Here is a 67877-nt window from a genome sequence, read left to right as displayed (position 1 = left end):
AAATGTGTATACAATCTTAAACTTTCATTTATTGTAAAACATGTGCCAATTTCATCACAAAATAACTTGTTCCGTTACGTCTTATTCACTTAACAGCTGCAAAATAACTAAAAAACAAGCAATATCGTGAAGACACAAAAAATCTCTCCCTTTTCTTTAAATCAACTTTCGACGAATGTTCGGCAATTTTGTTCCCGAGAGAGAGAGAGAAACGAATCAAAATTTCCCATTAGAGTATGTGCAGATTACTCGCAACATTTTCGAAAACAAGCGCAGGAAAGTGTGCAGAAATTCTTAAACGAAATCTTGCTGAAGATCGCTTCAATTTCTGAGGGAAATTTTGAGAATTCCGTACATTTTCAGAACAAACTTTGGAAAACCTCTTAAAAGAATCTAATATCAGAGCGCTGGGCAACAATTGTTTACTGGGAACATTCGTGGATATCTTAAAAAAGATCCATAAATGCTTATTTCACTATTCACTGTTTTTTAAATTCACACTCTACTTACCCGAATTTTATTTTTGCAATTGCTTCTATCCTTTTTTCGCGTTTTTTCTAATATTTTTCCTTTTCTTTCTTTTTTGATGTTCTTAACTTTTGGGGGGGTTTGTCAGACTGAATTTCAATTTGAAAATTGTCATATTCTGAAGTTTAAATACATAAATAGGGATTTCAATGTGGGAAATTTGAATTACAATTTTTTAAATTTCTTTGCATTTTCGGCACTGGTTTGCGCTTAAACCAATGCTGTGCACGGCCATCCACTGGTGGTTTCTGTATAATACTCTTAATTTAATTAATTCAACAACACTTGGGCGTTTAAGTATTTTTTGTAATAATTCTTTAATAATTCATTTGTAGCGCGATTTTAGGTAACATTAGAGCCTAAAAATATTTAAATATGTAATTAAACAATAAGAAAAATTAAATATTAATTCTCTCTTAAATTTTCTCTTTTCCTATTTTGCTCACCATTGGCTTAAACCAATGATGCACAAAATAATATGTGTGACTGTAGTATTTGTGCCATGAATCGACGCTAGAGTACCGCTTTGTTCATTGCTGGCTTAAACCTTCATGGGACGAGAAAGCAGTGATTTACGTCGCGTAAAAGATATTAATTGTATTAAAGATAAGTGTTATTTTCAATTAAATTGCAAATTGTTTTTATAATTATTTTCATTGGCAATTAAATAACAAAAAGGCTTCGAAGATCGAACAATCGCTAGAAAGCAGGTGACTTTCAAACTACAAACGGCGGGGCAAATAATGCATTTTAAGCCTTCAATAGGGATAAAAGTTGGGCAATAATTGAATACTCTCCAAGCTGCCGGAAATTTTTACCACAGGCAGATCTTTTCGTCCTGATTACAAAATTATAAAGTCTATACTATCCGAGATATGGACTTCTGAAGTCCCGAAAATTACCTTGTGGCACAAAGATGACAATGTAAAGCAAGATGCAAAAAAAACAATCAAAACTATCGAATGAGAGTTTCAGCGTTGTGAATTACTCTGTTCCATGGTATAAGTAAAGAGGTATATTTAAATGGAAAAAAATCTATAGCATGGTACAATAACACAGGTAGCATTATCATGCCAGCTGATGGTAACATAATGTGTCAACTGCATTGAATTGATATCAAATTTTGACATCTTATGTTGCCAACAATTGCCGATGCGGCTACCTGTGTATTTGTACCATGATCTATAGAACCCTTGTTTTTCCTGAATTCCTAAAACATCCCAGCAAAAAATTTTTGTGCAATTGGAGTTATGATTTCACAACATCTTTCGGTGTAGTCCAACAGAGTTATGAAAAATGCACTCCGTTCGATACATTTTATAAGCAGTTGCTGTAGAGATCCCTACAGAAAAAACAGTTGGTTGATCCCTACACATTTCTTCAAAGAGTGTATACATTTCGAGGAATTTGTTTTAAATTAAAGAAATAACTACTTATGTTGCGAACATTTTTGCGGTAATTCACGAGACGGAGATTTTTAATGGAGTGGAGTTGGAGTCCATGTCGAAAGCTGAACTAGTGATGGGAAGGTAACATAAAAAATTTAGGATGATGAAAGAAAATCAGATGCGCTTGGATTAAATCGGGAACGGAGGAAGTGAGCTCAAATGTGATTGTATTTAATGGAAACTTTTTTTAATTTGTGTTTATAATAAAGTTCTTTGTGTTCTTGTTTTACACAAATAATAAATGCATTTTATTTATTCTGGGATATTTCGCAATAGCTTGCATTTTTACTGCATCTGTAGATGGCAGGGTTTAAAATGCTAACGCCATATTAGCAAAAACACCGAATATTTGCAGCTTTGTCTGCTAAAATTTCTTCGAAATATGTTTAGCAACAATGAACAACGGCAACATGTAGCAACAAATTTCACAAAAACATTAAGTCTGTCTGGTTACTTTCCCAGCAAGAACTTTCTCAGAGAGTAAGGGGTTTTTATTCTCTTTTGCTAGAAAATTTTAAAAAGTAAACAGACACCTTCCCAGCAAAATCCAGCAAGCAATCAGCTGACTTGCCAAAACAGAACAATTTGTCCGCCAACAAAGGAAGCAAACACGTTGTATTTTATTAAAAATAAAAAAGAAAATGAAACAAAAAAGTATTTTTCCACTTTACAAATTTGTTCTCCATAAAACAATACAATTAGACTATTTTATTTCCACAATAAAATTGTTTTAAAGGTTCACAAACATAAATCAACAAAAAACTAAAAACGGCTGATTGATTGTTTTCAGGAAGAAGAAAAGCTTGCAAGTGATTGCTAGAAGAAATTTGTCCAGCAAGAATTTGCAAGCTCTCAGTGAAAGAACTGTCAAAATGTCTCTCTCGAATCGCTCTCTTTTGCTGGTTTTTTGTGTTAACAGACGACTTCCAGCAACAATTGGTACAAGTTGTTACAAATTTTAGGGTAACCAGACACAGCTATTGCTAGCGATGCTGATGCTAATTGATATTGTTGCTGTAATAAATCAGCATCGGATACGCCTACTCATATTTTGCAGCACACATGATCAACACATATCAGAAAAGAGAATAAGCAACAAAGTTTCAACGGCTTAGCCATGTTTTCAGCAAACAATTGTTTTTGAGATCAGGGTTACCAGTGTAATGCATTAAAAATCACGATATAATTAATTCCACTTTTTCGCTGAAAGGACATGTGAATTTTTGGTGAAGCCGTTCAAAATATATTTTTTTTATTTTTAAACAATAATAATTAGTATTCTTTAGGTTCTACCATATGATGGGAGCATTTTGACATTAAATGACATCATTTTTATTACTGTGTTGGCAACTCTAATCACGAAAACACCCTCTATTGCTAATTCGCTGAGACGAATGGTCAGCCGACTGCTAAATATGTAGCGTGGTTGTCGATTATGCCTAACGAAAAAAAGATTAGGCGTAAAAAACGAAATAAGCAAAATTGTAGAAAAATAAATATGCGTTCGGTTGCTTATTTAGCCGTGTGTGTGAATATTGTGTAGCAGTTGAAGTGTACAGCTAATGCTAATGTTTTTAGATGCTGGATTTTAAACCCTGGTAGATTGATTAAAAACACAATCCGAAGAGTGCCTTTAAATTCAATCCAAACGACTACATCGAAAGCTGTGATTTGGATCGAAAACGGAGTGCATTCTAGCTGTGTGCTGTAGAAGCAAAATAGAGTGCATACTAGCTGCGCGCTCTCTTGTAAAATTCATAAGTGTATTCATAGGAAAAGATGTACTCCAACGGCAAATGTACTGTACACTTGTAGTGATTCAACTGTATCCGCGGATGCAAACTTTTTGCTGGGATCAAAACACGAAAAATGAATGAAGGGCCAAGGTTTCTCCACATAATCAAGTTCTGGGGCTGGATTCTTGTTCTATGAAAAATTTAAATGAAAAATATTTCCTTTATAATTTTATTCATTTGACAGTTTTCTCCTTTATAAAAGTTATCATTTCAGATTTTCATAGAAACAGAATTGAGCCCCTGGATAGTAGTACGTGCATTATTATTAACATGGGATTTTAATTCATTGCCTTTCACTCTTTTTGGCTGGGGAACCGTTTTTCTAGTTACTTTTAATTTTTGTCATTATTTTTGAAAACTATCGGGCATGTTCTGGCATTCAGCTCTGCACCTCAGTAGTGGGATTCAGTAACTAATTTTTGCTGTTATCGATAATTGTCGGTAAAATTAAAATGCTTTTAATTTCGATAATTAACGAAATTATTCGGTAAGTTAACGATAAATAAAATGTATTCGCTAGCCTCTACCGACACAAACAGTGATGCCAACTTTTCTTTATGTTTCTATTCATAATTTTGCGATTTAATTTTACCGATTTTTGTCGGTAACAGCAAAAATGAGTTACAGAATCCCACTACAGGTGTATCGAACACTCCTAAAGCTGTTCTGCAACACACTTTACACCTAGTTGGGGTGTATTCCTCACACTGTAATTTTGATGGCGAGAGCTGAGTGAATCTTTATTTTTTAAAGACACTAATTAAAATTTTCTACAATAAACTGCATAGGACTAAAATTTAATGTGTTTTCTATTAGCATTTAAGAAATATTTAATTTTCTTAACAAAATATGACTAAAAAATGTATTTTTTCTTAAAGTATCAAATTCAACATGTACGCGCTCTTGTAAAGTTCGTTTCTTTGTTTACGTCTGTTTCGTAAACAATCAAATGAACAAGGCGTACATACCCACACACGCATGTGTATTCGTTGATGCGCCAACACAGACTGATATTAGGTCTGTATGGTTACCCTAAAATTTGTAACAATTTGTACCAATTCGTCGGTGTCATGCTTAAGTGTTCCATACGCCAATTTTGAGATTTTGAAAAAAAGGTACCTTACAAGGTTTTGAACCATGCTCTTTCAGACGTTTTGGACGGTTTTTATCTATCTCTTATAGCTTCTGAGATATTCAGACGCTAGTATGTTCCATATCCGTTTTGTGACCCAAAAAATCTTGTTTTGTTCCATATCCATAAAGCCTGGCGTATGGAACAAAACAACTTTGAACTGTTTAGTTCCATATCCATATCGTTTGGCGTATGGAACAAAAAGAGACAAAAACGAATTGTTCCGAACCAAAAATGATGGCGTTTGGAACAAAAAAATATTGCCCATTTTTGCCAAGTTACGAATAATGTGGCGTATGGAACAAATTGTTTTAAAGGACTTGGTTTAAAAACTGAAGAATAATAGTTTCTAAATCCAAATATTTTTGAATATTGTGTTGTTATATGAAAACGGAAATTTATCAATCGTTTAAACAAAAAATTCCTAGTTTAAAGACAAAATTTTGATGTAAGCCCACAAGAATAACGCAAAAATGGTATTATATGAAAAACATGTTTAAATGTTTTATACTATGTTTACATTTACGAAATCCACTCGATTTCAACTGTCAATTCCATTGCTCAAACGTCAAATGAAATTGAATTGATTTCAGATGAGTTTTCATTTGACGTATACACAAAGGAATTGACAGTTGAAATCGAGTGGATTTCGTAAATGTAAACAGAGTATTATGTTACCATAGAAATGCAATACATCAATACGTTTTGTCCGATCAAAATTTTTACCACAAAAAAAAATAGTGATAAGTGGAGGCAATCCCTTAAATAAATGTTAAGGAAACCAATAATAATGGTCCATATTGTATTTATATAAGAAAAATAAATGTCTCATTAAAGGCCTGATTTTTCAACTCCACAGTAGCACTTCAGGAGGTGGAACACGATTGATAAAAAGTGTTTTGGTTGAAATGTGACAAAACGTGTTCCATGTGACACAAACTGCCAAAAACACGAAAAAAAGATTCCATGGAACAATTCAGCAACTTTTTGCAAATATAAAAATTGGCCATAACTTCTAGACTATCACAGATATCTGACTAAAATAAACAACTGATATATTCTATGATTTTAGTTAAGTAGAACTGAGCTCTTAAAGTATTGGATTATTGCACTATTTTTATCCTATATGACCTTAAACATTTACTTGAGTTTTTCTCGAAATAGGCAAATGGCGTATGGAACACTTAAGCATGACACCGACGAATTGTTGCTGGAAGTCGTCTGTTAACACAAAAAACCAGCAAAAGAGAGCAATTCGAGAGAGACATTTTGACAGTTCTTTCACTGAGAGTTTGCAAATTCTTGCTGGACTAATTTCTTCTAGAAAACAAGTCTGTCTGGTTACTTTCCCAGCAAGAATTGTCCAGCAAGAACTTTCTCAGAGAGTAAGGCGTTTTTATTCTCTTTTGCTAGAAAATTGTAAAAAGTAAACAGACACCTTCCGAGCAAAAACCAGCAAGCATTCAGCTGGCTTGCCAAAACAGAACAATTTGTCCGCCAACAATGGAAGCAAACACGTTGTATTTTATTAAAAATAAAAAAGTATTTTTCCACTTTACAAATTCGTTCTCCATAAAACAATACAATTAGACTATGTTATTTCCACAATAAAATTGTTTTTAATGTTCACAAACATAAATCAACAAAAAACTAAAAACGGCTGATTGATTGTTTTCAGGAAGAAGAAGAGCTTGCAAGTGCTTGCTAGAAGAAATTTGTCCAGCAAGAATTTGCAAGCTCTCAGTGAAAGAACTGTCAAAATGTCTCTCTCGAATCGCTCTCTTTTGCTGGTTTTTTGTGTTAACAGACGACTTCCAGCAACAATTGGTACAAATTGTTACAAATTTTAGAGTAACCAGACACAGCTAACATTTGCAACTCTTCTTCTTCATGAAAACAATCAATCATCTGTTTTTAGTTTTTCTTTGATTTATGTTTGTGAAAATAAAAAACAATTTTAGTGCGGAAATGGCAAGTCCATTGTATTATTTTTTTGTGGAACAAAGTTGCAAAGTGGAAAAATCCATTTTTGGGTCATTTTCTTTTTTTTTATTTTTAATAAAATACACATTTTTGCTTCCATTGGTTCCTTCATTGGCCGACAAATTGTTCTGTTTTGGAAAGTCAGCTGATTGCTTGCTGATTTTTGCTGGGAAGGTGTCTGTTTACTTTTTATAATTTTCTAACAAAAGAGAATAAAAACTCCTTACTCTCTGAGAAAGTTCTTGCTGGACAATTCTTGCTGGAAAAGTAACCAGACAGATTTATTTTTTCATTGTTAATGCTAAAGTTTGAAAGCTGTAATAAAGCTTTCCAAAGGTCTTTCGTGAAATATGAAAGCCATTTACACGTGAAATACAGAACATCAATTGCTTTCACAGGTGAAGTGCATGTGTGATGTGAAATGGATACACGGTGAATTCCAGAACATGCCCGTATATTCTTTTTGTGCCAACGTAGTGCAATGGTATGCACACCCGCCTTGCACGCTAAAGGTCGTGGGTTCGATTCCCCGACAACACAAAATAAAAATTTTCAACGGTGGCAAAATACCCCTCAGTAATGTTGGCGACATTTCCTGAGTATTTCAGCCATGTAAAAACTTCTCTACAAGTGGTGTCTTAAGACACGCCGTTCGGACTCGGCGATAAACGGTAGATCCCATATCATTGAGCTAATATGAATCGGGGTGCACTCATTGATATGAGAGAAGTCTCCCTTGTCTCGTATGGGATGTTTGTGGAACAATTATTATTATATTCTTTTTGTTTTTGTATAGTGTTATCTGAATCATGGATTAATCAGCAGAAATTAATACATCTATGTATTTGTAATGTGCACTTCGGCCTTAAAGACTTTTTGGGCATATCTTTCCTTTACCGACAATATGCTGAAAATTTGGAAAATTGACCACAGATTGTGCTTTTCGACCTGATTCCAACGACGTATAAAACTTTCTGGGGAAATGTACACTTCACGCGATATGGCCCTCTGAAGTTCCGAAAATTAAATATTAAAAGAAAATTAATTAAATAATTAAAAGAAAATTGTGGTCCCGTTCCCGGGATTTGCACCTGTCCATAGGAGAAAGTCTCAAAATCCCGGCCAAAGGCCGGCAAATAAAAGAAACTGGAACATTCCTAGTTTGACTATAATCGTCCGATCGATTTAAAATTTTTACCATACATAGATAGATGCCCTCATTACGGCGGTCATAACCGGGTTTTCCGTTATTTTAATCGGTAGTCCGGGTAAAAAATCGGATATATAACCGAGTTTCAAAAGAAGGCTTAGGAAAACACCTATCCAGAAATGTAATATTTCCAGCTGGTTACAATTCTATGCAAATTTCGGGGTAAAAGTTTCTTTAAAATTGTAAGTTTTCTTAAGTAGTCGGCCTTCGGCCGTGGATATAAAACGTTCTCCTATGGACAGGTGCAAATCTAGCCTACGCGAACAAAAATTTAATTAAAATCGTAAGTTTTCTTAAGTAGTCGGCCATCGGCCGTGGATTTTAGATTTTTTCCTATGGACAGGTGCAAATTTCGGCTACGCGGACAAAAGTTTCTTTAAAATTTTAAGTTTACTTAAGTAGTCGGCCTTCGGCCGTGGATTTAAGACCTTCTCCTATGGACAGGTGCATATTTCGGCTACGCGTAAGTTTTTTAAAGTAGCCGGCCTTCGACCAGGGATTAAAGACTTTCTCCTATAGACAGGTGCAAATTTCGGCAACGCGGACAAAAGTTTCTTTAAAATTGTAAGTTTACTTAAGTCCCGGTCCACACTAAAGTGAATTTCATTAAAAAATTTCATGAAATTAGGTGTTCTTAAATCGAATTCCCCGCTACAGCAATTTTATGATTTTACTCTACTATGGACGTCGATCTAGAGACGCATAATTTCATATCAAAATTTCAATGAAATTACAGTAGTGTGGCCCGGGACTAAGTAGTCGGCCTTCGGTCGTGGATTTAAGACTTTTTCCTATTGTCAGGTTCAGATTTCGCCTACGCGGGCGAAAGTTTCATTAAAATCATGTTTTCTTAGTCCCGGCCCACACTAGCGTGAATTTCATTAAAAAATTTCATGAAATTAGGTGTTCTTAAATCGAACTCCCCACTACAGCAATTTTATGATTTTACTCTACTATGGACGTCGATCTAGAGACGCATAATTTCATATCAAAATTTCAGTGAAATTACTTTAGTGTGGCCCGGGACTTAAGTAGCCGGCCTTCAGCCGGGGATTTACGACTTTTTCCTATGGACAGATGCAAACTTCGGCTAAATTTGTACGTTTTCTTAAGGAGCCGGCCTTCAGCCGGGGATTTAAAGGCCTGCGTACATAAGCTGCCTTGCCTGCTTACCTTGCTTACTTCTGATAAAAGAACAAAAAAGAAAAGGGCAACCCACTTCGAAATTTCCTCGGCCTTCTTTATTCTTTTATTTTTATTATGTCAAAAATGAAGCAGGAAAACAAGGCAATCAGGCAGAGCAGCTTATGTACGCAGGCCTTTGGACTTTCTCCTATGGACAGGTGCAAAAGTTTCTTTAAAACAATTGAAACCGTACAACTTTTGGGATTTTTGAAAGAAAATTAAAAAAATTATAACGGTACGTTGTCGAAGCCAAACTTTTTGTTAAAAGAACATCATACAATTACAAACCAAGATATATAAACATTCCCGAGGTTATTCCACGGATATCGACTAAACTGAAGTAACAAAAAGCAATTTGAAATGTGCTATTGACATGAAACAGAGTGTATGTCGATGCCACTACCTGGGGCTCAATTCTGTTTCTATGTCCATATTTACATTAGGCAATTTTCCTAGTGGCAATTGTCAGTTTAATGGAGGGAGGGGTGAGGCATTTGGTAACCCTTCGCCTCTCAACACCCTCTCTTACCTACAAACTGACAATTGCCGCAAGGAAAATCGCCTAATGTAAATATGGACTATGAAAATGTGAAATGAAAAATTTTATAAAGGAAATAAATGTCAAATGAAAAATATTATAAAGAAAATCTTTTTCATTTTAAATTTTCATAGAACGAGAATCCAGCCCCTGGTCGATATGCCTTGGTATGAATAAATAAATAAAAATCTAAAAATAATTAAAGAAAAAGTTTTTATGGAAATTTTCACTGTGTAGCATTGATGAATGTTATTGATATTTGAAGTATGGCCAAAGCACTTAAGTCTTGTTTCGGTATTAATCATCAGTGAATGTTTTGTTTATAAACGAAAATTGATTGCAAAAAATTATCTCTCTGGACCAAGTTTTAAAAACTTTGAGTTTTAAATTCAATTAAAAAATGCCCCGAAATCTGTGGGGCGAGTTCTGCGATGACGAAAAACCTGCACAGAATGATTTAAATAAAATTGTACCACTCAGTGCAAAGCGAGTAAAGTTGTCGGAAGTGCAGAACCAAGTACCGACGGAAGTAAACAAAAGGTAGTTAAGCCGTTTAAATATCTTTTAATAGAACCAAAATAAAAATTAATCTTTATTTTTAGTGTAGCGGTTAAAGTCAAGAATCCTTTGGTTACACAAACCATAGAAGTAATGAAACAGACGGAAATGTTACAGTCATTGATTGACACATACTCGAACAAGTCGGTAAGTCGGTAGTCGGTATGTAGAATATCTAATAGTACGTTTATATATAACCGGATTAGGCAAAACCACTGGGTTTCAAATGTCAATTTCATTGCTTATATTTCAAATAAATCCTCATAAAGAAGTTTAACCATGTAAAATATATGAACAGGCTATAAGATACAGTCGGACCTCGATTATCCGTGATGGTCGGGACCGGAGGCATTACGGATAATCGATTTTCAAGGATAATGGAGGCAATGTTTTTATGCAGTTTTTGAACATATTTTTAAGTAAAAATGGAATAGTATAGTACAATAATAATAGAGTCAGTCATTTTTGTTATAATTCTAAAGGTAATCTACAAAATTTTAGATGGATACATCAGATTCATCTGAATTGACTTTGTCCCATGGTGTTTGTGATACAATTAGTATGCAAATTGTGTAATATGGAAGAACTTCCAGTTTTCTTTCATTTACCTTTTGTTTGCTTAATCAAATTTATTGGAAAGTGTGCTTTAACTTCCGGATAATAAAGTTTATAAAGAAAAATATAGGAAATGGAAAAAAGACCAACATTTATTTTCTATCCCGGATAATGGGGGTTCCCGGATAATCGATTCACGGATAATCGAGGTTCAACTGTATAAATTTAACGAAAATGTTTTATTTTCCTCTTCAGTAATCTCCTTAACTTTAGGACCCAGTTTTGCAAACAAATTATTCTTGTCCCCAATTAAAGGTCCTCGATACTTTTGTCGAGGAACATATCCTTAATAATTATTGATTTTATAAAACATATTTTTGTTGGTAATATTCGTTATTTTTTAGGGCACATCTAATTATCTATTAAATCCTTGTCAAATGATACCTGAAGTAGATTTCCCACCGGAAAATGTAGCAGATTTTGTATCAGATGACAAATTTACAAAACCCATTTGGTTTGTACCACCACAAGATACAAATTTTGCCAAAGGAGTACCACAAAATTATCCCAAAATAACATCAGAAATATGTAGGGCATCTCTACGTAAAGCCGTGTGTGGTCAAATGCGTGTAGCTGGTTTTACAGATACAGCTGAATCGGCGTTGGTACTTTTTGCCGATGCTTGTGAAGAATTCATGAGGAATCTACTACAAAGTATACGTGAGGTACATGCCAACGATGAGAAATTGGAAACACAACGTGATATCGAGGTAAAAAATTTGGAAAAAGCCTACTATTCCATGACAAATAATTCGCTGACACAGGTTCATAACTATTTTAAACACCATCTTATTGCAAAGGTAAGTTACGGCAATTGTTGAAAATCTCTAATGAAGCACAATTACATTAAACTGCTTGCTTTTTTTTAGAATCGCATGGAAATTGCCGAATTCAATGGTGTCTTTCAGGAATACGATAAGCTCATGAAAGAAAGTCAAAGTATGCAAAAAGAAGAATTTCAAGAAGGCGATTTCATGAATATCTTTGAAATTCCATCCACGTCAGATGGTAATAACTTGGGAATGCAAGATTTTTCAAACACCACTGGAATGGGCAACAATGTTAATATTGTTAATCAAAATACTCTTATGAGCCTATTGGATGGACAAAATCAAATAACAATACAACAGCCAGATGGTGGACAACAGTCAACTGTTGAATTACAAACATATACAACAGATATTAATACACATTTTCAAAATCAAGAGCAATAAAATAAATTTTGAGTTATTTGGAACAGAATACTCTCAAATTCATCAAAACAATAAGCACGTTGTGTTCAGTATATAAACAATTTCCCAACAAAACTCGGACCGCGGTTTTTAAACAAAATTAAATGGTTGGTGAAAATGCCATGCTTATACTATGAAAATGAAGTGAGTCTTTTGGGGACCACGCTTCTATGAGATTCATAGGTGATTCGCTAAGAATATGTCGGGCCAGATTGCATTTAACCTGGTTTGAATACCGTCTTTGACGTCGAACATTTTGGTGGGTTAGTAGAATAATTGACAAATAATTCGCATAGGAAAGCATTACCATGCAATTATAAACACTATACAATGCCTAAACCATACCATTTTTAGCCAGACTAAGTCCATATTTACATTAAGCAATTTTCCTTGCGGCAATTGTCAGTTTGTCGATTTGAGGGGGTGTTGAGAGACAAAGGGTTACCATTTGCCTCACCTCTCTCTCCATCAAACTGACAATTGCCGCAAGAAAATTGCCTAATATAAATATGGACATACATACATCAACAAAAAAAAAAAACAACTACAGTAGAATCTCGATAATTCGTAATCCAAGGGACTGGTCATTTTATACGAATTATCTAGGTTTTCGATTTAGCGAGATTAAAATGCGAAGGAAATGGCTTCAAGGGACCGAAAGCTTATACGAATTATTGAGAATTTCGAGTTATCAAGGTACGAATTATCGCGATTCTACTGTACTACATTCTGGTCAGGGAGTTAAAGAATACTTTCTATTAAGATTCGGATTTATTGCCGCCGCAGGACATACCTGACCCCCATCGGTTACCGGCCATAGTAATAGGATAAATCTTTTTTAAATTCGCCAAAAAAGATCATTACAGTAACTACTTCATTTCTTTCTTACTCTCTTTACTTGCGTCAATTTTCGGTTGATGGAGGGAGGGGTTTGGCTAATAGAAAATCTCGACTTATCATAACCCTCTCTCACCGAATCGTCGGAGAGGCTTATGGCAAGGAAACAACTATTCTAAATCAGTACATCATGTCCGTAGTAGGAGAAGATAACAACTACCAAAGCAATCACATGTGGAGATGTGCAATGTTGTTTATTAGAAGTACTAGTTGTCACTTTTGGTTCACACGTACGTAATCCTTTCCAGACTTTTTGATGACCCTCTCTTGATTGGAGAACATCGCAATTTTTATAAATGGAATCTTGATCATAATAAATACAAACTAGAAAGTCTATTGTTATAATTTTTATCTATTTCTCAAGAAATCAATGAAACCAAAGATAAAATTTAATATTAATAAACCAAAACTTATGAACTATGGTACGATGATAACAAGGTAGAGCATAGCAAACAGCTGATTACAATTTTTTCTATTGGTTTGCTTATGTTGTTTTGAAGAATATGACTGAATTTTAATATGCATAAAATATTTAGTTGTTACAGTATTTATTGAACTGAAATTCATCAACATTGTGATGAAACAAACTTTTGAACATATACAGAAGCTGTAAAGAATACTTTGCCTTCAATTCATATTTCGCGTTTTTAGTTTATTATCCAGTAATTCTGACAGAATAAGCAAATACACCGAGGCCTTGTTTTCTAGATTATTGCACCATGTTATGAACTATATGCCACGAACCTGTTTGAATTTACATGAGACTTAGCGTATGTTGGTATATTTATGTTTGTAGATTCCAAACAAAAACTATGTAGTATATAGTCAATTCAATCTTAAACTTTCCTTGCCAAAGAAGAATTAGTAACATTAATTAATTTAGAAGTTTAATTATATGCCGGTTCCAGAAACTGCAAGAAGCAACTGTTTTTTACTACAATAACAATTTTTCCTTTATGATATCGAAAAAAAAAGTAAAAATTAGAAGATTTTTTCAGTATTGGAACAGACCATATATGTATACATACATATATACATATGTATGTCCTTTATTATTTGTTAAATAAATGTAATACAAACCATGAAGCTAAATTAATATCATCAAAAAAACTTTGGAAAATAAAATAAAAATTCAACAAAAAATCATAAAACATTGCAATAATCAGAAAATCATCTATGTTCTCAGAACTTCTTTTTTAATAGTCGTCTTGTCTTCTTCGGTGGTATGTTGGTGAACGAGATCTATATCTATAAGATTCGTTGCCATTATCACCTCTTACATCATACTTTGTCCTTTTGTAGTTAGAAGGTGAATACTGTCTTCTATACCTCTCTGAAGAACGATCACGAGAAGATCTTGCATATGAACTATTTGTATATGATCTTGAAGGTGAACGATCTCGAGAAGATCTTGAGTTTGAACTCTTTGCATATGATCTTGATGGTGAACGATCTCGGGAAGATCTTGAGTGTGAACTATTTGCATATGAACTTAAAGGTGAACGATCTCGAGAAGATCTTGAGTTTGAACTCTTTGCATAGGATCTTGAAGGTGAACGATCTCTAGATGAACGTTTTGGAGAACGAGATCGATTCCGGCGATGATATCGATCCTCCTTATCTCTATATGAACGTGAAGATGGTCCATCTTCATTTCTGCTATAAATAGGTGGTGGTGGAGGTGAAGGATTTGCATACCTATCACCATTATAGTAAGGATCTTCATCACAATTATACTGCTCCTCATTTGGTGGCGAGTTATTTCTATTATCAATTTCATCATCACTATCAGCATCACCCAAACGTTTACGTTCTTTCTTAATAAATTGTTTACGTGCTGATGGTGTCTGTCCTTCGGGTTGTCGTATTACTGTTGCATTTTCAACATATTTATTTGGGTCATAATCTTGTACATCGGTTTCATCCCAATTTTCTTCACTTTCTATCGGTTTATGTTTCGGTACTTCTTCATCAACAGTTTCAGGAGCATCGTATTTATATTGTGTTATCAATTTACGATCAGGGCAATTCGTGGCATGATGCTAAGATAAATGAATTTTTTAATGATAATAGGAATCTACTATATAACATTGCAACTTACCGTGAATTCCGGCTCTGGTATCAAGTGTGATAAATTGAACGGACACTTCCTGAGTTCAACATTTGGGTAATTTACGCGACATTTCAGAAGATGTGATTGCAAACGCTTCCTCAGCATTCGATGTGAGTTATTGTATGGACATTCAATCATATCATCATCGCTGACAAACATCATCTTGGGATTTTGGTAGTATTTTCTATTTTACTTTTAAGTTTTGATTGTTAAGCGTTAACTACTAACCTTTTCCTTTGCTAAGAAAGAAATAAATAAAACCCAAGCTAATCGGAGTTGTAAACAAAACCATGACGTGTTGCCAACCATAGCTTTAGCAAAGAAATCAGAGATGGGACTACTATCATCTTTAAATTAGTAATTTGTTTTATGTAGAACAGTCATCATACATCAGTTGTGTCAGTCTCTAGATCAGGGTCGCGCTGTCTTTGCAAAGAAGTATAGTGAGGGCGCCCACTGAGTTGTTTTTGCATTTGCTTCTCTCTCTCACGTACAGTGTACGTGTAAATAAACAAACGATGAATATCATGTGGTTGTTGTTTTTTTCACCCATGCATACACATATGCTGTAGTATTGATGGAAATATTATGGGCGACGCTGCTCTAGATCGACGTCCATAAGGGGAGTACACACTATCATTCAAAACTGACAGTCAACGTACTTTTAGGACGATTTTCCGGCAAATAACAACTTTTATTTAGCTAACCCAATGATTACACATGCAAGTAACTTACAGACAGTTGTGTATACATATTATAGTCGAAACTTCAATTTTTTCGAACTGACACTTGCATGTGTAGACGTTCGGAAAAAAAATTGAAGTTACTTTCAAAGCACTTACATTGATTACTGACAAGAAAATTTTGTCGGCAGTGAGGTTGTTAGTTGGTGTGGCAATGAATATGTGTGAGTGTATTTGTGTTTTTCGAACTGCCACTTGCATGTGTAAACGGGGGGTTAATACGTTTGAAATACAATATATACGGTATTATTTAGAGACTACAAAAGACATTTTTCAGTTAGGCTTTGATATTCACGAAATAGACCTCGATGACTGTCAGTTTTGCTTGTCAATGTGTACTATACTATAGTAGAGTAAAATCATAAAATTGCTGTAGTGGGGAATTCGATTTAAGAACACCTAATTTCATGAAATTTTTTAATGAAATTCACGCTAGTGTGGACCGGGACTTACTTACGTGAGGCAGGGATGGAAAATTAAAAAACAGGGACGCACAAAGAGAATCTGACACATTTTCTCTTAAGTGTGTTCTACACGGTATGTTTTTTACATATTTGTGCATACCAACTGTTACTTTTTACAAATCTGAATTTTGTACACATAGTGTGAACCATACAGAAATTTCAATGCATCAAAGTGTTATGTGCATACATATGTATATTTTTCGAATAGAACGCGCTCTATTCTCGTCTGTAAAACCAATGGTAAGCAGCTGTTTTGTTTGTACGCGATATAAATAAAGAAAACAACAGAAAACGAATGAAAAATAAAATTTTTTGAAGGAATTACATATGGACGAAAAAAAGTGACAGTTGCTATGCATGAGTATGTAAAAAACATACCGTGTAGAAACCCCATTAAATATTTCACACTGCATTTTGTTGGCTTTTCTTAACTTGTTTATGTTTTTTATTGTGTTGCGTGTGTTTTTATTTAGCGTTGCTAAACGAGCGAAGACCAGAAAAAAAACGGACGTGATGAGTGGCCGGTTGACATCATTGATAGAGGTGTTGCCATTGATAGATCGGTCAGCTGACAGTTACCGGTTATTGGGCGCGTATCGTAATTGGTAAAATACAACTCTACCCTGTCGTAAATTCAGCAAGGGAATGAGCCAAAAGGAAAATAAATAAAACAAGAAAATTGTGGGAAAATGCCTGAGAAATCTCATGCCGGCGCCTGTGTTGGCAGTATTTAAAGAGAAAAGTCCAGGAAATTGCCATTATTGTCAAGCGTCGCCTGTAGTAGTCTACACCAAGTGTTACCAATACTATATTAAAACACATTTAAACCCAGTTTAAAACAAAGTGAAGTGCAGTTTATTGGTGGCATATTTTGTTCAAAATTTTGCCTTGTGTGATTTAAGTCAGGTGTATGCAAACAGATATGTGAGTTTTTTTGTGAGGGGAAAACCAAAAAAATGAAATTTACAAGTAGTATTTTCTTTGATTTTAAAGATTATACCAGCCACCAAAGCAAAAACTGGCCTCTTCGGGAATAATTCCAGGGGGTCAGCTGTGTTTTTTCGTCCGGAAGCCAAATCCGATATTGGGTGTCAGTGGTGCCAAAAGGAATAATCTGAATTCTTGGATATCTACTCCTCACTATATGGCCAAAAATTATCTGCAATTCCTTTACGTTATCCTGAAACAAGAATAAAAATCAATAAGTATTGTGGAGACCAGGTAACGATTTGCTTAGTAATATACTAACCGGATGAAAAGCTCCAGCTGAGAAACATTAATGGCCTGTTCCCGTACTTTATAAAGTGGTAAAAGTCGTAAAAGTTGTAAAAGTCGTAAACGATTTTCATATAAATTTTGTGTACGGGAACGCAAAATGTGTAAAAGTGGTAAAAATTGTAAAAACTTTTTAGTTCTGGAACAGAGCTTAAATTAGCATTAATTGCCGCCGAGAAACTCGCGCTTGAACGCGCTTAAACTCCAAAAAAAAACCAGCCTGAAACACAAACAAAGAAAAAATTAAGAATTAAAAATTATGATAAAAAGATGCTTGCTAGATTTTAATTTTTTTGACCTACAAGAATTTGAATTTAAACTGCAACGATTTAAATATTGATTTTTTCTAATACCAAAATTATCTAAACTAAAATAACTTAAAACTAAAAAAAATAATTAAAATATTGATTTTTTCTAATACCAAAACTATCTAAACTAAAATAACTTAAAACTAAAAAAATAATTTCAATTTGTTGATCTTTTATGTTAAACCTAGTATAATGTGTATTGTCCCATTTATTTAGTGTGTAAAATTTAGTATATATATTTTTTTTGTAAGGATTATTAACGCCGTATGATTCCTTTATTTTTTTTTTTTGCGAGAGTAGGATTACCCTGTTGAGAGTGAACTGTTAAATACCTAGGAAAGCGTAATATGGGACCTTTAATGGAGAGGTCCAATTAACCCTTAAGAGAGCTCTTTTTGGAAGGTTTATCCCAGTTTTTATTATAATATATAGCCGCTTTGGCTTACTGCGTTCGCTTATTGTGAGGTAATCTGAGGCAGTGGCTCGCAGATGTTTTCTTTTTATCGGTGTTAGTGATTCCCCTATTTTTAAATTCTGATGTTAACCTGTTCAATAAGATAAAAAAATGACTTTGTCAAATAAAATACTTCTATGTTTAAAGTTGTAAGAAAATCTAATATGTCGTGCTAAAGTTATTTGTGAGAGAGGGAATTAGGGGATTGTTATAGGTAGGTAAGTGTGTGTGGCAAACGGGGCCCTTTGTAAAGAAATCTCTATGTCGTGGAATAAAAGGGTCATGGAAGGGCGGGCGCAGTGTGGGAGCACTTTCCATCAAGCTCCAATGTCATAGGCGTATGTTGTTTTTTTTGTAATCGTTTTGTTTTGTGTTGTGTTTGATCGATTCATTCCTCTTTTATTGTTATCCCGTCTTGTGCTAGTGGTGGTAGGGTTGAGAACCCCCTGAAGAGGTCCACCGTCTGAGCTGGTTGAACCCCACCGTAGCGCCACTGTAGTCGGAACATAACAATTGTTTAAAAATATTTATAAAACAATTGCTCTGTTCCAGAACCTGCAAGAAGACACTATATTTGACTACGATAACAATTTGTCCTTAATGTTATCAAAAAAAAAATAGTAAAGATTAGTAGATTTTTGCAGTACTGAAACAGACCAAATGTGTATATTTTTGATTGTACTTGTGTCATGGTACAATTACAAAGGTAGATGCATCGGCGAATTGCTACAACAAAGCAACTTTTTTTGTAATGTAAACTGTCAAAAATTTCGCCAAATGGTCTCTTGTTGTCTCTCTTTATCACTTGTGTTTGTCTGTAAAGTGTAGACATGTTATCTCTTACTTACCGAATCATACGGTTTTTTGTTTTGATTTTTCATGGCGAATTCCTAGTTTTTTGACGTTTTAAATTCGATCAGCTGGGTTGGTAGATGGTAGATGCCACCTATCTAATTGTACAATGACTTGTGTCAATTATGTGGTCTGTTCCTTTACTTTTGAAAAAGGTAAAACCGGCAAAAGTAGTAAAAGTTGTAAACTGCCCGCATATGAATTGTATGGTGTCAGAAGTAAAGGAAAGCTTTTCGAGTAAAAAGTGGTAAAACTTTAAGATTCTTGCACGTAAAGGAACAGAGCTATGGCTGCGATTAAGAGTAATCGAAGCTAGAGTACTCTTTTGTTCATCAATGAACTGGAACAGAGCTGAGAAAAATCGAGAGAGACGCAAATTTAAGAGAGAATTAATATTTAATTTTTCTTGATGTTTCATTACTTATTTCAAAATTTTTTAAACATTAATGTTGTCTAAAATCGTCCACAATGCAAATTATTAAAAAATATAAATAAAAAATTTCATAAACTTTTAATTGTTTATGGTTCACAAAAAACTAAGAGTACGTTTTCACAATTTGCCTGTGTGCAGCCATGCACGCGCCTTTACGAAAACGTTAAACACAACTCTCTTTCCCATACAATTGCCAAGAATAGCATGCTCTTCGTGTGCATCTCTGCCTGTGTGCTAGCACACAGGCGTGCTCACCCCTAAACTGGAAGCAATTTTTAAGAGAGAGGGAGAGGAGAGAGTGTGCAAATATGCCTTTCTCTTCTTCCACAGGCTACCAGACAAATTTCTTAGGGTAAAAATGGTAGAACTGGGGCTGGATTCTTGTTCTATGAAAATTTCCTTTATAAAAGTTTTCATATCAATTTTTCATAAAACAAGAATTGAGCCCCTGATTGATTTTGAGCGATTTTGACAGTTTTCTCCTTTACCACTTTTACCATTAAAAAAGTAATTGTGATTGTTATGTTATGTCCCGGGGCTGAATTCTTGTTCTATCATAGACTAATGAGCATATAGACGACGGATCACTCAATTTTTCTGCGGTCAAGTCTCAAACCCGAAAACTAAAAAAAGTTCGAAGACGATTTTTGGAGGAATATTTTCTTCGATATTTTTATCTGAGGATATAGTTCCGATCAAAAGCTAACCCTATGTAGTCTTTTGTTAAGCTGTATTTTTTTGCATTTTAGGGGTCGATTTTGCATTACCATTAAACTTGAGTTGCGTTATCAATGTCAGCACAACTGAGATGAAATGTTGTATTATTGATGTCAACCCAACTGGGTTGTCGATAAACGTGTTATCGATCAATATTTTCTTCAAACTTGTGAACTCTAAAATCTAAAAAGGCACAATTCGCAAAAAAAAACTATTTTAAAACAGGCATGACCAAAAAGAGAACGGAGAAAATGTGAAAATGTTGGCCACTTATAACAGTGTGTTAGTAAGGGGTAGTTTACACTATATGTAAATGTCATATGACATGAACTTTTCCATCGTTATATATTCGCTAATATGTGCAATATTGGAGATTTTCCTTACGCAATTTACTCTGTGCGTCCACACAAGCAATAATGTAAAAAACTACGTCTCCACATTGCCTCCGTGGGTAGATATTGAATGATTTTATTTTGTGTCATATGACATTTACATATAGTGTAAACTACCTTTAAGTTTGTATTCACGCAAGCTATAAAACAATAACAAATAAAAACATTTGTTCTCTTTGTACGCTCTTTCTGTGCATTCGGGTCGTGTGCGTGTAAATTGCCGAAAATCATCGGCACCGCCGCACGGTGGTCGAAAGCACTGATCTAGCGGTGCGAAATTAATAACTTGCAAACGAATTGAGATACGTCACTGAAATTTGGCACAAACTCAGCGTGTACCTGTGGGTAGTAATGGGCCAAATATGAACAATATCGGCTGATGTTTTGGTATAGCCCCCATATATCGGTACCTTAAGATTTTCGGTATTTTGAGGATTTAAGCCACAATTTCGTAGCAAATTACCTGTAATTTGGTACTTAGGGTTCCTAGTGGTCACAAAATATTTTCACCAAAAATTATGGACATAGGTGTATGTTTTGATATAGCCCCCATGTAACCGTACCTCCCAATTTAAGGTATTTTGAATATCATGACCACATTTTTAAACCAACTTGGCTGTAATTTTGCATTCCGTGTTCTCACTGCGTATAAAATCTTCTAACAAAACATTTTCAACACAGATTTATGTTTCGATGTAGCCCCTTTTATGGTACCCCCGATTCGTTGAACTTTTACTTGTTATCCCATATTTAATAGCATATTTATCTATAATATGGTATTATAGTGTCTCCGGGGGTAGAACTCCTCCTTGCAAACATTTCTCAAGATAAGCCCATATTTTGATGTAGCTCCCACACAAATTCACAGCTAAATTTGAATTTCATGCAAAATCGTTTATTTTAAAAGTGCAGTCATCAAAAGATTTGCAAATATTTGCAGTCCTAATGTGGTTATTCCGTATCCAGAGTCCAATTTCATTCCCCAATAAATAATCGAACCTAAGTTCGAAGTTCGGCCAAGTTTACAAGATGCGCTCTATGAAACAAGCGCGTACAACCCATAAAAACACTAAAAAATTGAATTTTTTGAAAATTTATTGCTATATAATTAAGTACCTCCAGACCCCAAACTAATTTTTATAATTTAAATCACACCCTCTGCTATTAATTAAAAATAAATCCTGTCCAGTTTCATTACGAATTTATTTAACATTTAAACAAATATGAAGTTAATTTTTTGCAACAATTTTTTAAAATCTGATGCAACAAAAACTCTTTTTTGATATCGAATAACTGAGAGAATATTTACAACAACAAAAATGAAAAAACAAAATCTTTGTCTGCAAAGTGTCTGTTATCGATACAATGGAAAATATTTCGCAATTTTATAGTTCGATTTTTTTTCTTTCGCGCCGCTAGATCAGTGGTTTCGACCAGTGTGCGCCGTGCCAAATGTGATGATAAAGAAAATGTACAGGACATGACATCAATTAGAAGAAATTTGAGGGACAAGTCGAATCCATTGGAATTACCATCTTCACTGTAAGTTGAAGCTCATGTTGGAAAGATCAGTATAATCAGTAAAGTATTTTAGGTTTAAGGCGTATTTTCGATTGAAAAGGATGCCGTAGTTCACATTGTGGAAACGTTAAAGGATGACTTCAAAGTTAGATCAACAGCAATACCCCACTTTTAAAAGTGTGCGCTGCGTTGAGATTTTTTGCAGAGGGAAGTTTCCCATGACAAAGTTGTCCACTTGATAGAGGATCGTTTCGAAATTGTCGAAGGAAAAAAGACAAAACAAAAGTCATTTTTATTTAAAAACGAAATTCCCTAGTGTTGTCGGCTGTATACATGGAACCCATGTGCACATTGGCCCCTTATATTCAGTTTCTTAGTTACCACACTCAATTCGAACATACTCGGTGAGAGCATTCCGACGTCTATGCATAGATTAATGACCCCGATCCAAGCTTAATGCATAAACCTAAGTCCATAAGAAAGGCATAATACCCCGGTTACACTTAACCGGATTAACACAGTGGGTTTGGGTTTCAAATGACAAGTCCATAGCACAAACGTCAAACAAATCCTCATGAGGTGAGTTAACCCGACCAAAACTCTAATGTAACTATAGGATGAATGTAGTGGACTCGGAACATTTTGAAAATTTGTTCACACAAAGGCCTCGGGGATACTAATTACGCTAATATAGTTGGTTTTCTCACTTTCTCCTTTAAGTTAAAATGGCGGAAGGACAACACTCATGGGAAATTCTCATTCAGAATAACCCACCTTATCAGGTATGTGATGAAAATCGATTTCGATTTCAAAACGAGTCGAAAACGATTGTAGGTGTGATGCATGTACATTTTTCGATCTCGAATTGTTTTCGATATCGGTTTCATATTCCATTGTGTTCTATGGAAATTTGTTAAAAAAAAAGGGTGTGATGCAATCCGATAATCGTTTGTTTTTCTCGTTTTGAAAACGGTCATATTTTTGTGGTCGATTTATAAACGATGTAATGAATTTTAAGAGATTTTTAGGAGAAAAGGATTGAAATGAAAGCTCGTTTAGAGAATAGATAAATTTTGATTTATTTTGCCTACTTTTGGCATATTTTGTTGAGAAAATTTTTGATATTTTGATAAAAAAGCATAGAACAAAAAATGTACTTTTAACATCTGTGTTTTCTCCAAATTGGTGAAGGCACCCGCTTAATATGTTGTTATGCACTGTTTGTAGTTCTCATCATGTAATAGCACAAGAATTCCCTCACCAAGCTTCCATATAGGCACATTTAAATAAGAACACACATTTATCTTATTCTTCAGTAAATTTATTTCGGTTTTTGCTTTCGCCACAACAAAACAATTGTATGCCGCTTTCATCTGAGGATTTGGGGTCACTAGTCTGTTTTTTGTTTGGGGGAATTTATGGGTCTATCTTGCATTGCCACTTAACTTGAGTTGAGTTGTCAGTTGTCTGCGCGACTAAGATGAAATGTTGTACCATTAATGTCAACTCAACTGGGTGGTCGATAAACATGTTATCGATCAGTGTTTTTTTCAAACTTGTGACCTCTATTCGCCAAAAAAAAAAAAAAAACTTTAAAAAATAATAATTTGCGCTTTGGATAACTCTTTTGTGTATTCTGGACAATATTTTAATATTTTGGCTGAGTTTTCGAGCAAATTTGGAAAACAACCCAAGATTGGAATATAACCTGGCCATTGAATCTTCGGATCGTCAAGTTTTATTTGCTGTCCCAAAAAATGATAAGTTCGGTGGAATTATTTTTTGATGATGAAGAAAATGTACAGGACATTGCATCTATTAGAAGAAATTTGAGGGACGAGTCGAATCCATTGTAATTGCCATCTGCACTGTAAGCTGATGATCATGTGGAAAGATCTGTATAATCAGTAAATTATCTCAGGTTTAAGGCGTATTTTGGATTGCCAAAGGATGCCGTAGTTTACATTGTGGAAACGTTAAAGGATGACTTCAAAGTTACAGATCAACAGCAATACCTCCACTTTTAAAAGTGTGCGCAGCGTTGAGATTCTTTGCGGACGGAAGTTTCCAAAAGTCCCATGGCAATGATTTCAACAATTGCATGGGTCAATCTACAATGTCGAGCGTATTGAAGGAAGTTATCCGCTTGATAGAGGACAAATTGTGCCAAAATTGGATCTTTCGAAGTTGACGGAGGAGGAAAAAAGACATAATAAACACCATTTTTATTCAAACACGAAATTCCCTGGTGTAGTTGGCTGTATAGATGGAGGATGTTCCTCATTTGTACTTAAACTGAACCTACTGTATTTGTCACCAAATTCATTTGCAAAAGATTTGCTGCTGTCCGCACCAAAGGCGATAAATTCACTTATTGTGATGGACCACCACCAGTGTCGTTGAAGTTTATTTTATTTTGAGGCATTTTCTTTTTCAACTTTGCTTTAAAGTGAATCCAGACTCTGCCACTCTTCAGGTGTTCGTGTTGGAGGTTCATGGCTGTTTAAACTGTCCGAAATGGACCTCCACGCTTCATCCGCTGTGGCTTTGGTTTCACCAAAACTCCCGAACTCTTCGGACTAAGTTTGGATTTTCACTCAGTTTATCAATTAATATTTCGAACTGCTGCTTTGTCGTTATTTTCACCATATTGATACACAAAATTAATTAATGATGCAAAGAATCAATAATTGTTAATAAAATGTTTATTTTTCCTTCTATTTTACTTCTTGTTTCTTCGAAAATGTTCACTGCAACTGAAAATTTGTGGTTGCTGAAAAACAGCCGCTTCGTCAACTGAGATTCGCAACTTCAGTTGAGAGTTGCCATACGTGGATCAATTTTGACAACTGGCAACGCCACTCAACGATAATTGTTATCGATGATCGACCCCTTAATGAAATTGAAACAACGTGGAATTGAAATTCGATGCGGTTTCCGTCACATCTAAATACGATTCACTCGTTTTGGGCAAATCGTTTTTATCCCAAATCGATTCGGAATTCATCACATACCTGTATGTCTGGGAACAAGTCCATATTTCCTTCCAATGTTCCACAAAATACGATTTTTGGCAAAATATTAATTTTGAAAAACTGTGGGACAGTTAGCCATTAGAACCCATCCAAGAGAAGTGCAAAAATGAACTATTGGCAAAACAAATTAACTGATGTTCTGTCGCCACTTGATGTTGTAGATACATACAACAGCAGCAGCCCAAATAAATATACATTTTTATATACATAAATTGCTTTTATTTAGTATGAAGTTAATTAAAACAAAACTAGAATTCATTAGAACATTTTTAATTTCAGAAAACTAAACTAAAAAATAATTCATGGTATTCTATTAAAAAAAGATGATTTATCACATCTCAAATTTACATAAGTAAAAAATATGTATCCCCTAACCTACTTAGCTAATGACTGTAAACGCTTTCGCTCGGCCAAGCGAAATGCATTTCTTTCTGATGGTGTCATACCAACTGGCATGCGTAAAATATCAGCATTACTAATATAATCGCTAGGATTATAGCTGGCTACATGTGGTTCATCATCCCAAGTTTCAGATGGTTCCATAAATTCTCCACCAACTATGGTAACATCATTGCTGGCATAGCTCATTGTTAGATTACGATGAGTGGTATCACTTTCACAGAAAGTGCGATCGATTGATGAGCTTAGTCCAACTACAGGAGCCGGACGATTCCGGAAATTTTCAAATGATTTGCGATCAAAGCAATTCGAGAGATGCCACTGTCAAAAAGAAAATAATAATTAGTACATTAAAAACACCGTGCAAGTATCATTTTACCTCCAATTCCACTTTATTTACACGATGAGTCACGTTAAAAGGACAAGTGACAACTTCAGCTTTGGGATGATTTTTGCGACAGCGAACCAAGTGAACTTGAAAACGTTTGCGCATAATCATATGTGAAATTTCGTATGGACATTGCAGCAATTCAGTTTCCGAAAAAATAGCACTTTCGGGAACAATATTCATTTTAGTTATAACTTCTTTTAGAATTTTCCGGCGTTTGATGTGAATTGGAAAAAGCTGTTCTCCTGTCCTGCTTCACTGTTGTTCAGAAAAATCCAACGGTAAATGGGCAAAAACAAGCAAGCAGAGGCAATAGTGCTTCTCAAACTGTATTTAGAGTTACCATATTTTAGTTAGATTATAATGAAGTTGCCAACCCCTCAACACTTTTGATATAGACGAGTGATGTCAACCAGTTAAAAATAGGTCTATATAATAAGAGATTTGTACATGTTCATAAAATGTTTTAAACTCGCCTAAACTCGCCTAATGTTTGTTTATTTGACATTTCGAGTACAATCAGTGTTACAAATAAGAATACAAAGAGTTTAGAAAATACTATTTCCTTTTCTGCTTAAATATTATATTTAGTTAATAACATAATGAGCAATGATTATTCATACTGTAATTTTTATGTAAGGAAAAAAAAAATAAAACCTTAAATTTAGTTGACTAGAAGGGGTGGATATAAATCCATTTATGAAACAAGTTCATTAATATGGACATAACACGAAGAAATACATCGATTATCAAAGTTAGTTCTGTATATTTCGATTTTGTCTTTGACGAGATGGAATCCAGACAGTGCATGGAGCCGTTGTGTTGAATAATGCCATGGGAGATTGAAAATTAATTTCAGTAACTTGTTTTGAATCACTTGTAATTTCTTTATGTGATTATTTGCCGCTGGTGAGAAAAAAGGCGCGCAATAGAAAATTATTGGCAAAAATATTGATTTCAAAATAAGTTTTTTGTTTTCAATATTCAGGTCCGATTTTCGATTTATTAATGGGTACATAATTCGTATGATTTTATTTATTTTATTGACGATATAAGATATATGATCAGCAAAGATTAGTTTTCTGTCAAGAATGACTCCCAAATATTTCACATTGACTTTCCATTCTATGTTGTAACCGAGGAAAAGAAGTGGAGATTGTGGCAAAAAGCATGGTTTTCGTTTGCGGGAAAAATAAATGGCTTGGGTTTTTTCTGGATTTACCATGATTTTCCATTTTTTAAAATAGTCATTTAATGTATTTAGTCCTTGTTGGAGATGACGAGATATGATATTTGAATAAAGCCCAGCACTTAATAATGAAGTGTCATCAGCAAATACAGAAACAGTGCAGTTTTCTATATGGGGTATATCGGCAGTAAATATATTATATAAAATTGGGGATATACAGGAACCTTGCGGGCAACCATTTGGTATATGCACAATTCTAGATTTAGTTTTTCCAATGTGTACGCAAAATCGTCGACGATCAAGGTAACTGCTTACAATTTTAATGAGTTGAAGAAGAAACCCAAATTTCTTCATCTTATATATAAGGCCGTTATGCCAAACTCCGTCAAACGCCGCTTTTATATCTAACAGTACCATGCCTGTAGACAATGACTCATTGAAATTGTTTTTAACCATGTTTCTGATTTTTACAAGTGGTTGGCAAGTGTTATGCTGCCTTCGAAAACCGAATTGTTGATGTGGTAAAATATCATTTCTTTCGATAAACTCATTCAGCATTTCCTGTATAATTTTTTCGTATATCTTACTGACGGATGATAGCAAACTTATTGGTCTGTATGATTTCGGATCGTCACAAGATTTGTTTACTTTTCGGATTGGTATAACTTTAGAAAGTTTCCATTCTCGAGGAAAATAGCAGTGTTTTAGACAGGCATTGAGAATTTTTGTCAGATATTTGATTGCATTCCTAGGAAGCATTTTTAAGCATTTATTGCTAATTTCGTCAACTCCTGGTGCTTTCTTGTTCTTTAGTTTTTTAATTAATTTTTTTACTTTATCTATTGTTGTGAACTTTAATCTTGATGGTTCAGGTATCGAAATATTTATATCATGTACACCGTTCATTACCCCTCTGATAGTATTACTATCACTAAGCGATGTAGATACTGTATGATTTTTAAGAAAAGTTTCTGCAAAAACTTCACACTTTTCTTCCGGAGTAAAAAATACTTCATTTTCCATTCTAAGGGCTGGAATAACGTTGATCTTTTTCTTCAGCACCTGAGATATTTTCCAAAAAGGCGAAGATGCTTTATCCAAATTAGATAGCATTTGGTTCCAATTTTTATTACGAAAATCAGTTAACTCTGCATTTATTCTTCTGTTTAGAACGTTCATTTGATGCCTATCAATTGGGTCTCTAAAGCGTTTCCAATTTCGTTTATAGATATTTCGAAATAGAATCATTTCTTTTACGTTTCTGGGAATTTCATTACTCTTACTTTTAAAGTAACATTTGGGGACACTTAATTCAACAGCTTCTTTGATGCTGTTGGTTAGATTGGTTACCAGATGGTCAATATGATCAGTATCAATGTTAGACGTATCGACATCATGATTTAAAGACGGATTTCTATTAATATGTGATTTGAATCGATTCCAATTGGCTTTACTGAAATCATAAAATAAATTTTCAGATTGATCAACATTTCTATTGACTTCGATTAAAATTGGTAGATGATCTGATCCCAAATTATTGACGGCCTTAACAGTTTGTATATATGTTGGCACATCGGTCAACAATAAATCAAGAGTAGAAGGCTGTCGCCTTGCGTCTGCCGGTATGTAAGTGCTAGTTGGTGGGAACATTATGTCGTAGGAACTAGTTTGATATTTATCGTAGAGCAAATTTCCCCAACAGTTATTCCTTTGGCAACCCCAATGATTATGCCTGCAGTTAAAATCTCCGCCGAGAATATAGCTTTTACTATTAGTTAGTTTATGAATATCATACAAGAAGTTTTGTTTTCTTTGTGCATTACGAGCACCACCTGGAAAATAGCATGCATATATATTGATTTCAGAATTATTAATATAAATCTGAACACCAACATTTTCAATTTCAGATGTATTTTTCGGTTTCAAAAATTTATGACGTATGCCTTTTCTTATAATAACTGCGACTCCACCCCCTCTTCTCTCAGGCCGATCATTTCGATAACATATGAAGTTTTGATTTTTGATGGAAATATTTGAATTAAGCCATGTTTCACATAAAAGGCATATATCAACTGCATTTGAGTTTAGAAAATTAAAGAACTCATCTTTTTTATTTCGAATTCCTCTGGAATTCCAAGATATTATTTTGATTGATTGACTCATTTTAAAAATTTGAAGGCAATACTGGTGACAACATCAAATTGTTCTTGCTTTGTCTTGCAATTTCTTAATTTGGAAATTAGTTCAGATGTTAAGTTTTGCAACTCCTCAATTGAAAATAGGTCTTCTCCAGTTTGTCCTGATTTTGACCAATCATTTACTTTAGGCAATGTTTGATTCAACCTGTTTGGAAATTGGTTTTCATAATTCTGATGATTCTGATAATTAGCTTGAGTTCTAATTACTCTTTTCGGCTTGAATCGTTCTCTTATTTCAATATATTTCAATCGACTGGGACACTCATTAGATATAGATTTATGATCGCCACCACAATTGGCGCATTTCAAAAGGGTTTCCTTACATTCCGAGGTATTATGATTTCCAGCGCAGTTTGCGCAGAACGTTTTAACTCTACACCTACTCGATCCGTGGCCATACATTTGGCAATTATGGCATTGTGTAAGTTTGGACTTATTGGGTTTTTGATATTCCCATTTAATTCTCGAACGTTCAATATCGGAATGATTTTCTCTAAGTTCACGCAGAGTTATAGATTTCCTTTCGAAATAGACGACATAAATAATATGTTCTTCATTATTTATGCGTCTAATGACGATTTTAACATCTATACATTTCAACCCTTTAGCAATAAGCATATTTTTAACTATTTTAGGGTCCTTTTTCTCAAAATTCAAAAGGATTGCCTTGTATGGTCTATCGAATTTCGTTCCATATGAGAAATACTGAAATTCAAATTGAGATGCTGCTTTCTCGCAGACTAATTTGTAATCTTCCTCCTTGGTACAATACAATTTATGTCCAATAGAAATTTTTTTGACCGAATATTCGGTTATATTTAACATTCTGCACATTTCATGCAACTGTTCGATTTTGCATTTGAGCAATGTTATTGGTGGTACTCTCACCTTCTTAATCGTCTCATTATCGATAATTATTTCTTCTCCAGCGTTAACGTCATCATTGTCGTCATCGATTGTTTGCAATGGATGATAATAGTTTTGGTTCTCTGTTCGCAGAGAGTTTGGTTTGTTTTTTTTGCTCATGTTGGAGCCATGAGTAACGGCTCCTTCACCGTGAGAGCGCTTAATGTTGTAGTTGTTTAAGAATTAACAAAAGATAACTGTGTGATGATGTTTGCAAAGAAACGTCACTTGTTAATGCGAAAGAAAAACACACGTCTGTAGTCGAGTAACAAGTGAACAAGACTGAAAAAAATGTTTTAATGAATGTTGTTCCATAGTCCGTGTTTAGACACACAAATTTCTCGGGAAAGTAAATTCAGTTTTTTAGGCAATAGGGGGTAGGAAAGAGTATTGAGGAGCTCTTTCCTCTCCGCTCTCTCCCAAAAAACTCAATTTACTTTCCCGAGAAATTTGTGTGTCTAAACACAGACTTAAAGCGTCGCGTTACAACAACCATATGAAAACTTCATGAACAAACTTGGCATCACTTACACATTTTTCATGTAGTTGTTGTTTTTAACGCGTGACGCGACACACAACGGACCATATGTATTTGGCCCATAAGTGGCTGTCCACACTAGCATGAATTTCATTAAAGAAATTTTTGAAATTATACGTTTTTAGATCGATTTCCAGTTACCATATTTTAGTTAGATTATAATTAAGTTGCCAGCCTCTCAACACTTTTGATATAGACGAGTGATGTCAACCAGTTAAAAATAGGTCCATATGATAAAAGATTTGTACATGTATAAAATTTGTTAATGAATGTTGTTCCATAAAACGTCACGTTAACAACCATATGAAAACTTCATGAACAAACTTGGCATCACTTACACATTTTTCATGTAGTTGTTGTTATTAACGCGTGACGCGACGGACCGTATTGGGCCAAATAGATACGGTCCGTTGTGCGGCGCGTTGCGCGTTGAAAGCAACAACCACATGAAAAATGGCTAAGTGATGCCAAATTTGTTCTTGAAGTTTTCATGTGGTTGTTGTAACGCAACGCTCAACGCGCCGTATGTGCAGCGGCCTTATGTGCCGCGACCTTAAGTGGCTGTCCACACTAGCATGAATTTCATTAAAAAAATTTTTGAAATTATACGTTTCTAGATCGATTTCCATAGTAGAGTAAAATAATGATATTAGCTTTGTTCCCGTACTTTTTAGTAGCAAATTTTGTAAAAGACAGAACAATTTTTTCTTTTTTTTCGTAAGGCCAAAAATAGAAAAAACTTCAAAAAGCTGGAATAAATGTCAAAGTCGTCGTACCAGCCAATAAGACGCCAGCAACCATGTTACTACTTTTTACTCGCCCAAATTTGTCGTGTAAAAAGTTTTTAAAGGGAGCATCATTCGGTGTCATCTTTGTTTCAAGAGAAGTGAACAGTTTACAACTTAAAATGTGTAAAAGTGGTAAAAATTGTAAAAACTTTTTAATTCTTGAACAAAGCCATTTGTAGAGAGGAATTCGATCCAAGAACGCATATTTTCATGAAATTTTTTTAACGAAATTCTCGCTAGTGTGGACCGGGAAAAAAAGGCCCCGGCACATACGGCACGTTGCGTGTCGCGTTACAACAACCACATGAAAACTTCAAGAACAAACTTGGCATTACTTACACTTTTTTCATGTGGTTGTTGTTTTTAATGCGTGACGCAACGAACCGTATGTGCCGTAAAGCTGTAAACGCATACAGCGTTTGAGTAAATTTTTGTGTCATTTCTGGTACATGAATCATGGTAGAACAATATAAGGTAACAGCAATACCCAGCTGACTGAACTGGGCTGTAACGTTAAGGCCGCGGCACATATGTTCCGTTGAGCGTCGCATTACAACAACCATATGAAAACTTCAAGAACCAACTTGGCATCACTTACACTTTTTTCATGTGGTTGTTGTTTTTAACGAGTGACTCGACGCACAACGGATCGCATGTGACGCAGCCTTTAGTGTCAAATTCATTACATTTAATACATTTATTTGTATTTTCGATGTACATTAGGGATATATATTTTTTGAGGAAACAAATATATCATTCCGAAAAAAACTATTTCCCATAAAGACTTCTTCATATCAATATCATTTAACCTCCTCCAAGTCTGAACAACGAGCCGCGCACTATAACACCACTTGTAGAGGCGGTAAAACATTTAATATATGTGATATTTTGTTAAATTTGAAAAAATAAAGCCCTAAAGGCCTGCGTACATAAGCCGCTCGGCTTTCTTACTTAATTCATTTCTGGTAAAGCAATAAAGAAATGTCAGAACCACATTTCAATTAGGTCGAACTTGGTCTTTGGTCTTTTACCAGAAATGAATTAAGCAATAAAGCCGAGCGGCTTATGTACGCAGGCCTTAATGGCCTGGCCTACATAAGCTGCCTCGCCTGCTTACCTTGCTTGCTTCTGGTAAAAGAATAAAAAAAGAAAAGGGCAACCAATGCTTGGTTTACATTTACGAAATCCACTCGATTTCAACTGTCAAATCCATAGGTTAAACGTCAAATGAAATCAAATCAAAATGCAAACATTTTGCTGGGATTGGTTTACATTTACGAAATCCACTTAATTTCAACTGTCAATTCCATTGTTTAAACGTCAAATGAAATCCAATGGATTTCAGATGAGATTTCATTTGACGTTTGAGCAATGGAATTGACTATCTATTTCCTATTTTTGTATTGTATTATTTTTTGTATAACAAAGTTGCAAAGTGGAAAAATATGCCGCTTTTTCACGTCCAGTTTCATGTAAAAGACTAAAGGCCAAGTACTACTAAGTCCCGGTCCACACTAGCGTGAATTTCATTAAAAAATTTCATGAAATTAGGTGTTCTTAAATCGAATTCCCCACTACAGCAATTTTATGATTTTACTCTACTATGGACGTTGATCTAGAGACGCATAATTTCATATCAAAATTTCAGTGAAATTACTGTAGTGTGGCCCGGGACTAATTCAAATGAATTAGGCAGTATTTGAATTAGGTAGTACTTGTCCTTTAATCCAGGCCTGCTCAAGGTGCGCACCTGAGCTGTCGGTGTGTGTCAATTTTCTCACACACACAATTTAAAAAGAGAGCTTTTGTTTTTGTTTTGAATATTTTCAAAATTAAAAATCAGTCTCTATTGAACATTCAATGAGGAAGGTTCTGTTTTCGAATTTGTCTATGAATTTATATGCGTACACTGAAAAAATGAATGAAGATACTGAATACGAATTTTTATTTGCCTAAAATTTTTACGGCAAATTAGAGTGTTTGGTTTGTCAACGCACTTTGGTTTGTCACGAACTTGATTTGCAACAAATTATAACATCAACAGTCACATTTGGTCAAAATAAAATAATTATTCTACTCTATATTTTGAAATATAAAATAACAAGTTAAAAAGTATCAGTCGGCTTTGCCGACAGAGATATACCCTCAGCCTGTGCAAATTGAAACACTTTTTTCCCAAAAACCTATGTATTTAGGGGGTTTCAAAATTTTGGTCGTATGAACCGACAAAAATGTTGATTAGGATTAAACTTCAAAAAATTTGCGGAAAAGGTACTTAAAGGAATGGACTGACATAGACCATGGGGGTGCAATAGGGGGTTTTTACACCCTTCAAGAAGTATGGACTTGCCCCTGAAACAACTTTTATCATCGTAATTGAGGCAGTGAATGTAAGTTGCTTCAACAAAAATCAAAAATTCAATAGCAGGTCTTAAAGTGAACTTATCCAAAATTTTGTGTGGAAGTACGGGATGGAGTGGACAAATATAGTCCATATTCGAGCCTGATCTATATCTGGTAGATATTATGAGAATGTGTAAAGTATGGACCAAATCGGTCACTCCCATCAAGAGTTATGCGCACAATTTTTTAATATTTTTGAACTTTTGTGGGGTAGGTACCTGAAGGAGTGGACCGATATGGCTTATCTACGAACTTAAAGTAAGTTTGGAAACAATATTACGAAGGCCAAATTTTGGCCGGAATCGGCATTTCCGTTCGAGAATTATCTTGCGCTTCCACCAATAAACATGGTGTCATAGGGTTTGTTTTTCAACTTTCAGGCTATTTTTTCAGGAAGTATGGACTTGCCCCTGATGAAACTTGTACCTTCGTATAGGGAACAGTGAATACAAGATGTTACAACAAAAACCAAGGCGATTCGAGAGCAGCTCCTAAACTGAACTTTTCCGAAATTTTGTGTGGGAGGTACTCGAAGGAGTTTACCGATTGAGTCCATATTGGAACCTCATCTAAGTCTGGTAGAAATTTCATAATGTGCAAAGGATGGACCAAATCGGTTACTCCCTTCAAGAGTTATCGTACGCACAATTTTTCCGAACATTTTCGAAGTTTTGTGGGGGAGGTACCGGAAGGAGTGAACCGATATAATCCATCTTTGAACTTGTACTAAGTTTGGACAAAATATTACGAAATCCAAATTTTGGACCGAATCGGCAGATCCGTTCGAAAGTTATCTTGCGCTCCAACCACTACACACGGTGTCATAGGGTTTTTTGTAACTTTCAGGCTATTTTCTCAGGAAGTATGGACTTGCCCCTAATAAAACTTACAGCGTCGTATAGAGGACAGCGAATACAACTTGCGTAAACAAAAATCAAAGCGATTCGAGACCAGGTCCTAAACTGAACTTTTCCGAAATTTTGTGTGGGAGGTACCCGAAGGAGTGGACCGATTGAGTCCATATTGGAACCTCATCTAAGTTTGGTAGAAATTACACGATGTGCAAAGTATGGACCAAATCGGTTATTCCCTACAAGAGTTATCGCGCGCACAAGTTTTGCGACAATTTTTGAACATTTGTGGGGGAGGTACCTGAAGGAGTGGACCTATATGGCCCATCTTCGAACTTAAATCGAATCTGGACAAAATATTTCGATACCCAAAATTTGAACCGAATCGATTGATCCGTTCGAGAGTTATCGTGCGCACCAGCCAGCCAGACAGACAGACAGACGGACAGACAGACAGACAGACGGACGGACATTGCTAGATCTACTCAAAATTGTCTGAAACGGATATCGTACAAACATACTTGGGATCTAAAACCATTATTTCGATGAGGCACATTTTTCGTCGTATCAAAGTGTAAATACCCTCTTTAGCCTAAAGGCCTGCGTACATAAGCTGCTCTGCCTGATTGCCTTGCTTTGCTGCTTCAATAAAAAATAAAAGAACAAAGAAGGCCGACCCAATTTCCAACTGATGGCAACCCAGTTCAAAATTTCGTCTTTATTCTATTATTTTTATTACGTCAGAAATGAAGCAGGAAAGCAAGGCAATCAGGCAGAGCGGCTTATGTACGCAGGCCTTAAAGGCTGAGGGTATAAAAAAAACTGTTACGATATTTCTCACAGTATACAGAGAGACAAAGGAAAATTGAAATTTGTGTATTTCAAAACCAACACAATTACAAAATGTGTTTGTATGTGTCTGAGCAGGCCTGCTTTAATCTTTTACAGGAAACTGCCCTGCAAACCATTTCTATCGCCTAAGAATAATACGCGATTTTCCTGGGCGAATAATTTTTCGCAGGCGATATCGCGTAAAAATCTTCTGCGTAACACCAACCTAAAGTAAGTGTTTCTGGAATGCGAATCGCGACCAAGATTCGCTGACGAATCATTTGGAAGATCTTAAGAAGAAGAAAATATAAACAAAAAATTAAAGAAAATTTATTTTTCATTTTTCTTTGTTTTTTGTTTCTTTCATTTTTTGTCTTTGATTTTTATACTTTTTGTTTTATTTTCTGATTTGTTACAATTGTTTATCATTCCTTATGACATAGTGGTTTATACTGCTTCTCGGGCCTTTCTTAATTCCACTTGGCAAAACCCAGACATGTACTATGTTTGTCAATACTCATAATATAATACGTGCCATTTATACCAAAGTTATGCAGAATGTGTATATGAGAATTATAAGCAGCCAAATCAAAAATTTTAGTAACAATCCCGTGATCGAGGTTCGGAAGAATAATATATTATTCGCCTGCTCTAACAATAGCGGAACATAACACAATTTCGCGGAAAGATCGCCGGGAAGCATAACAGGTAATTTGTCGAAGCGATTGATTATAAACAATAATTTTTGAGAATCGTCTACGAATGGCAAATTACTCGCATGGGTGAATTTTATATAAAAATTCGCTAAAAGATCGCCGGAAAGAAGCGTTGAAGAAAAATCTAGTCGAAAAATCGTCCAACAATCTTCCAATGGTTTGCAGGGTGAGCGTGAAAAAGTGGCATATTTCATTCTGTTCACACCTTTAGTCGATGCAAGGCGAATTTATTCTTGTCTAATGAAAAAAATAAAAATTACATCTTTTTCATTTCAAATTTTGATAAAACAAAAATCGACCAGCCGTACTATAAAACGTTTCTTCTTCTCTTTGAAATTTCATTGGTGTCTATACACAAATGTAATTTCTTTGATATATACAGTCCGGCACAAGTATTTTATATGAGATAAGAAACTACGAAGGATCTAGAATAAAAAACATCGCATTTTATTTGGGAGTCGTTCACCACTTTTGTCTCAGTTTCACTGATATTTTAACATTAAAGTGAAAGAAAATGTAATTGAAATGTATTTGTTCGCGAAAAGATGTGATGTTATTTATATCAAAAAATTAATTCGCAGAATAACCGTACAAAATCTATAACTAATTTTAACAAAAATCGCTCAATTGACAACACTTATATTTTTGCTAAAAAAATATAACAAATTTGTTATTCATATTACAAACTACCATGGATATTTCATATAACATAATACACTTAAAATATGAAAAAGACAATAAAACATTAGCAACATTTTAGCTTATCTTGATTTTTTAATTAATTTTTATTAACAAAATCAAACATTTTCAAATAGCTATTTTGGCGTTGCCAATTTGTTTTCTTTATTCACGTTATTCTGCCATGAAGTTGGTTGCAGTTAAATTTTGACAGCCATAAACGTCATGTGAAGTTGGCCGTATTTCGGCCCTTTCTTTGTGTCGCTCTTTCTTCTGCGGTCTTTCGATCCAAGATGGTAGGAATTATTTATAATTGTGTGAAAATTTTTTAAATCTTGAAAATTCTAAGCCATCACCAATGAAAATTGTTAAAAAATGTATGAAATATGTGAAGAATGAAATAAAATGCAAAATTTGTGGAAAATTATGTGATAAAAGCCACTATATGTGTGTGTAAATAATGTCCAAAGCTGAACAGTGAGTTGGTTGGTGGAAAGAAATAATATTCGTGTATTTTTGTGTTAACATTAATTAGTGATGGTTTCGAACTCTAGCAAGATTTAAAAAGTGATCAATTTAAACAATGTACGCAATTGGAAAAATGTATTAATTTCGTTTTTTCTTAAACATTTCAGACGAAAGGTACATCCAGCTTTGGTAAACGCCATAATAAGACGCACACTTTGTGCCGTCGTTGCGGTCGCTCCTCATACCATATCCAAAAGTCCACTTGCGCTCAATGCGGTTATCCTGCTGCTAAGTTGCGTTCCTGTAAGTATTATTGAAATGCAAAACTGCATTAGCATTACGCAGGAAAACAAAATTCCAAATATTGTAAAAAACAAGAACATTTGTAATTTTACTTTCTTTGCGTGCCTGTGTTTTGAAGATCTTAGTTTTTTGCCATAGCTTTTGGTCCCAAGCACACAGGCAGATTAAAACAAACATGTAACATAAATAATGAATGGATTATATATTGTATCCAATTATTTGTTGCCGGTTTGGATATAGCCAACAATACCCTGTTTTTCGAAAGAAATAGTTACTAATTTTCTAATTTTATTTTTCAGACAATTGGTCCATCAAGGCCAAGAGGAGGAAGACCACCGGTACCGGCCGCATGCGTCACTTGAAGGTCGTCCGTAGACGTTTCCGCAACGGTTTCCGTGAAGGTACCCAAGCCAAGCCCAAGAAGACCGCCCAAGCTAAATAGATACCATGTATCTAAATAGTAGCTGGTCATCGTAGGTGTTGTGGATTGACGTTTCATAAAACAAGTCACCTTCGTCTTTTTTTAATAATGTTTTTGTATATTTCCGGGTTGTTTACTGGATAAAACAACTATAAAGATAATGTGAATATGTTTGAGAAAAGAATAAAAAAACATCTGTTGTGACAAAAATATGGTGATTGGAGTTTTGAAATTTGATCAACAATATGTGGAGTGAATAGTTTGAAAATCAAAACAAAGTCTAGTAACTAAGAATCAAATTTGTGGCAAATGATTGTAGTGGACATAATTTACAAAATACTTATTCAAGAAACAAATACTGAAGAGCTTTACTAAAGTCAGATCAGCGGTATGCAAATTTTAGCAGCTACAGTGCTGCTCAAAACATTTGCAACTCAGATGCCTATTTCACATTTAGACTATTTTTAAGGACATTTTATGTTTTGAAATATATTTATTTTTACAATTTGATTCTTTATTGACCCAACTTTCAAGATTTTAAAATGATTTTTCAGTTCTTAACACTTATGTTACAGAAATGTGAAAAATGTCGGAGGATCACGTGTTTTAGCCTGCTCAAAACATATGCAACTCCGTGGTTCGTATATTCATTATCCAATTTTTGTTGAGTTTTTTGTATTGTTTGGCATAAGATGGTTTTTAATCAGAAGAAGGGTGCAAAAAGCTTTCATGAGAAATACATTCTATGCCGCCTATGTTTAATTTTGACAGACAAGTATCCCGAAAAGAAGACATTTCTAATTTTTTAAAAAAAACAAAAGTTATGGTCCGAAATTTGTATCAAAGATATGAAAAATGTTTATTTCTGAAAATTGTGGATTCAACGCAGTCCAGAAATAAATATAAAAACATCACAATATTTAAAATTGAGCTGTATACCGCGTAACAAGTACTAAAATTGCGATAAGATGGGAAGGAGATGAATGTACAACTAGATCTACTGCAGGGGATAATCAAATAATGATGCGAATTATTTAGCAGATCCCCCAGAGGACATCAACAGATGTTAAATAAAGAGTTTACATCGATAAATCTATACAAAACCCTCTGATACATACCATAGATACCGGTGTACCAATATGGGCAAATTTTAGGAAAACAGAAATTTCCAGGAAAAGTTCAATTTTTCATATAAATGTTGCCAAAAATGTTTGGAATTGATTTTGGAATTATAAAGTCGAGTATTTTCCGTCGACTTAAATCAATATTTGAGTTATATGACTTGAAAAAATGTACTTGATCACCAAGTTGAATTTGTCCCCTTATACAAAAAAGTTGACCCAAAACGAAGATGGTGTTTTATATTGACCTGGAGGTATTTTTATGGACAGATATGGTACTAGAGGCATGAGGTCGATATATTTATTGGATTTAAAAACTAACCAGACATACAATATGTCGAAATCGCACCACGTACACATCACAGATGTCGTATAAGAGAGGTTTTTGGCATAATGCCGCCACTAAACTTATGTATAACCACGTAATACTAGCATTTTTTTGCAAATATGTTTTGTGTTCTTATCGGACCCAATCAGCTTAAGTGATCTGAATTCATATAAAAGGTCCCGGGACCCTAAAATGGACTCTACACTATTAAATATATAATAAAACTTTTGTATTTAATAATTATCTTTAGAGACAGGATTCAAAAGGATATATTAATTTATTTAGTTACCTGAATACCTTTGTGATATGTCCAGATAATAAATAAAAGGTTAAACTCACAATATATTATCAAAACACAAATCATATCTTTAGATTTTGAATCAAACTTTCTAAGTTGCAAATGTTTTGAGCAGGACCAAAAGTGAGTCCGACCTTTGTTTCGTGTATTTTTGAAAAATAAGTGCAATTATTGCCAATTCTTTTTTAAATATTTAAAAAGGGGTCAATAAACAATCAACCTACAAAAATATTTGCATTTCAAATCCATAAATTACCTCAGAACTATATAAAAATTGAAGTAGTCATTCCAGTTGCAAATGTTTTGAGCAGCACTGTATATGCAATTTTTAGGAGCCCTCCATCCCTAATAAAAGTAAGATGAATATACTATATTTTCAAATGAACGTCAGTTGCTTTGCAATTTTTATATTTGTGTGCATTGTTTTTACATTGCAAATGCGAATGCATCAGAAATAAAAAGTGATGTTTGAAATACATATCCAATAATAGTATAGGGTCTATGCTAGTTTATATATCTTGTGGAGCTTTGGATTACTTTTTCATGATATCTCTCTCAACTTTCTAAATTGTGTATTGTAGAACATTTTTCCACAGATAGTTCTCATTGTTTTCAATACAATATATTTTATCTATGGGAAGACAGTATTTCCCCCCAGATATGGGCCTCTATAGCTCACACTAATCCAGTAGCTAATTTTTGCACCTGTCCTTACGTGAAGTTCTAACATTCTCTGAGGCCTTTATCAAGGGAATTTTGTGAACCTCAGATTTCCATGTCTCGGGAACTACACATTTCCCAGGAAAATACATATATCGTTGAAATCAGTACAAAAAACAGGTGTTGTAAAATAACCCATAGTGGTAATGGACTTAAATGTGCTATGATCCCTAGTTTAAAAAATAAATAGCATTTTATGTAGGGTTTAAAACAAGTTTTTGAAGTTTCCAGCGTATTTTTATGAGTAGGTGGGGTAGGTGTCAAAAAACAGTGGGCTTTTGGCCATTTTGTCCGGGAGCATGGTCGTATCTATTTTTTTTCAGAAGCAATGAGTACCTTCGTTAACAATTTCAAAACTATCTTTGAACAGTCCTCAGAGCAGTTCTCAGCTCAAATTAATAACTGAAAATCAAGGTGATCCATTCTTATTCATTCCCTATAATCATGGTAGAACAATATAACACAGAAATAAAAAAGCAAATTTTAAATAAATTCCAACAACTCATTTACAGGCAACTGTGCTGATGTCTGATGTTTGCTGATAGTTCTTTACAAATATTTTTGTTCTGTAGTGCGATTCTCTAACTTATTTTTTGAGTTACCGAAAATTGTCGGTAAAATAATAAATAAATAAATAAAATTAAAATGCCTATAATTTCGGTAATTAACGATATTATTCGGTAAGTTAGCGACCAATAAAAAGTAGTCGTAAAGTTCCACCGATAGCAACAGTGCTGTCAACTTTTATTTGAACTTTTCATTCATAATTTTGCGTTTTAATGTTACCGATTTCTGTCGGTAACTCAAGAAATGAGTTAGAGAATCGCACTACAGATGTTGTTTGGGAAAGACGAAAAGTGAGTGTGAGTCTAATTTGTATGGGAATACTTAAAGAGTTCGGGGTTTCGCTAAAAATGACATAATTTCAAAAAAGTTCAAAAGATATTTTCATGGAAGAGTCCGAACCGCGAGTCCTACGACTTGTTATCTACAAGCAAATACATATCGCAAATATCACCAAAATCACGTTGAGCGGTATTTTTGAAAATGTGATGTTTTCTCACCTGGAAATCGAATCCGGGTATAAAGTGTGCAAGGAGGTAGAACTTACCATTATACAACGGTATAATTTTCCTTCAAATTACGTCACACTTATCCATCAAAAGGAAGACTTACGCCTTATTGTCAATAGAAATAATTGATTCCAATGATGTCATTGGGGAAAGGTGCATTGAAGTCTGTTCTCAGACTAAAAATAATCAAAATCTTAACAGTTTATTACAGTTTATTTTTTCAAATTTGTATTTATATACGACTTCGTTTATGTTAAATAAAATATGTATATAGATTATTATTAGATTTTGCATTATTTACAATTTAAACTTAAAATAGCGTGTTTTTCATGACTACTCGGTAATCCGGACATTTCGATAATCCGGAAACCGCCAAAACATGTGGTGTGGTGTGGGATTATCGAGATTATACTGTATTAGGTTTGTCCTTGTAATTTCTCAGTAAATATTACCCAGTAACTTCTTTTTAGAGAGTTAAGCATTTTATACTCTTCACTCTTTTATACTCTTTCAAAGGAAAAAAATTAATATTGACGATTATGATATTTGAATATTTTAAACTTTTGGCAACTGCTAAAGCTACAAAATGTTACTGAACAAAATTCCTTCAGTAAAAATTATAAGTTCTCAGTAATAAAAAATTCAAAATAAGTCTCTCAATTTATTCTCATTTACTGAACATTTGTGTAAAAAAAACTTTCAGTAATAATTTGTAATAATTATTACAAATTATCGAGTACGCAGACACTTATCTATTGCTATTTCCGATATATATTAGGGATATATATTTTTTGAGGAAAAAATATAACATTCAGAAAAAAAATTATTTCCCTAAGTCCCAATTTACATTAGGCGAGTTTACTTGCGGCAATTGTCAGTTTGAGGGTCAGAGAGGGTGTTGAGAGGCAAAGGGTTACCATATACCTCACCTCTCTCTCCAGCAAACTGACAATTGCCGCAAGTAAACTCGCCTAATGTAAATTGGGACAAAAAGACTTCTTCATATCAATGACATGTAACCATGGTAGAATCATTACAAGGTAGGGCATAGCAAACAGCTGAATAAAATTTTTTTCTATTGGTTTGCTTATTCTTTCGAACCAGTCATGATACAATAAGAAGGTAGCAGCAACTGCCGTTTTTTGGTAACATCAGATGTCAAAATTTGACATAAATTCAATGCAATTGACATATTATGTTACCATCAGCTGGGCTTTAGCTGGGCTGATAATGCTACCTTCTTATTGTATCATGAAACCAGTATACACAAATTTGGTCTGTTCCAGTACTACAAGAATCTACTAATTTTTACTATTTTTTCCGATAACATAAAGGGAAAAATGCTATCGCAGTAAAAAATAGTAGCTTCTTGCAGGTTCTGGAACAAAGCAATTGCGTATGTATGTGAATGGTTTTGAAATATATGACAAAATATTTTATACATATTAAAATACAGTTGAAATGAAAATTGTTATTACAACATTTATATTTATTACAACATTGTGACGAAACAAACTTTTGAACATATACAGAAGCTGACTCTGCAAAGAAAACTTAGCCTCCCATTCATTTTTCGCGTTTTTAGTTAATGATCCAAAATATCAAATAAACAGTACAACCTGTAGCATATTAAGTTATGGTAATTCTGACAGAATAAGCAAATACATCCAGGCCTTGTTTTTTACAATTTGTTCGAACCTGACCTACCTTCCAAATTATTGTACCATGACATGTAACCTCCTCCAAGTCTGAACGACGTGCCGTGCCGCACACTAAAACACCGCTTATGGAGGCGTGATTTTTGTTAAATTCAAAAACAAAAGATTCAAACACCTCTTTTTTCAATGATTTTCAGTGACCCCAAACATTATGCAAGAATTCTACTATCTGCGAGCTATTATCCATTTAGTGGAATTATATGAAAACATTCAAATTGAAAACGGGACGAATTTTCATTCATGTTTTTCAAAATATTAATCAAAAGTGAAAAATATTATTTTCTTTAAATTCCAATAATTTAGACATTTCCTTTTTTATTACAGCTCTCGGCACCGAATATATAAAAATATAAACATTTTTTCAAGTTTCCCAATGGGATTTTGGATTTGTGGATTTGTACAAATTATAGTAATGTCTTGTTCATACTAAGGCTAATTCGCTCTCTATTCGTTGTTCGAACCCAAATTATGATATATGTATTTACTTCATTTCCCATACAAAATTTTGAGAACGAACAACGATTTTTGTACATTGTTCAATTTAAATTACTCTCAGAACGACGATAAAATATGCCCCATCTCTAATGTCTTGTTCAGGCTGACGGTAATTCGTTCTCTATTCGTTGTTCGACCCAATTATAATTAAGGGGAGTACACATTATCATTCAAAACTGACAGTCAGCGTACTTTTAGGACAATTTTCCGGCAAATAACAACTTTTATTTAGCTAAAAACTTTTGAAATACAATATATATATGGTATTATTTAGAGATTACAAAAGAAATTTTTCAGTTAGGCTTTGATATTCACGAAATAGACCTCGATGACTGTCAGTTTTGCTTGTCAATGTGTACTACACTTTACTTCATTTCCCATACAAAATTTTAAGAACGAACAACGATTTTTATACTTTGTTCAATTTAAATTACTCTCAGAACGACGATAAAATATGCCCCATCTCTAACAAATGAGAGAATTTATCGAAATAAATTAATTATGACAGGAAAAATATAAAATTTAAAATTTATTAAAAACCCAAAATTTTTTAGTAAAACTGCAAAACCTGAATGAGGTGTAAATGGTTTAAGGACTAATAAACATTCAAATCATAGGAAATTTTCTATTTTCGTTTAGTGCAGTTGCATTTCTTGTCCATCGTTTCAAATTCGTGTACAAATTTAAAAACAAAAATCAAATGCCTGCCAGAAAGTCTGTATACCAAAAAGTTATTTTCGCAGGATTCTCTCTCGTTAATTTTGAAAATAGAAAAATATTTTTATTTGCTGAAAACACCAAAATTGTGAGAAAAAATAGAAAAGATGAATGAAAATAATGTAATTGAATATTAAATAGATATCTGAAAGAAGGACAAATAGTTTTTCAGTTCATATCAATTAATTTTACTCGTCTTTTGGACGAAACTTTCTTTAAAATCAGAAAATAAAAAGTATGAAAATATGAATCATGTTGCTATGAATTGTGTACCATGTCGTATGAACGGGTTAATTCGTGTACGTAATTATGAGAACGTGATTTGAACTACGTGATTCAAATTCTAGTATGAACATGGCATAACAAATGAGAGAATTTATGGAAATAAATTAATTATGACCCAAACATTTTTAGAAAAACTTCAAAACATGAATGAAAAGCAACCGGTTTAACGACCAGTATATACTGAAATCATAACAAATTTTGTCTTCTCTTTCATTGCAGTTGCATTTCTTGTCCATTGTTACAAATTCGCTTACAAATCTAGAAACAAAAATCAAATGGCTGCCAGAAGGTCTGTATAGCAAAAATTTATTTTGGCAGGTCTCTCTCGTTAATTTTGAAAATAGAAAAATTAAAAAATATACTGAAAATACCAAAATTGTGAGAAAAAATGGAAAAGTTGAATGAAAATAATATAATTTCATATTAAATAGATATCTGAAAGAAGGACAAATATTTTTTCAGTTCATATCAATTAATTTTCTCGTCTTTTGGTTGAAAATTTCTTTAAAATCAGTAAATATAAATAAAGTAAATATGAATCATATTGCTATGAATTGTGTACCATGTCGTATGAACGGGTTAATTTGTGTACCTAATTAAGAGAGCGAACAACGTGATTCAAATGCATGTATGAACATCGCATAAATGAACACCTAATTTTTCTAGAAGCCCTCTTTGAATGGTTAAGACAAAACAAAACAACTGACCTTTCGGATGTTAGCCATCCTGTAGCGATTGTAAAGGACATATGAGCCGCTTAGCGCAAAACGGCCTAACCCACATGCCGAAAAAAATCAAACCAATTATATAGATCTAACCGGAACCTTTTGAAACCGGAATATTCATGCACGAATACAAAGCAACTGACGTTTCGGATGTCAGCCATAATTGTAACGGATATTTGTTGTCCCATAAAACATTTAAAAAAGTTAAGTAATCTATATTCTCTTCGATTACTCAAATCTAAATAACCATTACTACAAGTTTATGCAACTGCTCAAAAGAGCTTTTGCTTGCTATAAAAACAAGAAATGCAACCCTGTTTTCTATTTGTCATTCTAACAGTAATTCTCGTTCTCTGTGCTTCATTCATTTTTGTGTGAAATGTATTTGCAAAAATGTTAAGATTTATATTTATAAAATCATAGTCTGGTGAAGAATAACTAACGTCCTTAATATATATAATCCATATGAGTGAAATTCGCATATATGAAACAAAAAATGTGATTAAAAATTCATTCTCAAAATCATTGTAAACAAACAAACGTAACTGTTTTATAAAGGAAGACAAGTGAATTTGGCGGGAACAGCTTAATGGATGTTTCCTGCTTCTATCGCCGTTGTTTGTGAAATAAAATACGGAACAAACCTGTGGATCAAATAGAGCAGATTTAGGGCTCTGTGATTTATTGCCTTAAATGCCAAGTTTGGAAATTATATAGTGTCCGATTTACTTTAAAGATCATACGTGAATAACAAAATGTAGATACGGACCCAAACCCAGTGTAAGTAAAACAAAACAAAACGAACAAAATGAGAGAGGGGGGAGTGACTCCGTGACCAATAATCATGAAAATTGGAAATGTTCTGTATCGTTAAGTAAAGCTTTTTTAAGGGTTATGGTCCCTTATTGGTTGCCACCGTGGTGCAATGGTATGCACACCCGCCTTGCACGCTGAAGGTCGTGGGGTCAATTCCCCGGCCTGACAACATCAAAAGTTACAACGGTGGCAAAACACCTCAGTAATGTAAAACTTCTCTAGACAATAAACTGTAGGTCCCATATCATTGAGTTAATATGAAGCTTGGTGCACTCGTTGATATAATGTTGGGATGTTTGTGGAGCAAATAATTTATTTTATTATAAGAAAAATGCTTAAGGACACTAAGGCTGGGACACTGTATTTTATGGACGTCGATTGGTTATTTTCTTAACCCAGATATGCCCAAGGCTTGATAGTAGTGACCATGATCATTGTCTACACATTTTTTCTATATTTTTCTCAAAAAAAAAAAAAAAAAAAAAACAAAAATAAGTTGTTTGTACTGGGCCCCTTCGAAATGGTGTCCAGATGTATTTCTAGCTATATCCTTGAGGTCAGGAATAAAAACGTTACTTTGATAAAGCTGATATGTAATGAAAACAAGAATTTTTTGTGTCCTATATGTAGGACATTGGGCATATCTGGGTTAATGTTGTTATTTTATTTCTCTGTCGACTGATAATTTTTGCTTGTTTTCATTAATCTATCTATATATATAAAAGAGTAAAGTGATGACAGACAGATCTACAACGCCCAGACGAAACGGCTGAAGCTAGAATCCCCAAATTTTGTGTGAGGATTAGTCTTGGGGCAAAGGTGCTCGATAAGGCTGGGTTTTTGGAAATTCGTCCTACAAGGGTGCGAAAAGCACTAAAATGTACTAAAAATGGTAACATTTGTGTGGCTGACTGATTAATAATCAACGCTCAGACGAAACGGCTGAAGCTAGAATCTTGAAAATTTGGGTGAGTTTTAGACTTGTGGCGAAGGCGCCCGATAAGCCTGGGTTTTTGGAAATTTGTCCTAGAAGGGTGCGAAAAGTACTAAAATGTACTAACAATGGTGCTTTTTGTATGGCTGACTGATTAATAATCAACGCTCAGACGAAACGGCTGAAGCTAGAATCGTGAAATTTTGTGTAAGGGTTAATCTTGAGGCGAAGGTGCTCGATAAGGCTGGGTTTTTGGAAATTCGTCCTAGAAGGATGCGAAAAGCACTAAAATGTACTAAAAATTGTCTCATTTGTGTGGCTGACCGCCTTATAATCAATGCCCAGACGAAACGGATGAAGCTAGAAGCTTGAAATTTTGAGTGTAGGTTGGTGTTGGTATGTAGGCGTGAGATAAGGCACGGTTTTTGGAAATTCGAACTGGAAGGGGAAATAAAGGATGGGAGGTGGTGTTTATGAAAGGAAATTCGTTCTCATGTGTACGAAAAACACTAAAGTGTACTAAATTTAGTACAATTTGGATTTGAGTGAACGGATAAAGCTGGAAACTTGAATTTTAAAATTAAGACTACTATTGAAGAGTAGGATTGAGATATGAGGGTTATTTTTGGAAATTTGACTTATGTGTACGAAAAGTACTAAATTTGGTACAATTTGGATTTGGGTGAATGGATAGAGGTGGAATCCTGAAATTTTGAATTATTATTACTGTTAGAGTATAGGATTGAGGTAGTTTTGAAAATTTGTACTTATTCGTACGAAAAGTACTAAACGGTCGTGAATTTGGTACAATTTGGATTTGGGTGAATGGATATAGGTGGAATCCTGTAATTTGGAATCAAGATTACTGTTGGACTGTAGGATTGAGTTAATCTTGGAAATTCGTACCTATGGGTACGGAAAATACTAAATTTGGTACAATGGTACTAAATTTGGTACAATTTAAATTTAGGTAAACGGACAGAGCTGAAATCTTGAAATATTGAATTAAGATGTCTATTGGGCTGTAGGATTGAACAAGTTGTGGAAATTTGTACGAAAGTACTAAATGGTACTCAATTTGGATTTGGGTGCACGGATAGAGCTGAAATCCTGAAATTAAGTTTACTGATGGAGTGAAGGATTGAGGTAGTTTTGGAAATTCATACTTATGGGTACGGAAGGTACTAAATGTACTAAATTTGGTACAATTTGGATTTGGGTGAACAGATAGAGCTGGAATCCTGAAATTTATAATTAAAGTTACTTATGGGGTGTAAGATTGAGGTAGTTTTGGAAATTCGTACGTATGAGTACGGAAAGTAGTAAATGGTACTAACTTTGGTATACTTTAGATTTGGGTGAACGAATAGAGCTGGAATCCTGAAATGTGGAATTAAGATTACTGTTGGACTGTAGGATTGAGTTAGTCTTGGAAATTCGTACTTATGTGTACGGAAAGTACTAAATTTGGTACAATTGAAATTTACGTGGACCGATAGAGCTGGAATCCTGAAATTTGGAATTATGATTACTTATGGAGTGTAGGATTGAGGTAGTTTCGGATGTTCGTACTTATGGGTACGGAAAGTACTAAATGGTACTAAGTTTTGTACATTTTGGATTTGGGTAAACAGATAGAGCTGGAATCCTGAAATTTATAATTAAGATTACTTATGGAATGTAGGATTGAGGTAGTTTTGGAAATTCGTACTTATGGGTATGGAATGTACTAAATGGCACTTAATTTAGTACAATATATATTTGGGTGAACGGATAGAGCAGGAATCCTGGAATTTCGAGTTAAGGTTATTGTTGGAGTGTAGGGTTAAGGAAGTTTTGGAAATTCATACTTATGGGCACGGAATGTACTAAGTGGTACTAAATTGGTACAATTTATATTTGGGTGAACGGAGAGAGCTGGAATCCTGAATTTTAGATTACTGTTGGAGTGTAGGACTGAGATAGTTTTGGAAGTTCGTACTTATGGTTACGAAAAGTACTAAATGGTACTTAATTTCGTACAATTTAGTTTTAGGTGGACGGATAGGGTAGTATCCTGAAATTTGGAATTACTGTTGGAGATAGTTATTGAAATTCGTACTTTCATACGAAAAGTATTAATGGTATTATGCATAGAGATGGAATTCGGAAATTTGGTATCTTGATGTGTAGGGTTGAGATATGGATGTGGTTGTGGATATACTTACAAAATTACAAAATGGCACATAATTTGGTTCAAACTGTTATTGTGTAAATTAGTAGAGTTGAAATTGTGAAATTCGATATTATGTGTACTTATGTATACGAAAAATACTAAATGGCGGTTGGGATTATGTTTTGGATAAAAGGCAGTAGTTTTTTAACTTATACATATTATAGGTACTGAATTTGGTACCAGTTTGGCGTTGAAGGGATAGTGTTGGTGTTTAGATTAGAATTTTTTTTAAATGCATACAAATTCTGAAATTAGGCTTAGGGCTGGCTGACTTATTGAGAAATACACAATGGTATTAAATTTGACGTTGGTGTAGCAATGAAGCTGGAATAATATAATTAGTGTGTGAAAAGTACAAAATTGCAATCAATTTGGTATTGGGCTAAGGAATAGGTATATTATCTATTTGACAGGTTCATTTTTAGAAGTGGTCGTACAATAAATGTACTAGGAGTATTAAGTAGTACTAAATATTGAAGCACTGGTATTGGGTGAATCGATAATTGAAATTTTTTGTGAGGATCACTGTTGAGATTGGATCAGAATGTTTATTAAAATCCACCTTTAAATGTATGAAAGGTTTCCACATGTAATACTATTGACATTGGGTGAACAATTAGAGCTAAAACTGTAACAAGCTAATGAGATAAGGGGCCTAATTATGTTATTCGATTCGAATACTCGTGAATAAGTTTTCGACACGAGAAAAAAAACGGTATGATAAGACTCGATCGAAATCGTTGGTCGAATGTTTCGAGAGTAACCGGTAATCGAACAATGTGTTCTTCAGGGAATGTTATGAAGGTAGATGTCAAAAAAATGTGTTTATTTAAAAGCACAAACTAAAAAACAAAATTATGAATGAAAAAATGTAAATATTTGTGGAATTTTTTTTAACAATACATTGAATAATAATTTCGGAATGAAGTTGGGCCAAGAAAATATGAAAATTATTAATGGTTGCAAAATTGTTTTGACATTCTTGCTACAGATTGCTAAAACATCTACCTTAATAATTCTCTCTCAAAATAAATGAGAGAATTTGGTGGGTGTGTTGCTTTAGCCTCTCTGAGAGAGTATTTCCTTTGGTAAACAACGGGGGATGAACTGTTTAAAATGCACTTTATTAAACTTTTATGAAAAAAATGCTTATTTTTTCAACTTATATTTTAACGACTGCAAACACTAATTCTTGGTTAATGATAGCATGCATATGTATTTATTTCAATTCTAATTTTATCACAATTTCTCAAAACGACTGAAAAGGACTTTTCCCAATTTCTCTTGTTATTTTGTGTAAAAAAATGCTCACAATTATTCACTAATATCATTTTCCTCTATAAACCGTCAATAAACAACAATTTTTTTACATTTTAAACAAAAATACAATAAGAAATCTTTCATTTTGTATGTTTACGATAGGTCATTTGGCTACGAGAAATTACTCGCAAATTTATGCTCAATTTCTCGATAATTTTACTCGATAACGAATGTTGTCATCCCAATTTTGAGTACTCGGGTTGAAACAACTCGATATCGAATCACGTAATTAGGCCCAAGGTTCTGGATTCTAAAAATTGTACTGAATAATGTTCTATTGTTTCTATGTTAACACGAATTCGGTTTCTAATGCCATGTGCAGACTAGCGGTAATTCGCTCTCTATTCGTTGTTCGACCCCAAATTACGGTACAATTACTTCATTTCCCATACAAAATTTTGAGAACGAACAACGATTTTTGTACATTGTTCAATTTAAATTACTCTCAGAACGACGATAAAATATGTCCCATCTCTAACAAATGAGAGAATTTATCGAAATAAATTAATTATGACAGGAAAAATAAAAAATTAAAAATGTATTAAAAATCCAAAACTTTTTAGAAAAACTGCAAAATATGAATGAAAAGTAAACAGTTTAACGACTAGTATACATTCAAATCATAGCAAATTTTGCCTTCTCTTCCATTACAGTTGCATTTCTTGTCCATCGTTTCAAATTCGCGTACAAATTTAGAAACCAAAATCAAATGCCTGCCGGAATGTCTGTAAACCAAAAAGATATGTTGGCAGGTCTCTCTCTCTCGTTAATTATTGAAATAGAAAAATTTGAAAATATACTGAAAACACCAAAAATGTGAGAAAAAATGGAAAATATGAATAAAAATAATAGAATTTAATTTTAAATAGATATCTGAAAGAAGGATAAATATTTTTCAGTTCATATAAAATAATTTTACCCTTATTTTGGTTGAAACTTTCTTTAAAATCTGTAAACAAAAACCATGAAAATATGAATCATGTTGCTATGAATTGTGTACCATGTCGTATGAACGGGTTAATTCGTGTACGTAATTATGAGAACGAACGACGTGATTCAAATGCTGGTATGAACATGACATAAATAATGTAATAATTGTTTCACAAACATCCCAGACGGGACAAGGGAGACTTCTCTCATATCAATGAGTGCACCCCGATTCATATTAGATCAATGATTATCGCCGAGTCCGAACGGCGTGCCTTACGACACCATTTGTAGAGAAGTTTTACATGACTGAAATACTCAGTAAATGTCGCCAACATTACTGAGGGGTATTTTGCAACCGTCGAAAATTTGATGTTGCTACATTTTGATATCACAAATTCCAAAATTCGGACTGAAATTTAAAATGTAGGTCGCTGTTGAAGTGTAGAGGTCTTTTTTTTTGAGATTCGAACAAAACATGCACGAACAGTACTTGAAAGAAATTAAATATCAATTTAAATAGCTATAAGTACATAAAAATGTTCAGTGTTCACCATATTAAATGTTTATTTGAATATTATTTCTTTTCCGCATACGAAGTAGCGGGCATTTTGCTTCTTCTTCTTCTTCTTTATTGCGTATTCGATTTTCGAATGTTAGCGATCATATTACAATTGTCAAAAAAATTACATATTTATGTTTTTATAAATTATTAACAAAATAGGAAAATATATCTCTATTTCTCGCAATGCTTATTAAATTTTCGGCGTTCTGGAATTCTGTCCATTGCTGGATATTTTGAATCCATGACATTTCTTTTCTTCCTCTGGTACGTCTTCCTTCTATGTTTGCTTGAAGTATTTCCTGGAGAATGGTGTATTTACGGTTTCGCATAATGTGCCCTAGATATGCTGTTTTCCGTTTCTTTATGTTGTTTAATAATACTCTTGTTGTATTCATTCTTCGCAATACTTCAATATTTGGTACATGCAGGACCCATGGTATTTTTAGTGCTCGACGGTACACCCACATCTCAAATGCTTCGAGTCGTTTGATATCTGCCGCTTTTAACGTCCACACTTCGACTGAATATAACAAGACTGGCCATATATACGCTTTTATGAAACGAAATTTTGTTGCAACATTTATATCATGGCTTATTAGGACTTTTTTATATTTATGAAATGCATCTCTTGCCATTTCTATGCGACATTTGATTTCTTTTGAGTAGTCCCATTGATCATTTAGTAAAACTCCCAGGTATTTGAAACTTTGTACCCTCTCAATTTGGAAATTTTGTATTTTTAAAATCAACTCGTTATGAGCGTTGTTCTTACTTATTATCATAAATTTTGTTTTGAGGGTGTTTATTTTTAGCCCATACAACTCACTACTTGATGTTAGTCTATCAACAAGATTTTGTAGGCCTGATATGCTGTCGGATATTAAAGTAGTGTCATCAGCATATCTGATATTATTTAGGTAATTGTTGTTTATCAATATACCTTCTTGGATGCCATCTACTGCTTCGTGAAAATTTTTTTGGGAGTAAATGTTGAAGAGTAGTGGAGATAAAATGCATCCTTGTCGAACTCCTTTAGATATTGCTACATCTTCAGTTAAATCTCCATTTATGTTGACTTGGGCAGTCTGGTGCCAGTACAAGCTTTTAATACACCTTATCTCTTTCTCATCGATTCCAATTGCTGTGAGAATTTCCATGAGCTTATCATGCTCCACAGTGTCGAATGCTTTTTCGTAATCTATAAAGCATAAAAATACGTCTTTGTGGACATTTCTACATTTTTGAACGAGTATTTGTATGCAGAATAAAGCCTCACGGGTTCCCTTTCCTTCCTTAAAACCAAATTGAGTTTCTCCCATTTCCTTTTCACATTTCTCATATATTCTCTTCTGGATAATTTTAAGAAAAATTTTAAGAGCATGACTCATTAAACTAATGAGACGATAGTCATTGCATTTTTTGGCATGGGGTTTTTTTGGTATTGTTATGAAAGTGGATTTTAGCCAATCCTGTGGGTATATACCAGTATCGTAGATGTAATTAAACAGTTTTGTCAGTAGCTCAATGTTGCTGTTATTTAGCATTTTTAATAATTCAATTGGAATTTCATCAGGTCCTGTAGCTTTTCCATCTCGAAGGGATTTTATTGCTGATTCTACTTCATTATTTGTGATGCTGTTTCCTGTCATATAATCTGATGCATTGTTAACGTAGCTTGATCTGTTATCATCCTTAAATAGTGTTTGGATATATTCTTTCCAGATATGTTTCTTTTCTGCAATTTCAAAGACCGGTTCATTGTTGTTATTGAAAAGGACAGGTGGATTTGTATTCCTATATTGTCCAGATGCTTCTTTCAATTTCTTATGCAGGTTGAAATCGTCATGTAGGCTCATAAGTCTTTCAATTTCCTGACATTGAGTATTTAGGTGATTATTTTTAGCATTACGTATCTCTCTTTGAATTTCTCTATTTAGTTCCCAGTATTTTTCGTAATCTTTATTTTTAAATGCTCTTCTTTCATCCATTAGCTGCAGTATTTCTTGAGTCATCCAAGTTTTGGTCTTTGGTTTTATAAAATTGCCTAGGGTGTTTCTGGCTATTGAGTTTATAGTATTCTTTACATTATTCCATATATTTTCTATATCTTCGCTGTCGACATTATTCAGCTCTGTATTTAGTTTTGTACATACATCCGATTTTAGTGTTTGGTTTTGAAGTTTTCCTAAGTCAAGTTTTTTACTTTGTGCCTTTTTAGAATGAGTTTTTAGTTTTATGCGTATCTTTGCCATTAAAAGGTTATGATCAGATGGTACATCAGCACTCGGATATGTTGAGGCCTTCCTAATTGATGAGCAGTGTCGCCTGTTGATAAGAATGAAGTCTATTTGGTTTCTAATGATGTTGCCAATTCTGTCCTGTGGAGATTTCCAAGTGTAGAGCTTTCTTGGCGGTAGAGTGAAAAGTGTATTTGCTATCTTCATGTTGAATTCTTGACAGAATTGAATGAGTCGTTCGCCTCTTTCATTTCTTTCGCCCAATCCATATCGTCCTGTAACACCAGTTACTTCACCTCTCCCTACTTTTGCAATAAAATCACCTTGGATGATATTTATATCTTGTGGTTTTGTAAGTTTAACAAGACTTTCTATTTCATCATAAAACATTTCTACTTCTTCATTGCTTCTGTCTGATGTGGGAGCATATACTTGAATTATATTGAAGTTGAGCGGCCTTGCTTTTATTTTGATCATCATGGTCCTATCTGACTTTGGAAAAAATCCTACCTCGCTTTTGGAAATGTTCCCTCTAATGATAATCCCAACACCATTCCTATGATTCTTGTTCGAATTTCCAGAGAAGAAGATTTTGGCACCATGGGATACGAATTCCGAAACATTCGGCCACCAGGTTTCGCATACACCTAGGGTATCTATATTCAGTCTTTCCATTTCGGATATTGTGTTGCTTAGTTTGCCTGACTCATAAAGGCTTCTAACATTCCAAGTACCAATGTTAAGCGTCGTTTTAGTTTTACCTCCGGGGATTCTTAGCACCCTCGAGTTACCGGAGATTGAGGGCCATATGTTTGTTTCTGCATTCATTGTAATATGGTTTTCAAGGGATAATACATCAGTGATTTCCCCTTATCTTCTGATGGGTTGTAAGTTTTCCGTCCTCGTTTCAGCCGCTCTTCTTAGAGTACAGACGCTGTTTGCAGCCGCCCACTGTGGAAACAGACACCGCTACCTGTTGGTCCGCGAGAGGTATTTGATTTCCCTCTTACCACCCATATCTGGGAAGCATTCCCCTATCCGCCACCTGGGGACGCGTCCTCTAGGGGTTACAGGCTCCCCCGAGGAGGCATTTTGCTAGTGTCATATATTTTGTTTATGCTTTTAATAATTGCACTTCAATTAAAGGTGCTTACACCTGGGAAGGTTTTTAAGGTTTTCACGATTTTGCTTGGAAACCGCAAGACCTATGGAAATGGGATTAAAGAAAATGTTGTAGCAGTAAAAATTCTCTACAATATTAGGTGTGTCTTTTTACGTGATAATTTGTAATAATTATTACGAAATGTTACTAAATGCTGTCTTTTTACACAAAAGTTCAGTAAAAGAGAGCGAAGTGAGAGAACAATTTTGACAGTTGTTTGCTGAGAAATTGCTAAAAGTTACGGAAAGAAATTTTTCCCAGCAACATGTAAAATATAGAAAATTTGAAAAGTGCCGCGTTATATTCTTTTCGAAAAATTGGATGCAGTGCCACGAAGAGCGAGTATAGCAAACAAAAGGACCGCTTATTATATAAAATTTGCAAACAATATAAGTGTATTGATCATTTTCGCGGGGTTTTCATGTAAACTTCATTGGTTTGTACGAAAGGCCCTTGCGAGTGTTTGATTTTATACCGAATCAAAGAATAAGAAATGCCGCGTTCGAGAATGTGTGAAGTTATCATTAATACTATACGGATTCGAATAATTACAAGTGTCGCTGTCGGGATTTTTTATATTGAATATTGCAGATTCTGAAAGAACTCCATCCATATAATTTAAAAATAAAATCCTTCGTCAGCATTTTTCGTAAGATATTACTCGAATTAAAAATTGTGACATTATTTTGTGATAAATACATATACATATAAATATTATTATATCATTAAGTACGAAATACGAAGGTAAGAGAAAGTTTTGCTACGGACAATATCGAAACGTTGAAAAGAGCCGCGTCCGCGAGTTTGCGATTTAAAAACGATTCGAAAAATTAGAAGTGTTGCGTTCGGGAATGCTCGTGATTTTTATATGGGAACATTAACACTGTACAGAATTGAATAATTAAGAGTGCCGCTATCGCGATTTTTTGTCGGGATATATAATATTGCATATTGATTTTGGAATCTTTGGGAACATTAAAAATCAATCGGAATAGTCAATTGACATCTGGATTTTATGGCGTGTCCATCAACACTCAATGTAGCAACAAATAGGTAAGTTGTGATTTTTATTAGCCCCTTTTATTTATTAATAATTTAGTTATTTAGTCCACGAGAACCTTAATACTTCCATTTCCATAAAATATACCATTAATAGTTAAGGGTATCAGTCGGCTTTGCCGACAGAGATATACCCTCAGCCTATGTGAATTGAAACTTTCATCTACGGGCAGATCGAATGTATTTAAGGTATTTTCAGAATTTCAGAAGGGCCACCCTTTTGGACGTTTGAACTTCAAAGTACCGGATGTTGTTGCCCATCTTCGAACCCGAAGGAGAGGACAAATATAGTCAATATTCAAACTTGATCTATATCTGGTAGATTTCTCGCTTAAGCAAAGCCGTAGATATGCCATAGAAATGCTGTTTTCTTGGATACAATTTCTTCTGCTGCTACGAAGGAGGAATGTCAGGTTCTAGAGTTTGTCAAGGTAGCTCTAATGGTCCCGTACAGATACAAAATGTTGGTAACATTTTTCATTGTTTTTCTGCAACATTATACGGGTACTTCTTAAGTCGCTCTAGAACCCTGGGAAGTTAGAACCTTGGCGACGTTACGATGACTGATCCGAAGAGGTTCACAAGTTATTTTAATCGACAGTTTGTCTATCAATGGGCAGGGTGACCACGCTACTGAAGCAAGTTAAGGATGCCAACAAAGCAAGGATACCCAGCTTCAAAAATAGCTATCCATCCGTAAGCGACAACAGCGCTGCACTCCAACACCACATATGTATATTAGTCGAGAACTCAACCAGAACAAGAAGTGCAATAGGAAAGTGTTGGTGCAGCTAGACTTACCCACGCTGTTTGAGTACCATCCGGCCAAGTTTGAAACGTTGAATAATCAATTATTTGTGTGGACGCCAGTCGTTTGTGGTATTCAGGAACAATAGTCCAAACCACCTAGAGTGAAACAGGGAGTTCTCCAAGGAGGGGTGATATCTCCGTAACTGTTCAACCTCTTACTTACTTAGCTGGCCCATTACAGAACATTTGTTCCATAGACCGAACTAAGAAAAGATCTCCAATTCTCTCTTTTTCGTGCTTCGCTTTCTGGAATACCGCGCCTTGTCAGCTCTTTATCCACTTGCCTGCGCCATCTATTCTTTGGTCTGGCAATTCTGCGTGCACTGCAATGCGGCCCGAATTTATACGCCTTTTTAGCTGGTTCATCATCGCTAATTGTTATGATATGGCCTAGCCAACGCAATCGATGCATCACGATACGTTTATGTACAGCTCGTGGTTCAGGCGACGTCGATATTCACCGTGAACGCAGATTGGTCCGTAGATCTTTCGAAGAATTTTTTCTCAAACACGCCAAGCACTGCCTTATCTGCTTGCGCAAGTACCCAGGCTTCGGAACCATACATCAGCACGGGTAGTATCAGTGTTTTGTAAAGCGTTATTTTTGTTTGACGAGTTGTGGCTTTGTTTTTAAAGTGCTTACTTAAGCCAAAGTAGCATCTATTGGCCAATACAATTCTTCTTTTTATTTCGCAACTGATGTCGTTTGTTGTGTTTACGGCGGTGCCGTTGTATACAGTTGGTCCGAGCTCAATGGACGCATCGCGCGTCCGTTTACCGCCAGACCCACTTTAGCAGATTCTCTTTCGACCTTCATAAAGGTATCGGTTACTTCTTTTACTGATCGTCCCATGATGTCTATATCATCAGCATAAGCAAGTAACATGTGGCTATTGGTGTAGATTGTGCCACTTTTTTGACGTTTGCCTCGTGTATAACGTTTCTTAGCAGGATGTTGAAAAGATCACACTAAATGCTGTTTCCTTGCCTGAAACCTCTTTTGGTACAAAACTATTCGGAGAGGTTCTTTCCCATTTTTACTGAAGATCTTGTGTCAGTTAGAGTTATTTTACAGAACCGAATGAGCTTTGCGCGGATACCAAATTCAGACATGGCTTGGAATACCTTTGAACGTAGCGGGGTGTCGAAGGCTGCTTCATAATCGACAAAAAGGTGGTAGGTGTCGATCTGCATCTCTTGGGTCTTCTCCAGGATTTGCCGCAGTGTAAATATCTGGTCTGGTGGTAAGATCCAATTATTTCGTTTACCATGGGCTTTAGTCGTTCGCACAATATCCCTGACACTATCTTGTAGGCGATATGGATAAGACTTATGCCCCTATAGTTGGAGCATAAAGTCTTATCTCCTTTCTTATGGACGGCACACATGATGCTCAGGTTCCAATCGTCGGGTACGCGTTCTTCCTGCCAGATGTAGCTGACTAACTGATGCATACACCTTATCAACGTGTCGCCTCCGGTTTTAAACAGCTCGGCTTGTAGGCCATCAGCTCATGCTGCCTTATTATTCTTCAGCCGGTTTATTGCTGTCTTTACCTCATCTTGGCCGGGTGGTATACATTCAATATCATCTCCTGGGATTGGATCTGTGGTATCTTCGTCGACTTCGCTACTATTGGATACCAACAGTTTGCAAAAATGCTCTTTCCATATCCTTAGCACACTATCTGTATCAGTTACAAAAATACCTTGCTGGTCTCTACAGGAGGATGTGCCAGTGCCAAGGCCATCAGTTTGATGTTTCACTCTTTGGTAGAATTTTCGGACTTCATTCTGTCTCCTGTACATCTTGATTTGTTCACACTCTTGCTTTTCCATCTCTCTCTTTTACCTGCGGAAAAAACGTTTCTCCTCTCTCCTTTTCTCCCAATACCTCTCTCGTGCGCCACGCGTTGCTACTGATTGTAAAGTAGCTCTATATGCCGCATTTTTCTCTTCGGTAGCAGCACGACACTCCTGGTCATACTATGGATTCCTTGGTGGAGGTCTCTGGTATCCAAGTACTGATTTTGTCGCTGTTTGCACGGAGTGGGCAATGTTTTGCCATTGTCCTGTTATGTTACCGGGACGAGGAGTGCTTTGATTAAGCAATTGGGCCAGTAAAAATATATTTTTGGTCTGTTCGTCCTTGTCTTCAGTGGGAGCATAAGCGCAAAGAAGCTGATGTTGAAGAATTTTGCTTTTAATCGAATTGCAGGGAGTCTTTCATTCACTGGGTTGAAGCTGGAGACCAGATTTTTTTAACCTCCGACCAACTACAAATCCGCAGCCAAACTCATGCTTTGTGTCAGGGCAGCTATAATACATTGCGCCACCTTTAGATGTTGTTGTGACGCCTTTCCCAATCCATAGTATTTCCTGTATGGCAGTAATGTCGGCCTTGTACATCTGCCAATGCGTAAACTGCACCTTCTCTATAAAGAGTGCGAACATTCCACGTGCAGATTCGCAGATCATGACCCTTAAAACGTTTGCGGGGTTCGTCAACTTTAGAGGGATTTGTTTTTCTTTTCTTTCGTTTCGTCATAGTAGGTTGCTTTTTTCCAGGGGAGGGTTACTAACCCGGCCCCAAAACCAAGTTCAACATCTATCTTTTCTGTGTTCCGACCTCTCTAGACGGCATTGAGGTCGTAATGCATGCGGATGATTGTACGATGTTGGCGTCAGGTACCTTACCTGATGCCATTGTTAAAAGCTGAACTCCTATTTGTCTGATCTTACCATCTTTTTCCACCCAAGGAATATGCAAATATCTACCACTAAATCTACGGAAACTCTGTTCTCCACATATACTGCGGAGATGAGCACTGATTTGAATGTCTAGGTCGTTGGTAATAGAATTCCGACCACTAACTACCATAAAATCCAACAAAATGTTCGATGCCAAAGATGCTATTCAAGCATGGGTGCAAGTGAAATGGAATGCCATTTTTATACCCTCCACCATAGGATGGGGGTATATTAAGTTTGTCACTACTTACTCGAAATAACCATTGTAGACCCCACAAAGTATATATATTCTTGATCAGCGTGCAATTCTACATCGATATAGCCATGTCCGTCCGTCTGTCCGTCTGTGGAAACCACTCTAGCGTCCGAACGGATTGACGTAGGTTGATGAAATTTTGGGAAAATATGTTATATTTACGTAGGACTTTTGGTATTGAAAGCGGGCTATGTAGGTCCACGCTTTCGTATAGCCCTCATACAAAATGACGCGTGACGCGTCGTCGTTTTAAGGAATTTTTAAAATATTTGACCCATTTTACAACCGAATTGGTTGTAATTTAGCACTTTGTGTCTTCAGAGGCCAAAAAATAATCCTACCAAAGTTGGGTTATATAGGTCCACGTTTTGGTATAGCCCCCATGTAAGGACCCATATAAAGTACGCGTCATTTTAATATATTTTGAATGTATTAGACCCATTTGACCACAGAATTGGTTGTAACTTGGTATTTTGTGTCTTCAGAGGGCAGAAAACATTCCTACCAAAGTTGGGTTATATAGGTTCACGTTTTGGTATAGCCCCCATATAAGGCCCCTTATAAAGTACGCGTCATTTTAATATATTTTGAATGAATTAGACCCAGTTGACCAAAGAATCGGTTGTAACTTTGTATTTTGTGTTTTCAGAGGCTAAGAAACAGTTTTACCATAAAATGTTTATATAGGCCCACGTATTGATATAGCCCCCATAATACGACACCGAGATGGCTGAAATTTGGTATTTAGTCTTCTTTAGGGGTATAAAACTTTCCCCCAGAAATTTGTAGGTGTAGGTCCAAGCCATCATAGCACCCATAGAACGGTACCTTCCGAATTTTGGTATTTTGAAGGTTGTGGCCACATTAATCCACCGAAATGGCTGAAATTTGTGGTGGAGGGTATAAAAAGTTCGGCCCGACCGAACTTAACGTTTTTCTTACTTGTTAGCATCTCCACTTATTCTTTTTAGAAGAGAGTGACCCCCAAAAGATGATACAAAATGTGTAAAAGTGGTAAAAATTGTAAAATCTTTTTAGTTCTGGAACAGAGCTTATAAGTTTTTATGTTCGTTTTTCTGCTCAGTCTGGCTCTGGGTTTATCTCCAGTTCTAGGAATGTGCCTGTTTCAATAGGATGTAACCACAGATCTACTGGAGTTAATTGTGTAGGTTTGGCAGGGCAGTTGAAAAGGCGCATCGTATCGTGCAGGCCCTTGCCGCATGCTGGACATATGTCTTGCACAGTGTCATCGATATAGGAATTTAGACGGCTCCACCATTCCGAACGTAGTTGAGCGAAAACTCCTCTGGTTTGTCGTGGCAGCTGACGCTCCTCAGCTGCGATGTACGGGGATGTTCTCCGAATACTATATTCAAACGATACTTGTGTATGCCTCTGCGACTGCATCCATGTGAATGCTATTTAAATCACCTGGATAGGCTTGTCGATCTAGGGGTTCTCTTGTAACGTTGGACCTCTTTTTCTGAAGATCCCTCCTGGCATGCCTGGGTGGACTCCCAAATGGGGATTGGGATGGTAACCTCCAATCAGTTATTGCAACGAAAGCATTCCATTGTGTTGATGTACTGCAAGAATCTCAAGTAGATGGTCCACTAAAAATATGAGGTTTGAATATTTTTCCATCGCGTTGGATTTATATTCGCTGACCAAACTGGCACCGCATAGCTTACTACAGACAGATCGATCGCGTCATATGTGTTCAACAAGGACTTGACGACCTTTTTAGATTCTCAGGATTTTTCGTGGAAACGGGAACTCCTATCGAAATGAGGCTAAAGAAAATGTTGTACAGAATTTTCACTGCTACAAAATTTTCTTTAGTCCGATTTCAATATGACTTGCAGTTTCCAAGCAAAATCGTAAGAACCTAAAAAACCCTAAAAATGTGAACTTTGACCGCAATTTATTTAAAAATCTCTCCAGATATTTTTTGTTTTTTTAATCTTTCTCATCTATAAATAATGTAGTTTCAGAATCCGCAAAAATGTCCCAGGTGTAAGCACCTTCCATTTAAAGTTAGTTAAGGCGCACCGTGCGCAGATAGCTGTGGTATGCGCCGACGACATAAATGCTGTAGAATGTGAATTTTGGGATAGCTGAATTCTGCTACCATCGACAGTGACATTCAATTCTGTTCTCACCTCTCCCGACTACGTGGTGAACAGAGTGGCAGTAGATTAGTGGCGGATATGAATTCAGCCTTTCACAAATGTCATCAGGGAAGCTACCAGACGCCAAGATCGTACAATCATCCGCATACGTTACGATCTCAATGCCGTCTGGAGGCTTGGACTATGGAGTTTGGACTTCTTGTTCCTGAATTCCACATACGACTGGCGTCCACACATGTTATTAGTTAGCCAACGTTTCAAACTTGGCCGGAGGGTTGTCTGTCCGATGTCCTCAAACGGCATGGAGTGATTGACAGTATAAAAGGCTTTTGGTAGGTCTAGCACCACCATCTCTGTTCTATTACACACGCCTTCTCTGGTTGACTTGACATATTGACTTATATGTTTTGAAATGGCGTGCAGCGCTGTTGTCGTAGTGTGCTGCTTACAGAAACCATGCTAATGACCGGCAACTGGATAGCTGGGGAGGACTAGAGCCTCAAGTGTCTTTGCTACAAAAGCGAAATCGGTCTGTACGACTCACCTTTGATGGCATCCTTGCCTGATTTCAGTAGCGAAACCACCCTATATATTTTGTAGACTTCGAAACCGATGTGTTTGGGAAGCGACTGGTTGAGAACTTTAATCCTTAATCACCTCCGCTGCACCGCAACAGTGGTTACTTCTCTGCAACTAATTTTGTTTCATCTTACAAAAGAGTTTTCATAGTATCTTCCCATTACCAGTTCAGATTTCGTCATGGACTCCAACTGCACTCCATTAACAATTTCTATTTCGTGAATTTTACCTACTTTGAGTTTGTAATTTTGTTATTTTATAATAAAACTAGCTGACCCGGTCCGCGTTGCTGGCCCGTTTTTAGTTTTCCGTGTAAACATTTATGACCCATCTACATATTTATATATCTACACCTTTTCAGATTCAATTCGAATCATTTTAGTTGTAATTCGAGAATTCCATTTTTAATTCGTAACATTTTATTTGTAATTCAAGAATTGCTTTTGTAATTCGAAACAATTTAATTGTTATTCGAATTATTCCATTTGTAATTCGAATATATCTGGTTGTAATTTGAATTATTATATTTGTAATTCGAATTATTCCTTTTGTAATTCGACTTATTTTACTTGTAATTCGAACTATTCTTTTTTTGTAATCCGAATTATTCCATTTGTTCCCGTTTGTTCCTTTCCTTTTTATAAATAGAATATTTTTATAAATGGAATAATTCAAATTACAAATGGAATAATTTGAATTACAAATAGAATAGTCGAATTACAAATGGAATAATTTGAATTACAAATAGAATAATCGAATTACGAATGAAATGTTGCGATTTTCTAACCGAATTGACGTAACTATGCATTCTTCTTGAAACTTCATAAAATAATTTTTTTAGCAAAACTCTCATGTAATTGTATCTCCAGATTTAAAATAGAAATTTCCATTTGTTTCCGTTTGTAACACTTCGGTTTTTTTTTTATCAGTTTTTTTTTTCCCACCGAAATGGTTGTTGTTGGTCTCTGTCGGGGTCGTAAACATACCTGCAGAGACTTGTCGGTATAAGACCACGTTCTGATATAGCTACCATAGAACAGTTTGGAGGTTTCCCACCGTCATGGCTACAATTTGGTATTTAGTCTTCGTTGTAGGTAGAAGACATTCCCGCATAGACTATTCGGTACATGTTTAGGTTTTTATATAGACTGCATAGAACGGTACCTCCCGATTTTCAGTATAAGCAAGGTTTTAGCCGCATTATTCAACCGATATGGCTATATTTGATATTTGGTCGCCCTAAGAGGTTTTAGCCACATTATCCAACCGAAACGGCTAAAATCTGGTTTCAATATAAATTGTGGTGAATGGTAAAAAAGTTCGGAGCGGTCGAACTTAACTCCGTTTTTACTTCTTGTTAAGAAAGTGCTGATTCACTGAATACGTTATTATTTTAAGTTCCTAAACATGAAAACATCAGTGATTCATAAAAATGAATTCAAAATGCTAGTTGAATTTATGTAGAGTTTGCTGTATAAAAAACGTGATCTTGATCGAGTTATTCCATGCACTGAGTCAACGTTCATGGCGTGTTTGCAGTAAGAATAAAGTTTGCCTAATTTCTCAATCGATATTTTTTGGAACTTCGGTCAAGCGACATTTAACATTATCGGGGTTGATCGCGCACTTATTGAAGCCAGTGTTTATAGCGTTTTTGTAGTCACGCTTACTAAAATTAAGTATATTATCTATAATTATACAATTTTGAAAAATTGGGCTGACCGCGATATTCCACTTCCGAGATGACCATTCAGGATCAAGACAATTATTACCATAGTATTGCAAGCAATTTTTAAACAATACGTTCAAAAATATCTTTGATTTCACGTTTTCTTAAACAAATTTGTGGGGAAGGTACCCTGGTCACTCAACTGAGCAGTATAAAAAGTAGCTAAAAACCTATTCTCAGACCTAAAAACTCCATATACAAAATGTCGTGGAATTAGGTCCAGCCGTTTTGGAGGAGTTTAATTTCGAACATCATGACAGACTCGAAGAATTTTATATATATATAGATATAGATAGATATTGGAAATGTTTACTCTTTTGCTTTTAAGGATATCTAGAGAAAATATATGTATGTATGAGTAGGAGTCCGTCAAAGAGTGGAGTCCGATTCTATTTTAAACTGGATGGTTGGGGACTTCCTAGACGTAGGTCATTTTTATTACACGTTTACGATGAAAAGAAGTATTTTATGGTAGTAAATTTCGAATTTTCAAATTTCATGAGTAGACCCTATTACATTTTGAAAACCAAATTTACAAAAAAGTAAAAACACAGCTGACTGTCACTTCTACCCTATATAAAATGCCTTGGTGGAGGGTATAACAATTTCTTTATGTTATTGGGTAAATTACAACAATAAATTTTTACTAGCAAGTGTTTGAGTTTTTATATTCAATCAGCTAGTTTGATACCACTAACTTATAAATTGCCTTGTCTAAATCTAAAGCTTTGTTCCTTTACGTTAAAGTTTTACCATTTTTAACTCGGAAAGCTTTGATTAATCCCAAAAAGTAGTAAAACTTGAAGCAACATTTAAGAGAGGGCATGCCAAAATGGCTTTCTCTTTTACTACATTCTGCTCAACAAAGCTTTGTTTCCGTACTTTTTAATACTAAAACTCGTAAAAGAGAGAACTGGAAAAAAATTGTTCTCACACTCAAGTTTTTAGAAATAGTTCGGGAAAGGAAAAATGGAAAATACGTCAAAAAAGCTCGAACAAATGTCAAAGTCGGAGTACCAGCCAATAAGACGCCGGCATCCATGTTACTATTTCTTACACGCTCAAATTTGTCTTGTAAAAAGTTTTTGAAGAGACTCATTCAGCGCCATTTTCGGGTAAAATGTGTAAAAGTGGTAAAAATTTTAAAAACTTGTTAGTTCTGGAACAAAGCTAAAGCTTCGTTCCCGTACTTTTTAATAGTAAAACTCGTAAAAGCGAGAACTGCAAAAACTTTTCTCAAACACAAGTGTTTTGAAATAGTTCGGGAACGGAAAAATGGAAAATACGTCAAAAAAACTGGAACAAATGTCAAAGTCGGCGTATCATCCATTCAGACACCGGCAACCATGTTACTATTTTTTTACTAGCCCAAATTTGTCGTGTAAAAAGTTTTTGAAGAGAGCGTCGTTCAGCGTCATTTTTGTTTAAAGAGAAGTGAACATTTTACGACTTTTTTGTGTACGGAAACGCTTTTTCGGGTAAAACGTGGAAAATCTGTCAAACTGTTGATTTGACATTTATTTCACAATTAAGGCAAACGAAAAAAAGAAAACAACGCTCACCGTCGAAGCAAAATAAAAATAAATATAAATAACAAAAAAATTAAACCAGTGAAGTAAAAAATAACAAACAGTGAAATTTATTTTGTTTGTTGTTATTGTTTTAGACCAGACGTGACCAAAAAGAGAACAGCCCAAAATGTGAATGTATTCAAACTATTGGCAACTTATGACTGTGTGTTAGTGTGTTTTTATGCACGCACGCTACAAAACAAAAACAAATCAAAACATTATCTCTTTTTCGCACGCTCTTTCTATGCATTCGGGTCGTATGTGTGTAAATTGCCGAAAAACTTCGACACCGCTGTGTCAAAGAAGAACACATTTGTTTTAGACAGCCATGTTTGTTTTTTGACATTTATGCCAGATCTACTATATTTCCGTTCCTTAACTTTTGTGCAAAACTTGTTACGTGGGAGCAATTTTGGCAGTTCTCTCTTTTACTATTTTTTATATTAAAAAAGTAAAGGAACAAAGCCTAACAGCATGTTTTTAAAATTTTTTTTGCCCATTCGTTCGTCGATTTCATGAACGAAAACACAAGTTGGTTTTCAAAGCAATTTGCGTTTGTATTCGTGTGACAAAGAAATGAAAGCTTCTCATTTCCGTAATTTTTGTTTCTCGTAACAAAATCAGACGAACGAATACGTCAGAAATAAACGATTGGAAAGACCCATCGTTTTGAATAAAAACTGAATTATTTGAGCAATAAATGACACAAAACGCATGAAAACTGGTGGGGAATGTTATTTTATTTATTTTCACAGACGCACAGAAGAAGAAGTATCGCCGATTCTTCATATTTTTTATTTTTGCCTTATTAAGGCGAGGGCCATTTGTA

The 67877-nt window shown here is 34.9% G+C and overlaps 4 protein-coding genes and 1 long non-coding RNA gene across 7 annotated transcripts; 2 read left to right on the top strand and 3 right to left on the bottom strand.

Moving 5' to 3' along the window:
• Positions 1 to 10106: 10106 nt before the first annotated feature.
• Positions 10107 to 12261, top strand: Spt7. 2 transcript variants are annotated; one of them, XM_073974854.1, is made up of 4 exons: positions 10107 to 10360; positions 10423 to 10525; positions 11338 to 11793; positions 11863 to 12261. In XM_073974854.1, exons 1-4 carry the CDS (start codon positions 10221 to 10223, stop codon positions 12205 to 12207), a joined length of 1044 nt encoding a protein of 347 aa, XP_073830955.1. In that variant the 5' UTR covers positions 10107 to 10220; the 3' UTR covers positions 12208 to 12261. The 2 variants fall into 2 exon arrangements, with proteins under 2 accessions (XP_073830955.1, XP_073830956.1); XM_073974855.1 differs by having other exon boundaries at positions 10127 to 10360; positions 10428 to 10525.
• A 1195-nt stretch (positions 12262 to 13456) lies between these two features.
• On the bottom strand, positions 13457 to 15579 carry LOC141397917 (uncharacterized). Of its 2 annotated transcripts, XM_073974852.1 has the most exons (3): positions 15464 to 15579; positions 15224 to 15397; positions 13457 to 15164 (listed from the first exon to the last, which is right to left on the bottom strand). In XM_073974852.1, exons 1-3 carry the CDS (start codon positions 15542 to 15544, stop codon positions 14319 to 14321), a joined length of 1101 nt encoding a protein of 366 aa, XP_073830953.1. In that variant the 5' UTR covers positions 15545 to 15579; the 3' UTR covers positions 13457 to 14318. The 2 variants fall into 2 exon arrangements, with proteins under 2 accessions (XP_073830953.1, XP_073830954.1); XM_073974853.1 differs by having other exon boundaries at positions 14282 to 15164; positions 15224 to 15524.
• A 1695-nt stretch (positions 15580 to 17274) lies between these two features.
• LOC141396414 (uncharacterized) lies at positions 17275 to 17926 on the bottom strand. The gene is made up of 2 exons (XR_012411158.1): positions 17692 to 17926; positions 17275 to 17622 (listed from the first exon to the last, which is right to left on the bottom strand). It is a non-coding gene; the product is annotated as an uncharacterized lncRNA (long non-coding RNA).
• A 7699-nt stretch (positions 17927 to 25625) lies between these two features.
• On the bottom strand, positions 25626 to 26545 carry LOC141396413 (gametocyte-specific factor 1 homolog). Its single transcript, XM_073971861.1, has 2 exons — positions 26208 to 26545; positions 25626 to 26149 (listed from the first exon to the last, which is right to left on the bottom strand). Exons 1-2 carry the CDS (start codon positions 26397 to 26399, stop codon positions 25805 to 25807), a joined length of 537 nt encoding a protein of 178 aa, XP_073827962.1. The 5' UTR covers positions 26400 to 26545; the 3' UTR covers positions 25626 to 25804.
• Positions 26546 to 37509: 10964 nt separating this feature from the next.
• Positions 37510 to 38718, top strand: RpL37a (ribosomal protein L37a). Its single transcript, XM_073971860.1, has 3 exons — positions 37510 to 37610; positions 37950 to 38085; positions 38385 to 38718. Exons 1-3 carry the CDS (start codon positions 37608 to 37610, stop codon positions 38525 to 38527), a joined length of 282 nt encoding a protein of 93 aa, XP_073827961.1. The 5' UTR covers positions 37510 to 37607; the 3' UTR covers positions 38528 to 38718.
• Positions 38719 to 67877: the final 29159 nt, after the last annotated feature.

Source organism: Musca autumnalis, unplaced genomic scaffold (genome assembly GCF_047663935.1).
Source record: "Musca autumnalis isolate F117 unplaced genomic scaffold, ASM4766393v1 scaffold_3, whole genome shotgun sequence".
Taxonomy (NCBI): domain Eukaryota; kingdom Metazoa; phylum Arthropoda; class Insecta; order Diptera; family Muscidae; genus Musca; species Musca autumnalis.
The sequence above is the reverse complement of the archived record's forward strand: the minus strand, read 5'-3'. Positions and strand labels throughout refer to the sequence as shown.

Bases quoted from the DNA above. Each gene is read 5' to 3' on its own strand.
- Spt7 (XM_073974854.1), top strand. From the start codon at position 10,221: ATGCCCCGAAATCTGTGGGGCGAGTTCTGCGATGACGAAAAACCTGCA. The intron at 10,526-11,337 runs GTAAGTCGGTAG...GTTATTTTTTAG, and splicing joins ACACATACTCGAACAAGTCG to GGCACATCTAATTATCTATT. The intron at 11,794-11,862 runs GTAAGTTACGGC...GCTTTTTTTTAG, and splicing joins AACACCATCTTATTGCAAAG to AATCGCATGGAAATTGCCGA.
- LOC141397917 (XM_073974852.1), bottom strand. From the start codon at position 15,544: ATGGTTGGCAACACGTCATGGTTTTGTTTACAACTCCGATTAGCTTGG. The intron at 15,398-15,463 runs GTTAGTAGTTAA...CAAAATCCCAAG, and splicing joins CTTTCTTAGCAAAGGAAAAG to ATGATGTTTGTCAGCGATGA. The intron at 15,165-15,223 runs GTAAGTTGCAAT...CATTTATCTTAG, and splicing joins TACCAGAGCCGGAATTCACG to CATCATGCCACGAATTGCCC.
- LOC141396413 (XM_073971861.1), bottom strand. From the start codon at position 26,399: ATGAATATTGTTCCCGAAAGTGCTATTTTTTCGGAAACTGAATTGCTG. The intron at 26,150-26,207 runs GTAAAATGATAC...TCTTTTTGACAG, and splicing joins TAAATAAAGTGGAATTGGAG to TGGCATCTCTCGAATTGCTT.
- RpL37a (XM_073971860.1), top strand. The intron at 38,086-38,384 runs GTAAGTATTATT...TTTATTTTTCAG, and splicing joins TGCTGCTAAGTTGCGTTCCT to ACAATTGGTCCATCAAGGCC.